The following is a 72,089-nucleotide window of genomic DNA, read 5'->3' on the forward strand; positions in this document are numbered from 1 at the left end:
CGTAGGATCCAGAAGAAAAGTTTCTCACAAAATGAAAATGGTGGAAGGGCTGCAGAGGACCAGTAGTATTAGTGGCACTTATCCACGAACTTGTTCTTGTTTTTAAAACAAGAGACGGCTGGTTTGATATCTTATTGATAGTGCTGCAGGCTCACTAAGACAAACACTCGACTCCATCGCCCCCTTAAAAAAGAAGACAATAAAACATAAGAGGTTAGCTCCATGGTATAACTCCCAAACCCGCAAATTAAATTCTTTAATGATAAAATTCTAACTATTAGAGACAAAATTAACCACCTCCTGCCCTCAACAGGCACCGTTCTTTCCCCAGACACAGGAACCTTGGTAACGGCAGTAAATCCTGACATATATTTGGACTGTTTTTCTCCAGTAGACTTGTCTGAACTAACTTCAATGATCTGTTCAGCTAAACCATCAACCTGTCTCTTAGATCCCATCCCAACTAGGCTGCTTAAGGAAGCCTTACCCTTAGTGAGCACTTCTTTACTAGATATGATCAATCTGTCTTTAGTAACAGGCTATGTACCACAGTCTTTTAAAGTAGCTGTAATTAAACCTCTTCTTAAGAAGCCTACTCTTGATTCAGGTGTTTTAGCCAATTATAGACTTATATCTAACCTTCCATTTCTATCTAAGATCCTTGAGAAAGAAGTCTCTAATCAGTTATGTGACTTTCTACATAACAATAGTTTATTTGAGGATTTTCAGTCAGGATTTAGAGCGCATCATAGCACAGAGACAGCACTGGTGAAAGTCACAAATGACCTCCTAACTGCATCGGACAAAGGATTTGTCTCTATACTTGTCCTGTTAGATCTTAGTGCTGCATTCGACACAATTGACCATCAAATCCTTTTGCAGAGACTGGAACATTTAATTGGCATTAAAGGAACTGCATTAAGCTGGTTTAAGTCCTATTTATCAGACCGATTTCAGTTTGTACATGTTAATGATGAATCCTTAAGGCAAAAGTTAGACACGGAGTTCCACAAGGTTCTGTACTTGGACCAATTCTATTCACCTTATATATGCTTCCTTTAGGTAATATTATTAGGAAACACTCCATAAATTTTCATTGTTACGCAGATGACACTCAATTATATTTATCAGTGAAGCCAGATGAACCCAATCAGTTAAACAAACTCCAAACATGCCTTAACGACATAAAGACCTGGATGACCTGCAATTTTCTACTACTAAATTCAGATAAAACTGAAGTTATTGTGCTTGGCCCTAAACACCTTAGAAACACATTATCTAATGATAAAGCTGCTCTGGATGGCATTACCCTGGCCTCCAGCACCACCGTAAGGAATCTTGGAGTTATCTTTGATCAGGATATGTCTTTTAACTCCCACATAAATCAAATCTCAAGGACAGCCTTTTTTCACTTACATAATATCACAAAAATCAGGCACATCCTGTCCCTAAAAGATGCAGAAAAACTAGTTCACGCATTTGTTACTTCTAGGCTGGATTATTGCAATTCCTTATTATCAGGCTGCCCTAACAAGTCTCTAAAGACTCTCCAGCTGGTCCAGAATGGAGCTGCGTGTGTACTGACTAAAACTAGAAAAAGAGACCACATTTCTCCCATTTTAGCTTCACTACATTGGCTTCCTGTAAAATTTAGAATAGAATTTAAAATCCTTCTCCTAACTTACAAAGCCCTTAATGGTCAGGCACCATCATATCTTGAAGAGCTCATAATACCGTATTATCCCACTAGAACATTGCGCTCCCAGTATGCAGGCTTACTGGTGGTCCCTACAGTCTCTAAAAGTAGAATGGGAGGCAGAGCCTTCAGCTATCAGGCTCCTCTTCTATGGAACCATCTACCGGATTCAGTCCGGGGTGCAGACACCCTCTCTATGTTTAAGAGTAGGCTTAAAACTTTCCTTTTTGATAAAGCTTATAGTTAGGGCCGACCAGGCTCGCCTTGGATCCGCCCTTAGTTATGCTGCTATAGGCCTAGACTGCTGGGGGACTTCCCATGATGCACTGAGCTCCTCTCTCCTCCCCCTCCTCCTCTCCATCTGTATGCATTCATGTAACATCAATGCATGTCACTAACTTTGCTTCTTCCCCGGAGTTTTTTTTGTGCTTTCTCATCTCACAGGAAAAGCTGAGTCCCGGGCCGAACCTTCGCGGTCCTTCACAGTCCTGATGGCATCCTTCCCTGGCTGTTGCTGCTCGTGCTTGTTGTTGTTGTTGTTGTGATTTTTTTTTTCTTCTGTCCCCCCTCCCCCTTTCCCTCTCTCTTTCTCTCTCTCAACCCAACCGGTCAAAGCAGATGGCCGCCCACCAAGAGCCGGGGTCTGCTTGAGGTTTCTACCCGTTAAAGGGGAGTTTTTTCCTTACCGCTGTCGCCAAGTGCTTGCTCATGGGGGAATTGTTGGGTCTCTGTATATTAAAGAGTACGGTCTTGACCTGCTCTATGTGAAAAGTGCCTTGAGATGACTTCTGTTGTGATATGGCGCTATATAAATAAAAATTGATTGATTGATTGGTTTTCATGAGAACAGTTCCTGTACCACACTATGAATATTCTTGTTGATAATTTGCAGTCACAGTAGAGAGTAATGTTGTCTCCTGGTCTGACTGTCACCTCCAACACTGATCCAGCAGACTGATCCTGACTGCAGGAAACAACTCCTGGAATACAAACACAACAACAAAAGCAGGTTAAAATCTGTACCATGTTACATGATTTTCACAGCAGATGCTTAACATCAACAACACTGAGAATAGGTATTGTTTGATTGTCATAATGAAACAATTGTAAACTAATCATCCAAAATTTTATCAAGTGAATTACCGAACAGAAAGACCAGAAAAGTGTGCACCCCGTCCATGTGTGATGTTGATCAAGAGTTACAAGACAGAGAAACAGATCTTACTTATAGACATCATGACCTGCGTAGACTTTTCCATTAAAGGAAAGGTAAGCGCTGATTGGCCAGACAAGTGGAACATTTTTGTCTGTGGTTGTTTTCTATAGGTGTGATACTGACTGATAATCTGCATAATTGTGTTTCCTCAGTGAACACTTGATAATACATACAATCTGTTAAACCCCACTAAATCTCAGCATCCAAATGAGGTGTTAGTATTTAGACGGTAGACTGCAGCCTAGCAATACTTGCTGTAGTACCTTTGTTGTCTGTGTATCTGTGGGTCACTACAGACATGGAGATTCTGATACATATAAACCAGATGTAGACAGTACTCTAATCCAGCAAAGCTATGAAATATCATGCATACTTGTACAGTGTAGAGAGACATCCGTGTCTTAGTCTTCAAATAGAATCTACTATATGACTGTTACACATTTAAACTGTCAGTTTACTGTCACTCTGCAGCCTGTTGCCATTTTGAAAGATAGAACAGCGCTAGTTTAGCAGCTGTTGTGAACACCAGGACAAGAGGGAGGGCTAGTGCTTGTGATCAGTGATAATCACATTAATAGTAGCTTCCAATTCCAACAAGTTCTTATATAAATGTATTTGTCAGTGCTTAAAACAATGCATATGGCTGCTTGAAAAATGTGAGTATTTTCTGATCAACCAAATTCACACAGTTGAATGGACAAATAACACACCCCAACCTTTTTTCTAGGACTTTTGGACAATGTCACATCTGCTTTTTCTACTACAAGAGGACTGACATTATCTGATAACAAGAGGTCACTTGTCAGGAAAACATAACGTTGGCTGTTTTAAGATGTAAAACAAACACCAAATGCTGTTTCTAGTTATACTATTGATCAGGATATGAAGAATGGAAAAAAAATGACCCACTAAAGGGCATAATAACCTTATTTTCTTTGAAAGTGATGTTAAAATGTCTTTAGGGTGCCTTTTTTTGGGCAATGTTACAGTAGACGTAAAATACTACTGCTACTGCTAATGAGAGCTATCCTGATGCAGCATGTGGGTAAAGTAATAGGAGAGCATACACTTTTGTGATGTGAAAAACCTACAACTCCCTATTTACACATTTTCATTTATTTTCATTTGTATCATTTAAAGAATTGGATCCTCCTTTGCGGAGAAACATTTTCAGACGTTTGTATCAGAAATCAAGACTACTTGTCTTTGTTGCATTTTGGAGATGTGATGTTGTGTCCAACTATAACAATATGAAAAGCACTTTTTCTACACTTTCACTGTCTCTGATAGCACATATCATCTAAGAGGATCTGCCTGAGGAGTTGAGATGATAGAAACAATGCCTTTAGTGTCAAATCTCCATGGTGATCCCATGCAACCACTGCAATACTCTTGTCTTCCCTCTGGGACAGAAACATAGTATAATAGCACTGATACACCGTGTTCCTGACTGTGTATGTGCACAAGTATACACATCCCTGTATTGATGTTCACATTTTCTGGTGTGACAATGTGCAACCACTGATGCCCCATTGTTTTAAAAACAACACTCACCACATAAAACAGTGTGACGCAGAAGTCTGTTACTGAATGAGAGCAGAAGCTGCCCTCGATGAGGGTAGACTTATTTTTGTGTTTGTTGTGGTCAAGATCACTCTGTTATTCTACAATATCATCTACATTCTACATTAACATCTTTTACTTTACCTTTCTTGTTCCCAGGTCAGCTTGCTGCTGCAGTTTGACAGATTGAGACACAAAGTGACTGATCCTCTGCATAGTCCATGTTTTCTCTCTTTTTCCGACAAGCAAGTATATAAAAGAAGGATCTTCAAAAAAATTAATTATTGATTTTAACTCAACTTCTGATATTAATTTTAAGGATGCATTAATACCTCCTATGGGGGGAGTAATAACGAAGGTTATGATATTGTAACCCTGGTTCTATGAGCACAGGCAGAGCCCTCTACTGGACTCTATGGGTAATACTCCTCTCCAATCACATACATGCAATCCCTTACTAAAATTTGCATGTATGTAGTCGGTCAATCAGGACGCACCTAACAATTACGTGCATTCCGCACCCTATATAAGCAGCGTCTCACTGCCACTCACCATCCAAAACCACTTCAGTGGACGGTGTTGGAGGAACAGGGTCCATCGGTAGATGGCTCTGCCTGTGCTAATAGAACTTGGGTTACAATATTGTAACCTTCGTTCTATCTCACATAGGCTCTGCACTCTACTGGGCTCTATGGGTACAATAGCTGGAGCCCGATGAATGTATGCCCGGCCACGCTATATTTAAGGACGGCCTCACTGAGCCCGACCAGCCACAGGTTAGTTGCCACGGCCCACCTACGACTTTACAATCCCAGCTTCTTAGCATAGCAGTGGGGGCCCAATGCAGTCCAGTTAACATGGACCACAGCTGGGTGAAAAAAATGACCTAACCTTGCAGGGGTCATAGATTTTATACCAAACACCCTGCACACCCCGTTTCCCAAGTCATCTTGGATCAAGGGAGAATGCCGATGTATAATTGCCCTGGGGGAGGGGGTCAGGTGAACCACAGCTGACACACACACACAAGTCCTGAGTCGCACCTGTGAGCATGGACCTCGTAAAGGAGTTCTCCATGTCCAAGAGATAGAACCTTATGAATGGACAAGGCGTAGACCAGGACACCACCTTGCATATGTCCTCAACACTCACCCCACTGAACAAGGCCGTAGACGCTGCCACACCATGCACGGAATGATCTCGGACCACAGTGGGGGGGGTCCTTACCCGCCTGCCTGTAGGCTTGGGAGATATACTCACAAAGCCAACTAGCAAGGCGTTTCTTGGATAGGGCTTCATCACTTCCACTTTCTCTCTATAACACACAAATCAACCTGTTCTGCTGTGGAAGGGGTGTGCAGTGATGCATTTGCCGCTGCAACACCCAACACACCCAGATTGTTCAATACCAAAGCCAGCCATGCACCCAGCCAGAATATTTTCTCAAAATAGTCCAGCATGTCTCTGTCCTGCATTAGCAGAGGCTGCGGCTTTCTGCTTGCTGCCGGATGAGCTGCGCCGTAAAATCCTTCACAGAGGCGGTTGACCAGTTTTGGCGGGATGGGGGGGGGGGCAAAGGGAGCTCAACATACTCCGCCACCATGGCCCTGACCTTTGGGAAATCGTGGCGAACTGAAGTCGGTGGCAGATTTCCAAAGGTCAGCAAAGCTGCTGAGACAGATGAGAGATTGTCGACATCATCCATCAGAGAAGCCGCTCGGAGTGTCTCAGCTGATGCATCCAGCGGCAGTAGCAGTGGCAGCAGTGGCAGCAGTGGCGGCAGCAGCAGCGACAGTGGCTATGGAGAGCCAGATGGAGAGGTGATTTCAGCTTTGCCACAGAGATCTATCTCAAGCTCCGGCTTGCTCTCATTGCAGGGAAATGAGACGTCACATCATCAAAAATGTTCCCACCACTTCTTTTGTAAGGCAGCAATGATATTGGGGTATGACGGGCTGGAAGTAGCAGGTTCCGGTGACTCAATCCCTGGAGAAGAGAGATCAGTAAGCTGATTCACCATTGCGCCTAATTGGTAGGCGCATACATGAAAATTTCAGTGAGCGTTTGCGTGCATGTGATTTGAGAAGAGTACTACCCATGTCTAGTAGAGGGCGGAGCCTGTGTGAGATAAAACAAGCGGCAACTACCACAGCTTGAGGTTGAAGCGAATGCCAAGGTACTGTATCTTGAAGGTCAATGCCACCAACAGCCACTAGATGCTGGCTCCAAAAATACCTGGTTCCAATAGACTCCCATTCAAAAAGCATCAACTTCTCTGTAGAAATACTAAGTCAATTTTTTTTTCAATGAGTCATTATGGTCTCAATTGCTAAATTTGGGCCCTTTAATAAGTGTGCTGGTGGTCATTTTGGAAGTTATTGCTCTGGTGATGAGATTTGAAGTCTTATAGTAGGCAATGATGACTGCTGTGTGGATGCTTAATGACAGCAGTGATTGACAGGTGCTCACCCACTGCTCTCCCCGACTCCAGGACTCATGCTGACTCACACTCGGACTATCGTCACAACATTTTCAGTAAGTTTAATGTTACTTGATTATGAAAGCTGCCCTGTTAGCACAATTTAGCTAAAGTAGTTAACATCAACCCAAATGTGCAACACTCTGTTTTCGCTATGGTTCAAGGTAGTGGGGCGTGTTTCTAGAGTGTGAAAGACAACACCCTGCACTCTTTATTTAGAAGATCCTGGCTACACATGGAAAAGATGGTGTTGACCATAAGCTGCAACTCTAGGTTTCAAACTGGCTCCAAAGAAAACCAATGAGTGACGTCACACTTCGCTACGTTCATCTTTACAAACAGCCAGGTCAGAACCAATGCAGCAAAATAATTATTGGTCATAATATAAAGTTCCAGCTGTTTTAGAATTTATAAGATAGATAATATAGAATCATGTTGTGTAGATTGTCTTTTGACTCAAACCTCTTCCGGTGGTCTTTTTGGTGCATCATTTAATGTATCTACCGAGACTGACCTCACAAGAAAAAGACAGGATCAGTGGTTTATGCAAGTCCCCAAAAATAACACATATTTACATTCAAATGAAAGACGCCTTGTGGCTGTAACATGGCAGATCACTGTTCATACAGTGTTTCCAGATGCCAGTCAGCTCTGTTTTTTAAACCATATCCACTATCATCACCTAATCTTAACCATGTAGTTATTATCGTAGCCATGACAACAAAGGCCTCCTAACCTGAAAACAGTACTCATTTTAATTTTGTAAGGCACAGACAAATGCTGTCCCCCCGATTACTGTTGATAAGAGCAGAAAATAGATAATAAAATTCTTGTATGTGTCACTCTGGACCAACAATGTATTTTGTTGTTTAATTTAGAAGACATACTTACTTACTGCGTTTCCTGTTGCTAAAAATACTTAAGCATCATTCACACCTACAGTAAACAGCAGACCACTTTCTTTTAGTCAGTGCAGATCAGTACCATGTGAACATTCATAATAAAGCATGTTTTAATTGATCACTTCAATTTCATTTTAGTAATTGTTCAAAGTAAGAACAAATAAATCTACAACTAAAAATTAAAACAAGAAAAAAAAACACAGTAAGTACGTTAACCAACACCTTCAACAGACCACTAAATTGTAGCTTTAGTCCATTTGCATGTTGCAGTTTGCTGTTGCATGAGGGAGTGTTTGTCAGTGTGGCTTTCCTGTGAGCTTTACTTATTTCAGGGGCTACATGATGGTTGAGGTTAACTTCACTGTTAACCCTTTATTGTCTGGTAACATCTTTGAAACTGGATGGCAAAACAGTTTGTAATAAATAAGAAGGAAGAGGTATCCATGGAACACATTCATTACTTTGAGTCTTACTCTCTGAGCAGAATCATCTCCAACATTACAAATACTTGGAACTGTATAAAACAGGGAGTCGGGGGATGATGCTAACTTGAGATAAAAACAGGAAATTGCCTGAAAACATGTTGTGACACAGACAAGCAGTCATCGCTGCCATTTTTAATGTAACAGATCGATTACAATTAAAAAACTTGAAGCAAATTGTAATCACCAACAATAAACAGGCTTTTCATCTTAAGTTTTTGTAAAGCTGATTAAGTGGTAAAGAAAAACAGACAAGATGCATCTGCTCTGTTATACATTTATATGAAGAAAAGAACAACAACAACAAACCCATATATAACATGATTAATGTCACTAACAGTGTGGAAAGCTCTAACAATGTCAAAACAATTAGAAACAATCAACAACAAAAAAAGAAAATCACAACAGCAAGAATTACAGTGAAATGTTTTACTCTGTCTACAATGTGATATGATAAAAATACATTGAGCTTTTTCACTTCAGGGCATAACAAAGACTACACGTAATCAAAGTGAGGATACAATAAATGTGACCAGTTAGGAGAGGAGGGAAATACATTTTGCCACTGTGCAGTGATGACGCTACCTTGTATGGTGGGCCGCTATCCTAAAGGAGCCAATCAAGTGCGGAAGCTGGTGAACCAATCACCTCCTTGTCTCAGCACACACTTGTTTAGATACATGTAAACAGGTGTGTGTAAGTGTATCTTGAAGATAATGTTAATGTTAATGCTGCCTAATGTTCTCTGGACAGCAAAATGGATTATTTCATTTCCCATCAGTGCTGGTCACTCGTTAACATGCAAGAGCTGTCTACATCTAGCTGAGACATGTACTTTCTTTATTCTTTCTGTTGTTGTTGCACTATTGTGGGCTGGGAGGAAGAGCATTTTGTTTTTTGTGTATGCAAATAAACAAAATCTTGAATCTTGAACGTTGATAGAGAAAACACAGACTTCTAAAAACAAAATATGAGCGTGGTCATAACAGCAGGGTTCAGAAAATATGAAACAAATAATTTTTAAAATATTTGTATGAAACAAACATTCATAAAAAAACCCACTATTTATGCTTTGCTGAATAATGTATTTGTATTCAGGAACATAGTTGGAGCTAAATGACACAACAGCTTATGAATACCTCTTCTCATTAATTTCTAATGTTAACTTCTTAGGTCCTTCACACCCTAGTGAACCAGTCACCTCCTTGTCCCAGCACATGCATGTTTACATAAATGCACATGTTAATGTTAACACTGATGGAGATGGAAAGACAAAATATGAGCGTGGTCATAACAGCAGGGTTCAGAAATAATTAACACTTCTTATCTTGCGGCCACTGTCTGTTCTGTAGCCTTTGTTGCTAAGGTTGTTCCATGGGTTGTTCGCATTGTCAAATTGCATAATGTGAATCGGATTTGGGCTCGAACATGTACGGATGTACGTATTTGAGAAGTTTCCATTTTGAGAAAAATAAATTAAATCTGACTCCTGTTCACATAGCCTCCGTCTGTCGAGCTTCCAGAAACTAACCAATCAGAACAGAGTGGGCTTATCAGGACGGGGGCCTTAAAGAGACAGGAGCTAAAACGGCCTGTTTCAGACTGAGGGGCTGCATGAAGGGCCAGTACTGATAAATAAAAAGTTTTTAAAACTCTAAATCATGCAAAGATATTCCAGTAGAGCCCCCGAATATAAATATAAACCCGAAGAAATGCATTATACACTACATCGCCTTTAACTATCTGCTTCAGGGATCAAAGGTCATGTTTTAATTTTTTTAAATCAACTGTCTCTGTGACTTAAATCAAAACAAGCTTGAACAGAGAACGGTTGATTGAATGGTGGAGAAAAATTGTTAATTTTTTAGAATTCTGAGTCTGAGCCTTTTTGTGCTATTGAATACCTCGTCTCATTCATTTCTAATGTTAACTTGTTAGGTCCTTCACACCCTAGAAGTATTGATGGTAGAATATGTGCTGAAGTCAGAACTCTGGATTTTCTTCTTCTTTGGTCTCTGTGATGCTTGACGAATTTCCAGTGCAGCGTAACACACATCTTCATCCTGAGATTTGACGTTTGTTATTTAGAATCATGAACATGTACTATACAGATGTACTACTTTGATTTTGTATAATTCACTATTAAACACATTGGAATGAGAATCAAGGATCGGTGTTGTTACTGTAAAACATCATATACTGTATGTGCAACATCTTTCTCAATGTATAAATGATTAGTAATCATTAGGCATCATGAATAATTGCTCCATTATATATAACTGTGCCAGTGAGTCAGTATGAACAACACCAAGGTCCCACCATTGAAACACCAAATGAAATGGAGCCATTATTAATGTAATTAGATAACATGTTTTATATTTATATATTTTTTTATATTCTACTTTTAGAAAGTCACATACTTTTGAAAAGTGATTGAATTAATAATGTAAATTACCAGATTTCCTGTTGTTCCTCTGGTGTCAGGTCTTTGTTGGTCCACTTGAGGTTCTTTAGCTGCAGACATGAATATAACATCATTACACCATAAAAGCCAACCTCACAAAATACCTTAAAGAATGTTAATTATTGTATCTGAAGCCAGTTATGAGGTTAAAAACAAAGATACAAATTTGACTATTTTGAATTTGAATATTTCTGGATAACAAGTAAACTACAAACATTTAAAGAACTAGTCATCAAAGTAATCTAATGAACTGAGGATAGAAGGACCAAGCGGATAAAACTGACATACTGTACAGTAGGTACCTGTTTTCTGGCTGAGCTGATAAACCAAAAGAGAGAAGAGGAGAGAGGAGAGAACAGCCAGAGATAGACAGAGAGAGAGCAGCAACGTCCAGCACACACCACAGTCTTGTTGGTGGGTTGAGGTTTGGTAATCTGGCTCACTGGAGTCTGAATCAAACACAAACGAGTGAGTGAATGTTTGTGATTCCAATGTTATAGATACATAATGGAAATTAAAACTTGTTCACATGTTTATTATAATTTATGTGAGCGGCAAAAAAAAGACACTGCCATTATTATTTGAGCCCTTCACAGTACTCTTGGTGCAGTATTGAGTTTGCCTTCTAGATACACTTTTTCACTTTGGCCCAGATTCTGATTTGCCTTTAGACTAAAGAAACAACCAGATTCACATCTACAATCATTCTAATTTGGCTTCTGTCTTAATTATGATTTATTAGGCTCATAAATGTCAACAGTAAGTGCAACAGGAAACTTTTTCCCCATTTGACCCTGTTATCTGCAAATGGAAAATTATCTCAAAACTCACTATGCATAAAAATAAAAATAAAATATTGGCTTTACATTTATCATGACTCATAACACTTCAGATCCAAGAGGTCTCTGATTTGGCAGGAATCCTTTGTAACAATGAAACAGCATTTCCTTCCAGATAGGCAGTTGTTTTACTCTGGATTCAACCTCATGACCAGCTAATGATGTTTGTATGTGCACTGTGACATCATGAAGGCTCAGCTACTTCTTATTTTTCAAATGCCCACATTAATGTAAGCCCACATTTTCTTCCTGTGTGGTGGTTAGTTGATCAAATGGTTAGATTTACTGTGTAGATAATTCACACATATAGAGAAGTCAGATGAGACTACTTACTGACTACGATCCTTGTGACATTTCCATAAGTGTAAACATCTCTTTGATAAATTGTTCTCTTATCCTCCACATCGGTCTGTACAGTTCCACAGTAGTAGAGGCCCTCATCTGAATCAGTGATGTTCACGATCAGCAGGTCGTAGGAGTCAGAGGATTTGTTCTCCACCAAATGAAAACGAGGGAATGGATTCAGAATTTTTGTATAGTCTATTTCTGTAGCATCTCTTTGCTCAAATTTTGTTCTCAGAACAAGAGAAGGCTGGTTCTCATGAGAACAGTTCCTGTACCACACTATGAATACTCCAGATGATCTTTTGCAGTCACAGGACAGAGTGATGTTGTCTCCTGGTCTGACTGTAACCTCCAACACTGATCCAGAGATCCCATCATGACTGCAGGAAACAACTCCTGGAATACAAACACAACAATTAAAGCAGGTTGAAATGTTACAGTGCAACATTTCACGTTATAAAAGATGCAGGTTACTGATGAGTTAATTCTCAAAATGGGACCAATTGTAATGTAATCTTCAAAATGTAATATCAAAATAATTACCTAAGAGAACAAGTAGAAAAACATGCAGCCCGTCCATGTGTGATGATGACCTGTAGCTGACAGGCAGCGACACTGTTCTTACTCACGGATGTCACGACCAACGCACACTTTTCCATTAAAGGAAATGTAAGTCATGATTGGCTAGTCTAATGGAACATCTTCTTCTGTGGTTGTTTTCTATTGGTGCAATGGTAAGTGTTGCTTTTTGCATTGATGTCAAGGTTAAAAATATTTCTTCAGAATACACTTGAAGAAAAGTACCTGATAAAAACAACCACACTGCAAATCCCAACTGAGGAGCCAATACAGAAGTGCATTTTATACTTATGAATATACTGATGTACAGAGACAACAAATAGACCTTCTAATTAAGCAAAGGTATAAAAACATGAGGACACAGATATATAGTGCACTGTACAGCAGTAGTATTGTTAGACTCTAAATGGTCAATTTGTTGTCACTGTTACTCCAACAGGGATGTGATCCACTAGAGGGAGTGAAACACTATTGTCTGCTTATGTTTGCATTAAATTGATAATATCAAGCTAAAAGGCAGTAAAAGTCTTTAGGAAGAATGTTTTGGGGTAATGTCACAGTAGATGTAAATACTACTGTTTTTTACTGACTTTAGTGTGTTTGAAAGTTTGAACTCCTCTTAAATGAAAAACATCTGGACCCTTGATGAAACCTTTTTAACTGCATGGATCAGAAACCACTATTTGGACATGAGCTGCATGGTCATAACTTACAACAACTAACATAAAACAACTTACTCATTCTGAAGTAATACAGTGCATACCTCTGTACACAAGTACACGCTGCTCACCTTTTATGTCGGTGTGCACGTAAGGTGTGATCTGCTCGGCAACCTGCTCTGTTGTTTAAAAATCACTCTGCTCACCACATACAGGATACACTGTGAAGAGTGAAATAGAGGTTTATGTCTTCATGAGATCAAAACATGTCTGTTGTGTTTCTGGCTGAGAGCATTTAGATTTTTTCATGTTCAAGTGCATTGTTACATGTTTTATTTTGCTCAATAATTTCTTATTTTGGGTGAGAATCTGTGGAAATACTTCTCATCATTTTGTGCCTCCAGGGATTTGGATTTTCTGCTCAAAACTAATAGAACAATATAATTATTTGTGTTAATATAAAGTTGAAGAAACTGTATTGAATTAAGAATGAAGATAATACAAAATTTAGAATCAAGATGACCCCTTGTCATCTAGTTTAGAGTGATGGGGACAACACCTGTGTAGACTATACCATTCCTAAGTGTCTCTGAAAAAGCAGTTGTTAATTAATGTGTGAACAAGTGAAAATTCATATTGTACTTATCAAAAAATCATCCATCCTACATGAACGCATAGTGTTTAAACAGTGCAGAAGGTGTCACTGATGAAGTTATGTTGTGGTCACTCTGTGACATAGTCAGAAATACACTGTACATCTAAATGTAGCTGTGGTGGCTGCAGAGCTGCTACATTCTGGCTTTGTTGTATAGTATCTGCCTTAACAACAGTCAGTTGAGGTTTACTGTATACCATTGTAATGTGAACTGTTTTAAAGCATTTTTCAGTTAGAACAATTTACTGATCAAGAGTGAAAAAAAACAAAAAAGACCAGATGGTTTTCTGTCATGTGTGGTTTGTGTGTGTGTGATTTGAAGGATGATCTGTGTTCTCAACATCTACAATGAACCCTGCAAAATGAAGCCGTTTGATACCTTCAGCAGGCCACTAATCTGCAGCCTCAGTCTGTCTGCATGTTGAGCTCTGCAGTCATATGAGGGGCTGTTTGTCATTGTGGGTTTCCTGTAAACCTTACTGATCTTATGGACTTCATGATGTGGCTTAACTGCCAACTGTGTATTATCTTGTAACTTCTTAAAAACTAGGTGGCAGGGCCATTCTGTGAACTGTAACACATCTATTTCAATTTAAAAAAAGAAGCTGAGGAAAATTTGGCAACAACAAACAATCTATCTAGAGGTTTGTGTGCATATCAGTTTTTAATCAGTTATTTTAAAGGTGGAAGGAAATAAAACACACAAGCTGCATCTATTCTGGGATGAATGAATGAATGAATTAAAGAAGGAATTGAGTCTGTGGACGTGTTTTTTCATTAATGACTTTGTGACATCTTTTATATCTTTTATATGTAAAAAGCCTTTTATTAATGCTTGTACATTGTTTAATTTCCAACATGTCTTGTTATTATTATTATTATCTCATCATTATTGTATATTTAAAAATTGTAATTTATGAATTTTAGTTGCCTCATTACAGCCCTGAAATGTTTCCATCCTGGTTCAACTGTGTAAATAACAGCAGTCATCACTGCTGATATGAAATGAAGCAGATCAATTTCAATCAAATCATTGAATCTGAAGCAAATTGTAATCAACAGCCACAGACAGGTTTTATATTTGTGAGGTTTATTTGTTTATTTTCACAGCTCATCAGCGTTCAATATTTTATTTAGGTGGTGAAGGGAAATGAAATACACAAGATGTACAGTATCTATTCTTATATTATTATTATTATTATTATTATTATTATTATTATTATTATTATTATTATTATTATTATAACATCAGCAACAAGAACAATCATAATCATAATCATAACAACATATTTATTTATTTATTTATTAGCACTTATCCAAACACAGTTACTTCACAGGAAAACAAACAAACAGCAATAACAGATTAAAAGTACTAAAAGAGCAATTTAAAACTAAGATAGCAAAACCCATAACACAGAATATAAACTAAAATCAGGTGAAATCAGGGAAGGTGGTGTGATAAAAGTACATTTTGAGTTTAGATTAAAAGGAAGCCACTGACTCAGCCTGCCTCATTTCCTCAGGCAGGTTGTTCCAGAGACTCAGGGCTCTTATTTCAAAAGCTCTGTTCCTCTTAGTCTACAGCTGAGAGTTAGAACAGATATAAGGCCCCTGCCTGAGGATCTCAAAGTGTGAGCAGGGTCGTATGGGAATAAACGATCTGAAATATATTGAGAAGTCAGACCATTTAGTGACTCTTAATTAATTAAAAGAACCTTGAAATCAATTTTAAAACACACTGGAAGCCAGTGTAAAGAGGCTAAAACTGGGGTGATGTGTTCAAACCTGATGTGTTCAAACTTTTCCAAACAAACAATTGCTTTCAACCTTCACAAAAAAGGAGGCTAGTTTATACATACACATTTTCTCACAGGTCAGTTATTGATGGTAATGACTGTTGCTTAACTTTAAGCTTAATTACAGAATTGTCTATATGTATCACTACTAATTAATTAATTATACAATTTCTTGTCTCCGTTTATACCCTGTAATAAATGATGGCAGAATAAGTGCTGAAGTCAGAACTCAGAGTTTTCTTCAGTGATGCCTGACAGGTTTCCAGTGCAGCGTAACACACATCTTCACCCTATGATTTAACATCTGTTATTAGAATCATGAACATGTACTATACAGATGTACTACTTTGATTGTCTATAATTCAATATTAAACAGATTGAAGCAATAATTGAGGATCAGTGTTGTTAGTGTAAAACATACATCATACTTTAAAATGGAAAGATCTGTGTAGTGAAGCAGAAATTGAAACATGCAAACCAATAAACATTTCTCATTGTCAGTATTTTCACTTGTTATAACAGGAAAAGCACACGTCTCTCTCAACGTATTAATGATTAGTAATTATTGGGCATCATGAATAATTGCTCCATTATATATGACTGTGCCATTGAGTCATTATGTACAATATAAAGGTCCCACCATTGAAACACAGCATGAAATGCAGCCATTATTAGTGTAATTAGATAACATGTTATATATTTATATATTTTTTTATATTTTACTTTTAGAAAGTCACATACTTTTGAAAAGTGATTAAATTCATAATGTAAATTACCAGATTCTCTGTTGTTCCTCTGGTGTCAGGTCTTTGTTGGTCCACTTGAGGTTCTTTAGCTGCAGACATGAATATAACATCATTACACCATAAAAATCAACTTCATAAAATACCTTAAAGAATATTAATTATTGTATCTAAAGCCAGTTATGAGGTTAAAAACAAGTTTTTAGACACAAATTTGAGAATATCTCTGGATAACAAGTTAAGTTATAAACATTTAAAGGACTAGTCATCAAAGTAATCTAATGATCTGAGGATAGAAGGACCAAGTGGATAAAAGTGACATACTGTACAGTAAGTACCTGTTTTCTGGCAGAGCTGATAAACCAAAAGAGAGAAGAGGAGAGAGGAGAGAACAGCCAGACATGGACAGAGAGAGAGCAGCAGCGACCAGCACACACCACAGTCTTGTTGGTGGGTTGAGGCTTGGTAATCTGGCTCATTGGAGTCTGAATCAAACACAAACGAGTGAGTGAATGTTTGTGATTCCAATGTTATAGATACATAATGGAAATTAAAACTTTTTCACATGTTTATTATAATTTATGTGAGCGGCAAAAAAAAAGACATTGCCATTATTATTTGAGCTCTTCACAGTACTCTTGGTGCAGTATTGAGTTTGCCTTCTAGATACACTTTTTCACTTTGGCCCAGATTCTGATTTGCCTTTAGACTAAAGAAACAACCAGATTCACATCTACAATCATTCTAATTTGGCTTCTGTCTTAATTATGATTTATTAGGCTCATAAATGTCAACAGTAAGTGCAACAGGAAACTTTTTCCCCATTTGACCCTGTTATCTGCAAATGGAAAATTATCTCAAAACTCACTATGCATAAATATAAAAATAAAATATTGGCTTTACATTTATCATGACTCATAACACTTCAGATCCAAGAGGTCTCTGATTTGGCAGGAATCCTTTGTAACAATGAAACAGCATTTCCTTCCAGATAGGCAGTTGTTTTACTCTGGATTCAACCTCATGACCAGCTAATGATGTTTGTATGTGCACTGTGACATCATGAAGGCTCAGCTACTTCTTATTTTTCAAATGCCCACATTAATGTAAGCCCACATTTTCTTCCTGTGTGGAGATTAGTTGATCAAATAGTTAGATTTACTGTGTAGATAATTCACACATATAGAGAAGTCAGATGAGACTACTTACTGACTACGATCCTTGTGGCATTTCCATAAGTGTAAACATTTCTTTGATAAATTGTTGTCTTATCCTCCACATTGGTCTGTACAGTTCCACAGTAGTAGAGGCCCTCATCTGAATCAGTGATGTTCATGATCAGCAGGTCGTAGGAGTCAGAGGATTTATTCTTCACCAAATGAAAACGAGTGAATGGATTCAGAATGTTTGTATAGTCTATGTCTGTTGTGTCTCTGTACTCAATTTTTGTTCTCAGAACAAGAGTAGGCTGGTTCTCATGAGAACAGTTCCTGTACCACACTATGAATACTCCAGATGATCTTTTGCAGTCACAGGACAGAGTGATGTTGTCTCCTGGTCTGACTGTAACCTCCAACACTGATCCACAGATCCCATCATGACTGCAGGAAACAACTCCTGGAATACAAACACAACAATTAAAGCAGGTTGAAATGTTACAGTGCAACATTTCATGTTATAAAAGATGCAGGTTACTGATGAGTTAATTCTCAAAATGGGACCAATTGTAATGTAATCTTCAAAATGTAATATCAAAATAATTACCTAAGAGAACAACTAGAAAAACATGCAGCCCGTCCATGTGTGATGATGACCTGTAGCTGACAGGCAGCGACACTGTTCTTACTCACGGATGTCACCACCAACGCACACTTTTCCATTAAAGGAAATGTAAGTCATGATTGGCTAGTCTAATGGAACATCTCCTTCTGTGGTTGTTTTCTATTGGTGCAATGGTAAGTGTTGGTTTTTGCATTGATGTTAAGATTAAAAAGATTTCTTCAGAAGACACTTGAAGAAAAGTACCTGATAAAAACAACCACACTGCAAATTCCAACTGAGGAGCCAATACAGAAGTGCATTTTATACTTATGAATATACTGATGTACAGAGACAACGAATAGACCTTCTAATTAAGCAAAGGTATAAAAACATGAGGACACAGATATATAGTGCACTGTACAGCAGTAGTATTGTTAGACTCTAAATAGTCAATTTGTTGTCACTGTTACTCCAACAGGGATGTGATCCACTAGAGGGAGTGAAACACTATTGTCTGCTTATGTTTGCATTAAATTGATAATATCAAGCTAAAAGGCTGTAAAAGTCTTTAGGAAGAATGTTTTGGGGTGATGTCACAGTAGATGTAAATACTACTGTTTTTTACTGACTTTATTGTGTTTAAAAGTTTGAACTCCTCTTTATTGAAAAACATCTGGACCCTTGATGAAACCTTTTTAACTGCATGGATCAGTAACCACTATTTGGACATGAGCTGCATGATCATAACTTACAACAACTAACAACAAACAACTTACTCTGAAGTTATACAGTGCATATCTCTGTTTGTGCTCAACTATACGGTGGTCATGTTTGTGTTGGTGTGCATGTAAGGTGTGATCTGCTCGGCAACCTGCTCTGTTGTTTAAAAAGCACTCTGCTCACCACATACAGGATACACTGTGAAGTGTAGAGGTTTATGTCCTAATGAGAACAAAACATGTCTGTTTTTTTCTCTGGCTGAGAGCATTAAGATATTTTCACATTCAAGTACATGGTTACATGTTGTACTTTGCTGAAGGACTTCTAACTCCATGTGAGAATCTGTGGAATTCTTCTCATCATTTTGTGCCTCCAGGGATTTGGATTTTCTGTTCAAAACTAATAGTGCAATATAAATATTTGTTTTAAGATAAAGTTGCAGCAACTGTATTAAATTAAGAATGAAGATAATGCAAAATTTTGAATCAAGATGACCCCTTGTCCTCTAGTTTAGAGTGATGGGGACAACATGGGGTCAAACCTCCTCTGGTGCCTTTTATTGATTCAATACTTAACATCTCCACTAGAGGTCAGGAGAGTTTCACATGCAGCTAATGTGACTAACTGTTCAGAGATAACACCATCACCATTTATTTACCCTCCTCTGTTTGTTTCAAGAAAACCCTTCAAGTGAAAGTGCTCCTGTGTAGACTATACCATTCCTAAGTGTCTCTGAAAAAGCAGTTGTTAATTAATGTGTGAACAAGTGAAAAATTTATATTCATCCATCCTACATGAACACGAAGTGTGTAAACAGTGCAGAAGTTGTCGCTGATCTCAGGAAGTTATATTGTGGTCAGAAATACACTGTACATCAACATGTAGCTGTGGTGACTGATGCTACTTTTTTTTTTTTTCATTTGTTAGAATAATGTAATGATCAAGAGGAATAAAACAAAACAGACAAGAAGCTTCTGTCATCTGTGTTTTTTTTGTGTGTGTGATTGTTTTCAAATTGTTTTCAGCAACACCAAAGTAGTTTTCTATCTAGAGGTTTGTGTGCATATGAATTTTTAATCCGTTATTTAAGTGGTGGAAGAAAATAGAACACACAAGCTGCATCTATTCTGAGATGAATGAATGAATGAATAAAGGCAGGAATTGAGTCTTTGTAAATGTTTTTTTCATTAATGATTTCATTATGCTGTATATTTAAACTTTCGCTAGTTTTACACAAGCACTCTCAGCGCTTTTCTCTTAGCGACTTTTCTCGCTAATCGCACAAGTTGTTAGTCACTTTAGCTCTGCAGCTAGCACTAGCAGCTAACTTAAACTAAGCAGTTAGCGATGGCTTCTCTCTCTCCCTCTCGTTCTCCTGCTCTCTCTTGCTCGGTGTGTCATATGTTTAGTTATTCCTCTGCCTCCTTTAGTGATAGTGGTAAGTGTAATAAGTGTAGTTTATTTGCAGCACTGGAGGCAAGGCTTAGTGAATTGGAAGCGCGGCTCCACACCATGGAAAAACAATCAGCTGCTAATGTAGTTAGCCAGCCCCTAGTATCCGGTGCGGGCCGACCTAGCGTAGCTCCCACTCCCCCGGTAGCTCCCGAGCAGCCAGGAAGCCAGGGCGGCTGGGTGACTGTCTGAAGGAAGCATAGCCCTAAGCAGAAGCCCACGGTTCACCACCAACCAGTTCACGTTTCTAACAGGTTCTCCCCACTCAGCGACACACCCGCTGAGAAACAAACTCTGATTATTGGCAGCTCCATAGTCAGAAACGTGAAGTTAGCGACACCAGCAGCTATAGTTAAATGTATTCCTGGGGCCAGAGCGGGCGACATTGAGTCAAATTTAAAACTGCTGGCTAAGAATAAACGTAAATATGGTACGATTGTCATCCATGTCGGCAGCAACGACTCCCGATCACGCCAATCGGAGATCACGAAAATTAATGTTGAGTCGGTGTGTACATTTGCAAAAACAATGTTGGACTCCGTAATTTTCTCTGGACCGCTGCCTAATCTGACCAGTGATGACATGTATAGCCGCATGTCACAATTCAACTGCTGGTTGTCGAGGTGGTGTCCAGCAAATGATGTGGGCTTCATAGATAATTGGCAGACTTTCTGGGGAAGACCTGGTCTGATTAGGAGAGACGGCATACATCCCACTTTGGATGGAGCTGCTCTCATATCCAGAAATATGGCCAAGTTTATTAGTAGACCAAAACCATGACAACCCAGAGTTGAGACCAGGAGGCAGAGCTGCAGTCCTACACGCTTCTCTGCGCTTCCATTAGAGCAGTTACCCACCCAAAACCACATAGAGACTGTGTCTGTCCCCCGACCACATAAATCAATTAAATCCAAAGTAAACAAAAGAAGAGTCATTCATGAAAATCTACTAAAAATTAAAACCACTACTGCAATAGTACAACAAAATAAGATAATTAAATGTGGACTCTTGAACATTAGATCTCTATCATCTAAAGCTGTTTTAGTTAATTAAACGATTTAATTTCAGATCATCATATTGATTTATTTTGTCTCACTGAAACCTGGCTGTGTCATGAAGAATATGTCAGCCTAAATGAATCCACTCCCCCCAGTCATATTAATACTCATATTCCTCGAGACACTGGCCGAGGAGGAGGAGTTGCAGCCATTTTCAACTCAAGCCTAATCATTAACCCTAGACCTAAATTTAATTATAACTCATTCGAAAGCCTTGTTCTTAGTCTCTCTCAGCCAACCTGGAAAACTTTACAGCCAGTTCTATTTGTTATAGTGTACCGTCCTCCTGGCCCGTACTCTGAATTCCTATCTGAATTCTCAGAGTTTTTGTCGTATTTAGTCCTTAGTACAGATAAAGTAATTATAGTAGGTGATTTTAATATTCATGTGGACGTTGATAGTGACAGTCTCAGCACTGCATTTATCTCATTATTAGACTCAATTGGCTTCTCTCAGTGTGTAAATAATCCCACTCACCGTCTTAACCACACCCTAGACCTTGTTCTGGCTTATGGGATTGAAATTGAACATTTAATAATTTTTCCACAAAATCCTATTTTATCAGATCATTTTTTAATAACTTTTGAATTCCTATTACTGGATTATACACCATTAGACAAAAATGTCCTCACTAGATGTCTCTCTGATAGTGTTGTAGATAAATTTAAGGAAGCAATTCCGTCAGTACTGAATTCACTGCCATGTCTCAATACTACAGAGGACTCTTATGTTAACTTTAGTCCCTCCCAAATTGATAATCTTATTGATAGTGCTGCAGGCTCACTAAGACAAACACTCGACTCCATCGCCCCCTTAAAAAAGAAGATAATAAAACATAAGAGGTTAGCTCCATGGTATAACTCCCAAACCCGCAAATTAAAGCAAACATCGCGAAAATTGGAAAGGATTTGGCATTCCACCAAAGTAGAAGAGTCTCGCTTAGTCTGGCAAGATAGTCTTAAAACATATAAGAAGGCCCCCTGTAATGCCAGAGCCGCCTATTACTCAGCATTAATAGAAGAGAATAAAAACTGCCCTAGGTTCCTTTTCAGCACTTTGGCCAGGCTGACAAAGAGTCATAACTCTACTGATCCATGTATTCCTATAGCTCTCAGTAGTAACGACTTTATGAGCTTCTTTAATGATAAAATTCTAACTATTAGAGACAAAATTAACCATCTCCTGCCCTCAACAGGCACCGTTCTCTCCCCAAACACAGGCACCTTAGTAACAGCAGTAAATCCTGACATATATTTGGACTGTTTTTCTCCAGTAGACTTGTCTGAACTAACTTCAATGATTTGTTCAGCTAAACCATCAACCTGTCTCTTAGATCCCATCCCAACTAGGCTGTTTAAGGAAGCCTTACCCTTAGTGAGCACTTCTTTACTAGATATGATCAATTTGTCTTTAGTAACAGACTATATACCACAGTCCTTTAAAGTAGCTGTAATTAAACCTCTTCTTAAGAAGCCTACTCTTGATTTAGGTGTTTTAGCCAATTATAGACTTATATCTAACCTTCCATTTCTATCTAAGATCCTTGAGAAAGCAGTCTCTAATCAGTTATGTGACTTTCTACGTAACAATAGTTTATTTGAGGATTTTCAGTCAGGATTTAGAGCACATCATAGCACAGAAACAGCACTGGTGAAAGTCACAAATGACCTCCTAACTGCATCGGACAAAGGATTTGTCTCTATACTTGTCCTGTTAGATTTTAGTGCTGCATTCGACACAATTGACCATCAAATCCTTTTGCAGAGACTGGAACATTTAATTGGCATTAAAGGAGCTGCATTAAGCTGGTTTAAGTCCTATTTATCAGACCGATTTCAGTTTGTACATGTTAATGATGAATCCTCCGTGAAGGCAAAAGTTAGACACGGAGTTCCACAAGGTTCTGTACTTGGACCAATACTATTCACCTTATACATGCTTCCTTTAGGTAATATTATTAGGAAACACTCCATAAATTTTCATTGTTACGCAGATGACACCCAATTATATTTATCAGTGAAGCCAGATGAACCCAATCAGTTAAACAAACTCCAAACATGCCTTAACGACATAAAGACCTGGATGACCTGCGATATTCTACTACTAAATTCAGATAAAACTGAAGTTATTGTGCTTGGCCCTAAACACCTTAGAAACACATTATCTAATGATAAAGCTACTCTGGATGGCATTACCCTGGCCCCCAGCACCACCGTAAGGAATCTGGGAGTTATCTTTGATCAGGATATGTCCTTTAACTCCCACATAAATCAAATTTCAAGGACTGCCTTTTTTCACTTACGTAATATCACAAAAATCAGGCACATCCTGTCCCTAAAAGATGCAGAAAAACTAGTTCACGCATTTGTTACTTCTAGGCTGGATTGTTGCAATTCCTTATTATCAGGCTGCCCTAACAAGTCTCTAAAGACTCTCCAGCTGGTCCAGAATGGAGCTGCGTGTGTACTGACTAAAACTAGAAAAAGAGACCACATTTCTCCCATTTTAGCTTCACTACATTGGCTTCCTGTAAAATCTAGAATAGAATTTAAGATCCTTCTCCTAACTTACAAAGCCCTTAATGGTCAGGCACCATCATATCTTGAAGAGCTCATAATATCGTATTATCCCACTAGAACACTGCGCTCCCAGTATGCAGGCTTACTGGTGGTCCCTACAGTCTTTAAAAGTAGAATGGGAGGCAGAGCCATCAGCTATCAGGCTCCTCTTCTATGGAACCATCTACCGGATTCAGTCCGGGGTGCAGACACCCTCTCTATGTTTAAGAGTAGGCTTAAAACTTTCCTTTTTGATAGGGTCGACCAGGCTCGCCTTGGATCAGCCCTTAGTTATGCTGCTATAGGCCTAGACTGCTGGGGGACTTCCCATGATGCACTGAGCTCCTCTCTCCTCCTCCTCCTCTCCATCTGTATGCATTCATGTAACATCAATGCATGTCACTAACTTTGCTTCTTCCCCGGAGTTTTTTGTGCTTTCTCATCTCACAGGAAAACCTGAGTCTCGGGCCGAACCTTCGCGGTCCTTCACAGTCCTGATGGAATCCTTCCCTGTCTATTGATGCTTGTGCTTGTAGTTGTTGTTGTGGTTGTTGCTCTCCTGTCCCCCCTCCCCCTTTCCCTCTCTCTTTCTCTCTCTCAACCCAACCGGTCAAAGCAGATGGCCGCCCACCAAGAGCCGGGGTCTGCTTGAGGTTTCTACCCGTTAAAGGGGAGTTTTTCCTTACCGCTGTAGCCAAGTGCTTGCTCATGGGGGAATTGTTGGGTCTCTGTAAATTAAAGAGTACGGTCTTGACCTGCTCTATGTGAAAAGTGCCTTCGGATGACTTCTGTTGTGATATGGCGCTATATAAATAAAAATTGATTGATTGATTGATTGATATACACTTCATGCCACTAACAGTGAGCAACAGTGGATGGCTTCATGACCTGATGTACAATACAGCAAAACATCTATATACAGTATATCCTCACAGGAGAATTGACAGTAAATTTCTGGTCCCCTACAAGTCACAGCAGAGCCTCAGATCTTCAGGCCAGCTGCCTCTGACGGTTCCTAAATCTCAGTTCAAGACTAAAGGTGACCCTCAGCTCCAGACCTCCCTGCCTGAGGATCTGAGACTTACAGAATCATGACATATTTTCTATCTTTCATATTATGAAAAGCCTTTTAATAATGCTTGCACATTGTTTTAATTTCAACATGTCTTGTTATTATTATTTTTATTGTATTATCTTATATAATTACTGGATATTTAAAAACTGTAATTTGTTCATTTTATTTGCCACCTTACAGCCCTGAAATGTTTTAATCCTGGTTGGAAATATATAAAGTTTATCATTATTATTCTCTGTAGCATCTGCAACATAAGAAACTCCAGTGATGAAGACTCTGGGCTGGTGGCTAACTTGAGATAAAAACAGGAAATGTCCTGAAAACAGCTATCATGTCTTGTTACATACAAACAGTCGTCACTGCTGATATGAAATGTAGCAGATCTATTTCAGTCAAATCATTGAATCTGAAGCAAACTGTAATCAACAGCCACAGACAGGTTTTATATTTGTGAGGTTTATTTGTTTATTTTCACAGCTCATCAGTTTGCAATCTTTTATTTCAGTGGTGAAGGGAAATAAAATACATAAGATGTGCAGTATCTATTCTTATAATAATAATAATAACAATAATAATAATAATAATAATAATAATAATAATAATAATAATAATACGTGTCTTTATTTATACATCACTTATAAAAACACATTTAAAAAGTGCTTCACATAAAAACAAACACAGCAATAACAGAAAGAAGTACTAAAAGATCAACATACAAACTAAGATAGCAAAACCATAAAACAGAATAAAAACTAGAATCAGGTGAAATCAGGAAAGGCGATGTGCTAAAAGTATGTTTTGAGCTCAGATTAAAATGAAGCCACAGACTCAGCCTGCCTCATTTCCTCAGGCAGGTGCCTCGGGGCTCTTATTTCAATAGCTCTGTTCCCCTTAGTCTTCAGCCAAGAATCGTATGGAAATAAACAATCAGAGATATATTGAGGAGTCACACCATTTATTGCCTCCTAAGTAATTAAAAGAACCTTGAAATCAATTCTAAGACATACTGGAAGCCAGTGTAAAGAGGCTAAAACTGGGGTGATGTATTCAAACCTGATTACTGTATGTATCACCACTAATGAATTCTTTATACAACTTCTTGTGTAGCTTCACATCCTGTAATAAATGATGGTAGAATAAGTGCTGAAGTCAGAACTTGCAGTTTTCTTCTTCTTTGGTCTCTGCAATGTCTGACGGATTTCTAGCGCAGCATAACACACATCTTCACCCTATGATTTGACATTTGTTATTCAGAATCATGACTATGTACATAGTTAATACTAGCTGTATGATTCATCATGAACTACTGTTAAAAACATTTATTTTATATTATGTTTCTCATCTGTAAGTGTAACATATGTTCACTAATTTGCAAAAATCAGAGGATGAGTGTTGTAAATGATAATTCATTAAAGTACTGTAAATTACCTGATTCAGTCTTGTTTGACCTCTAGTGTCAGCTGTTTGCTCATCAATCTGAGGTTCTTTAGCTGCAGAAATAAATAAAGGATCATCACACCATGTTACAGCCAAACTCACATAATAAATTACAAGCAGAGAGCTTATCTGAATCCAGGTTTCTGTGTGATTCAAAATTCATCTTGTAGATTAAATATTAATTATTATTTCTGAACTATTGAAAGCAAAAAGTTAAACAACAAAGCTCACTGGAGTCTGGATCAAACACAAAGTTGAGTCATTTCGCCTGATTAAACTCTGATCTCATAGAAAACAATATGTAGTTGTATGTAGTATGTAAGTGTTCATGACCACAGTAATCAAGGAATACAGATATTTCAGAGGATTAATAAACTGTTTGGTTTAAATTAAATTGCACAGGACTTTCTGGTGAAGAAAAAAATGTATATTTCATTGTCATAATTTTCTGGTCTACCAAGAGCTCTGCTCAGTGTTCTTGGTACAGTATTGACTCTGCCTTGTTGATGGATTTTTTCAACTTTAGCCTTCTCTGAGCATCGCCTTTACAGAAATATTCATAATCATTCTCATTTGAATAATGGATTATCATCCTATTCCAGCATATTTTATTTTTTTCCCTGTTCAAGCCTTTTTTCTAAGATCTCAAATGTAAATTTATCCCAAAACTTACAGTACTATGCATAAAAAATCTATAAAGACTATTTAACTTCAACTTGGGGTTTGTTGTAGCTAATTTTCACATATATGTTGTATGTGCACTTTTATATGTTAGACTTCAGAGCACAGATATTTGCGTTAAACAATTACATTACTTGAAACCACTTATAGTCACAAATATTAAATTCACAATTTTTAAAAAAAAAAAATCTTACCAACTAGGATCCTTGCTGTGACATTGCCATATTCATAAACATATCTGTAATTAATGTATCCTTTATCCTCCACTGTTTTCTTTTCAGTTCCACAGTAGTAGAGACCCGCATCCGAATTAGTGATGTTTAAAATGAGAAGGTCGTAGGATCCAGAAGAAAAGTTTCTCACAAAATGAAAATGGTGGAAGGGCTGCAGAGGACCAGTAGTATTAGTGGCGCCTATCAGTGAACTTGTTTTTGTTTTTAAAACAAGAGACGGCTGGTTTTCATGAGAACAGTTCCTGTACCACACTATGAATATTCCTGTTGATAATTTGCAGTCACAGTAGAGAGTGATGTTGTCTCCTGGTCTGACTGTCACCTCCAACACTGATCCAGAAGACTGATCCTGACTGCAGGAAACAACTCCTGGAATACAAACACAATCACAAAAGCAGGTTAAAATCTGTACAATGTTACATGATCTTCACATCAGATGCTTAACAGCAACAACACTGAGAATAGGTATTGTTTGATTGTCATAATGGAACCTAATAATTGTAACATAATCATTTAAAATTTTATCAAGTGAATTACCCAACAGAAAGACCAGAAAAGTTTGCACCCCGTCCATGTGTGATGTTAAAGAGTTAAAAGAAAGAGAAACAGATCTTACTTATAGACATCATGACCAGCGCAGACTTTTCCATTAAAGGAAAGGTAAGCGCTGATTGGCCAGACAAGTGGAACATTTTTGTCTGTGGTTGTTTTCTATAGGTGTGATACTAACTGATAATCTGCATAATTATGTTTCCTCAGTGAACCAAGTATTCATATATAATACATACAATCTGTTAAACCCCACTACATCTCAGCATCCAAATGAAGTGTTAGTATTTAGACGGTAGACTGCAGCCTAGCAATACTTGCTGTAGTACCTTTGTTGTCTGTGTATCTGTGGGTCGCTACAGACATGGAGATTCTGATACATATAAACCAGATGTAGACAGTACTCTAATCCAGCAAAGCTATGAAATAAAATTCATACTTGTACAGTGTAGAGAGGCATCCTTGTCTTAGTCTTCAAATAGAATCTACTGTATAACTGTTACGCATTTAAACTGTCAGTTTACTGTCACTCTGCAGCCTGTTGCCATTTTGAAAGATAGAACAGCGTTAGTTTAGCAGCTGTTGTGAACACCAGGACAAGAGGGAGGGCTAGTGCTTGTGATCAGTGATAATCACATTAATAGTAGCTTCCAATTCCAACAAGTTCTTATATAAATGTATTTGTCAGTGCTTAAAACAATGCATATAGCTGCTTGAAAAACGTGAGTATTTTCTGATCAACCAAATTCACACAGTTGAATGGACAAATAACACACCCCGACCTTTTTTCTAGGACTTTTGGACAATGCCACATCTGCTTTTTCTACTACTAGAGGACTGACATTATCTGATAACAAGAGGTCACTTGTCAGGAAAACATAACGTTGGCTGTTTTAAGATGTAAAACAAACACCAAATGCTGTTTCTAGTTATACTATTGATCAGGATTTGAAGAATGGAAAAAATGACCCACTAAAGGGCACAATAACCTTATTTTCTTTGAAAGTGATGTTAAAATGTCTTAAGGGTGCCTTTTTTTGGGCAATGTTACAGTAGACGTAAAATACTACTGCTACTGCCAATTAGAGCTATCCTGATGCAGCATGTGGGTAAAGTAATAGGAGAGCATACACTTTTGTGATGTTAAAAACCTACAACTCCCATTTTACACATTTTCATTTATTTTCATTTGTATCATTTAAAGAATTGGATCCTCTCTGCGGAGAAACATTTTCATATGTGTGTATCAGAAATCAAGTCTACTTGTCTTTGTTGCATTTTGGAGATGTGATGTTGTGTCCAACTATAACAATATGAAAAGCACTTTTTATACACTTTCACTGTCTCTGATAGCACATATCATCTAAGAGGATCTGCCTGAGGAGTTGAGATGATAGAAACAATGACTTTAGTGTCAAATCTCCATGGTGATCCCATGCAACCACTGCAATACTCTTGTCTTCCCTCTGGGACAGAAACATAGTATAATAGCACTGATACACTGTGTTCCTGACTGTGTATGTGCACAAGTATACACATCCCTGTATTGATGTTCACATTTTCTGGTGTGACAATGTGCAACCACTGATGCCCCATTGTTTTAAAAACAACACTCACCACATAAAACAGTGTGACGCAGAAGTCTGTTACTGAATGAGAGCAGAAGCTGCCCTCGATGAGGGTAGACTTATTTTTGTGTTTGTTGTGGTCAAGATCACTCTGTTATTCTACAATATCATCTACATTCTACATTAACATCTTTTACTTTACCTTTCTTGTTCCCAGGTCAGCCTGCTGCTGCAGTTTGACAGATTGAGACACTCAGTGACTGATCCTCTGCATAGTCCATGTTTTCTCTCTTTTTCCGACAAGCAAGTATATAAAAGAAGGATCTTCAAAAAAATTAATTATTGATTTTAACTCAACTTCTGATATTAATTTTAAGGATGCATTAATACCTCCTATGGGGGGAGTAATAACGAAGGTTATGATATTGTAACCCTGGTTCTATGAGCACAGGCAGAGCCCTCTACTGGACTCTATGGGTAATACTCCTCTCCAATCACATACATGCAATCCCTTACTAAAATTTGCATGTATGTAGTCGGTCAATGCCGATGGATAATTGCCCTGGGGGAGGGGGTCAGGTGAACCACAGCTGACACACACACACAAGTCCTGAGTCACACCTGTGAGCATGGACCTCGTAAAGGAATTCTCCATGTCCAAGAGATAGAACCTTATGAACGGACAAGGCGTAGACCAGGACACCACCGTGCATATGTCCTCAACACTCACCCCACTGAACAAGGCCGTAGACGCTGCCACACCATGTGTGGAATGCACTCGGACCACAGTGGGGGGGTCCACTGTGGTCCGAAAGCAGACTGTTCTGCTGTGGAAGGGGTGTGCAGTGATGCATTTGCTGCTGCAACGCCTAACATATCCAGATTGTTCAATACCAAAGCCAGCCATGCACCCAGCAAGAATATTTTTTCAAAATAGTTCAGCATGTCTCTGTGCTGCATTAGCAGAGGCTGCGGCTTTCTGCTCGCTGCCGGATGAGCTGGGCCGTAAAATCCTTCATGGAGGCGGTTGACCAGTTTTGGCGGGATGCGGGGGGGGACAACATGCTCCGCCACCATGGCCATGACCTTTGGGAAATCGTGGCGAACTGAAGTCGGTGGTAGATCCCCAAAGGTCAGCGAAGCTGCTGAAACAGATGAGAGATTGTCGACATCATCCATCAGAGAAGCCGCTCGGAGTGTCTCAGCTGATGCATCCAGTGGCAGTAGCAGTGGCAGCAGTGGCAGCAGTGGCGGCAGCAGCAGCGACAGTGGCGATGGAGAGCCAGATGGAGAGGTGATTTCAGCTTTACCACAGAGATCTATCTCAAGCTCCGGCTTGCTCTCGTTGCAGGGAAATGAGACGTCACATCATCAAAAATGTTCCCACCACTTCTTTTGTAAAAGGTGGCGGCAGCGGTGGCTGCGGCAGCAATGATATTGGGGTATGACGGGCAGGAACGAGCAGGTTCCGGTGACTCAATCCCTGGAGAAGACAGATCAGTAAGCTGATTCACCATTGCTAAAGAAAGGAGGATGGTGAGCGGCAGCGAGATGCTGCTTATATAGGGTGCGGACACACGTAATTGGTAGGCGCGTACATGCAAATTTCAGTGAGCGTTTGCGTGCATGTGATTTGAGAAGAGTACTACCCGTAGAGTCTAGTAGTGGGCGGAGCCTGTGTGAGATAGAACAAGCGGCAACTACCACAGCTTGAGGTTGAAGCGAATGCCGAGGTACTGTATCTTGAAGGTCAATGCCACCAACAGCCACTAGATGCTGGCTCCAAAAATACCTGGTTCCAATAGACTCCCATTGAAAAAGCGTCAACTTCTCTGTAGTAATACTAAGTCGATTTTTTTTTCAATGAGTCATTATGGTCTCAATTGCTAAATTTGGGCCCTTTAATAAGTGTGCTGTTGGTCATTTTGGAAATTATTGCTCTGGTGATGAGATTTGAAGACTTATAGTAGGCAATGATGTCTGCTGTGTGGATGCTTATTGACAGCAGTGATTGACAGGTGCTCACCCACTGCTCTCCCCGACTCCAGGACTCATGCTGACTCACACTCGGACTATTGTCACAACATTTTCAGTAAGTTTAATGTTACTTGATCATGAAAGCTGCCCTGTTAGCACAATTTAGCTAAAGTAGTTAACGTTAACCCAAGTGTGCAACACTCTGTTTTCGCTATGGTTCAAGGTAGTGGGGCGCGTTCCTAGAGTGTAAAAGACAACACCCTGCACCCAAGAAAACCAATGAGTGACGTCACGCTTCACTACGTTCATCTTTACAAACAGCCAGGTCAGAACCAATGCAGCAAAATAATTATTGGTCATAATATAAAGTTCCAGCTGTTTTAGAATTTATAAGATAGATAATATAGAATCATGTTGTGTAGATTGTCTTTTGACTCACACCTCTTCTGGTGGTCTTTTTGGTGCATCATTTAATGTATCTACCGAGACTGACCTCACAAGAAAAAGACAGGATCAGTGGTTTATGCAAGTCCCCCAAAATAACACATATTTACATTCAAATGAAAGACGCCTAGTGGCTGTAACATGGCAGATCACTGTTCATACAGTGTTTCCAGATGCCAGTCAGCTCTGTTTTTTAAACCATATCCACTATTATCACCTAATCTTAACCATGTAGTTATTATTGTAGCCATGACAACAAAGGCCTAACCTGAAAACAATACTCATTTTAATTTTGTAAGGCACAGACAAATGCTGTCCCCCCGATTACTGTTGATAAGAGCAGAAAATAGATAATAAAATTCTTGTATGTGTCACTCTGGACCAAAAATGTATTTTGTTGTTTAATTTAGAAGACTCATTTGGCCCATTTGGAGATTTTACCACAACAAGGCCACTAATCTGCAGCCTCAGTCTGTCTGCATGTTGAGCGCTGCCATCATATGAGGGGCTGTTTGTCATCGTGGGTTTCCTGTAAACCTTACTGATCTTATTGATCTATAAGTTGATGTTTATTTGATATGAGTGTGTCCATATGGACAATATAACAAGATTTATTTTTTCTGTTAAAAATACATTGGATATACAATGATGTAAATGGAAAGACATGCCCTTGGTGGAAAAATAGGTTTAATAAATTACGGCAGGGGATTTGGATGAAACCAGCAACATCTCCTGGTCTCATTTGTTCTTTCCTGAATTTCAGGTTATTTACTGTTACATTGGTGCTGCCAGGCGATACCTGTAACATTTACATTCAAATGAAAGAAGCCGTAAGTAGCTGTAACACAGCAGATCACTGTTCATACCGTGTTTCCAAATGAAAGTCAACTCTGTTTTTTAAACCATATCTACTATCATCACCTAATCTTAACCATGTAGTTATTATTGTATCCATAACAACGAGGGTTTCCTAACCTTAAGACAGTGCTCATTTTAATTTTGTAAGACACAGAAGCAACAAATGATTTCTCCCCAATTACTGTTGATAGGAGCAGAAAATAGATCAGAAAATTCTTGTATGTGTTACTCTGAGTCAACAATGTATTTTGGTGTTTAATTTAGAAGACATACTGGAGACACTATGATAACCAGTGTTTTGCGTTTCCTATAGCTAAAAATACTTAAGCATCATTCACACCTACAGTAAACAGCAGACCACTTTCTTTTAGTCAGTGCAGATCAGTACCATGTGAACATTCATAATAAAGCATGTTTTAAATGATCACTTCAATTTCATTTTAGTAATTGTTCAAAGTAAGAACAAATAAATCTACAACCAAAAATTAAAACAAGAAAAAAAACACAGTAAGGACGTGCACCAACACCTTCAACAGACCACTAAATTGCAGCTTTAGTCCATCTGCATGTTGCAGTTTGCTGTTGCATGAGGGGCTGTTTGTCAGTGTGGGTTTCCTGTCAGCCTTACTGACTTCAGAGGCTACATGATGGTTGAGGTTAACTTCACTGTTAACCCTTTATTGTCTGGTAACATCTTTGAAACTGGATGACAAAACAGTTTGTAATAAATAAGAAGGAAGACGTATCCATTGAACACATGCATTACTTTGAGTCTTACTCTCTGAGCTGAATCATCTCCCACATTACAAATACTTGGAACTGTATAAAACAGGGAGTCGGGGGATGATGCTAACTTGAGATAAAAACAGGAAATTGCCTGAAAACATGTTGTGACACAGACAAGCAGTCATCGCTGCCATTTTTAATGTAACAGATCGATTACAATTAAAAAACTTGAAGCAAATTGTAATCACCAACAATAAACAGGCTTTTCATCGTAAGTTTTTGTAAAGCTGATTAAGTGGTAAAGAAAAACACACAAGATGCATCTGCTCTGTTATACATTTTTTATGAAGAAAAGAACAACAACAACAAACCCATATATAACGTGATTGATGTCACTAACAGTGTGGACAACTCTAACAATATCAAAACAATTAGAAACAATCAACAACAAAAAAAGAAAATCACAACAGCAAGAATTACAGTGAAATGTTTTACTCTGTCTACAATGTGATATGATAAAAATACATTGAGCTTTTTCACTTCAGGGCATAACAAAGACTACATGTAATCAAAGTGAGGATACAATAAATGTGACCAGTTAGGAGAGGAGGGAGATACATTTTGCCACTGTGCAGTGATGACGCTACCTTGTATAGTGGGCCGCTATCCTAAAGGAGCCAATCAAGTGGTGAACCAATCACCTCCTTGTCTCAGCACACACTTGTTTAGATACATGTAAACAGGTGTGTGTAAGTGTATCTTGAAGATAATGTTAATGTTAATGCTGCCTAATGTTCTCTGGACAGCAAAATGGATTATTTCATTTCCCATCAGTGCTGGTCACTCGTTAACATGCAAGAGCTGTCTACATCTAGCTGAGACATGTACTTTCTTTATTCTCTCTGTTGTTGTTGCACTATTGTGGGCTGGGAGGAACAGCATTTTGTTTTTTTGTGTATGCAAATAAACAAAATCTTGAATCTTGAACGTTGATAGAGAAAACACAGACTTCTAAAAACAAAATATGAGCAAACAAATAATTTTTAAAATATTTGTATGAAACAAACATTCATAAAAAAACCCAGTATTTGTGCTTTGCTGAATAACGTATTTGTATTCAGGAACATAGTTGGAGCTAAATGACACAACAGCTTATGAATACCTCTTCTCATTAATTTCTAATGTTAACTTGTTAGGTCCTTCACACCCTGGTGAACCAATCACCTCCTTGTCCCAGCACATGCATGTTTACATAAATGCACATGCTCCTGTCGCACAACAAGTTAATGTTAACACTGATGGAGATGGAAAGACAAAATATGAGCGTGGTCATGACAGCAGGGTTCAGAAATCATTAACACTTCTTATCTTGCGGCCACAAACGTCTGTCTGTTCTGTAGCCTTTGTTGCTAAGGTTGGTTCATGGGTTGTTCGCATTGTCAAATTGCATAATGTGAATCGGATTTGGGCTCGAACATGTACGGATATACGTATATATTTGAGAAGTTTCCATTTTGAGAAAAATAAATTAAATCTGACTCCTGTTGACATAGCCTCCGTCTGTCGAGCTTCCAGAAGCTAACCAATCAGAACAGAGTGGGCTTATCAGGACGGGGGCCTTAAAGAGACAGGAGCTAAAACGGCCTGTTTCAGACTGAGGGGCTGCATAAAGGGCCAGTACTTTTAAACTCTGAATCATGCAAAAATATTCCAGTAGAGCCCTCCAATATAAATATAAACCCGAAAAAATGCATTATACACTACATCGCCTTTAACTATCTGCTTCAGGGATCAGAGGTCATGTTTTAATTTTTTTAAATCAACTGTCTCTGTGACTAAAATCAAAACAAGCTTGAACAGAGAACGGTTGATTGGATGGTAAGGCTGAGTAAGCCTTTTGGTGCTATTGTTTCATATTGGCTTAAAAAAAGGAAAAAAGGAAAAAATTCCTCTGTTTCAGCAGGAGTTTGTACTTTACTATATTGCTCAACTTTTCTACAGCGTGTGAGCTAAATGACACAATGGCTTATGAATACCTCTTCTCATTAATTTCTAATGTTAACTTGTTAGGTCCTTCACACCCCAGAAGTATTGATGGCAGAATATGTGCTGAAGTCAGAACTCTGGATTTTCTTCTTCTTTGGTCTCTGTGACGCTTGACGAATTTCCAGTGCAGCATAACACACATCTTCATCCTGAGATTTGACATTTGTTATTTAGAATCATGAACATGTACTATACAGATGTACTACTTTGATGTCTATACTTCACTATTAAACACATTGGAGCGAGAATCATAGATCAGTGTTGTTGCTGTAAAACATCATATACTGTATGTGCAACGTCTTTCTCAATGTATAAATGTTTAGTAATCATTGGGCATCATGAATAATTGCTCCATTATATATAACTGTGCCAGTGAGTCAGTATGAACAACACCAAGGTCCCACCATTGAAACACCAAATGAAATGGAGCCATTATTGATAATTAATTAAAGTAATTAGATAACATGTTTTATATTTATATATTTTTTATATTCTACTTTTAGACAGTCACATACTTTTGAAAAGTGATTAAATTAATAATGTAAATTACCAGATTCTCTGTTGTTCCTCTGGTGTCAGGTCTTTGTTGGTCTACTTTAGGTTCTTTAGCTGCAGACATGAATATAACATCATTACATCATAAAAGTCAACCTCACAAAATACCTTAAAGAATATTAACTATTGTATCTAAAGCCAGTTATGAGGTTAAAAACAAGCTTTTAGATACAAATTTGACAATATCTCTGGATAACAAGTTAAGCTACAAACATTTAAAGAACTAGTCATCAAAGTAATCTAATGAACTGAGGATAGAAGGACCAAGTGGATAAAAGTGACATACTGTACAGTAGGTACCTGTTTTCTGGCGGAGCTGATAAACCAAAAGAGAGAAGAGGAGAGAGGAGAGAACAGCCAGAGATGGACAGAGAGAGAACAGCAGCGTCCAGCACACACCACAGTCTTGTTGGAGGGTTGAGGTTTGGTAATCTGGCTCACTGGAGTCTGAATCAAACACAAACCAGTGAGTGAATGTTTGTGATTCCAATGTTATAGATACATAATGGAAATTAAAACTTGTTCACATGTTTATTATAATTTATGTGAGTGGCAAAAAAAAAAAGACATTGCCATTATTATTTGAGCCCTTCACAGTACTCTTGGTGCAGTATTGAGTTTGCCTTCTAGATACACTTTTTCACTTTGGCCCAGATTCTGATTTGCCTTTAGACTAAAGAAACAACCAGATTCACATCTACAATCATTCTAATTTGGCTTCTGTCTTAATTATGATTTATTAGGCTCATAAATGTCAACAGTAAGTGCAACAGGAAACTTTTTCCCCATTTGACCCTGTTATCTACAAATGGAAAATTATCTCAAAACTCACTATGCAGAAAAATAAAAATAAAATATTGGGTTTACATTTATCATGACTCATAACACTTCAGATCCAAGAGGTCTCTGATTTGGCAGGAATCCTTTGTAACAATGAAACAGCATTTCCTTCCAGATAGGCAGTTGTTTTACTCTGGATTCAACCTCATGACCAGCTAATGATGTTTGTATGTGCACTGTGACATCATGAAGGCTCAGCTACTTCTTATTTTTCAAATGCCCACATTAATGTAAGCCCACATTTTCTTCCTGTGTGGTGGTTAGTTGGTTAAATGGTTAGATCTACTGTGTAGATAATTCACACATATAGAGAAGTCAGATGAGACTACTTACTGACTACGATCCTTTTGGCATTTCCATAAGTGTAAACATGTCTTCGATGAATTGTTGTCTCATCCTCCACCTTGGGCTGTTCAGTTCCACAGTAGTAGAGGCCCTCATCTGAATCAGTGATGTTCACGATCAGCAGGTCGTAGGAGTGAGAGGATTCGTTCTTCACCAAATGAAAACGAGGGAATGGATTCTGAATTTTTGTTGCGTCTATGTCTTCAATTTTTGTTGTCAGAACAAGAGAAGGCTGGTTCTCATGAGAACAGTTCCTGTACCACACTATGTATACTCCAGATGATGTTTTGCAGTCACAGTACAGAGTGATGTTGTCTCCTGGTCTGACTGTAACCTCCAACACTGATCCAGAGATCCCATCATGACTGCAGGAAACAACTCCTGGAATACAAACACAACAATTAAAGCAGGTTGAAATGTTACAGTGCAACATTTCACGTTATAAAAGATGCAGGTTACTGATGAGTTAATTCTCAAAATGGGACCAATTGTAATGTAATCTTCAAAATGTAATATCAAAATAATTACCTAAGAGAACAAGTAGAAAAACATGCAGCCCGTCCATGTGTGATGATGACCTGTAGCTGACAGGCAGCGACACTGTTCTTACTCACGGATGTCACGACCAACGCACACTTTTCCATTAAAGGAAATGTAAGTCATGATTGGCTAGTCTAATGGAACATCTTCTTCTGTGGTTGTTTTCTATTGGTGCAATGGTAAGTGTTGCTTTTTGCATTGATGTTAAGATTAAAAAGATTTCTTCAGAAGACACTTGAAGAAAAGTACCTGATAAAAACAACCACACTGCAAATCCCAACTGAGGAGCCAATACAGAAGTGCAGTTTATACTTATGAATATACTGATGTACAGAGACAACGAATAGACCTTCTAATTAAGCAAAGGTATAAAAACATGACACAGATATATAGTGCACTGTACAGCAGTAGTATTGTTAGACTCTAAATGGTCAATTTGTTGTCACTGTTACTCCAACAGGGATGTGATCCACTAGAGGGAGTGAAACACTATTGTCTGCTTATGTTTGCATTAAATTGATAATATCAAGCTAAAAGGCTGTAAAGTCTTTAGGAAGAATGTTTTGGGGTAATGTCACAGTAGATGTAAATACTACTGTTTTTTACTGACTTTATTGTGTTTGAAAGTTTGAACTCCTCTTAAATGAAAAACATCTGGACCCTTGATGAAACCTTTTTAACTGCATGGATCAGAAACCACTATTTGGACATGAGCTGCATGGTCATAACTTACAACAACTAACAACAAACAACTTACTCATTCTGAACTAATACAGTGCATACCTCTGTTTGTGCTCAAGTACACGCCGCTCATGTTTGTGTCGGTATGCACGTAAGGTGTGATCTGCTCGGCAACCTGCTCTGTTGTTTAAAAATCACTCTGCTCACCACATACAGGATACACTGTGAAGAGTGAAACAGAGGTTTATGTCTTCATAAGATCAAAACATGTCTGTTGTGTTTCTGGCTGAGAGCATTTAGATGTTTTCATATTCAAGTACATTGTTACATGTTTTACTTTCCTCAATAGTTTCTTATTTTGGGTGAGAATCTGTGGAATTCTCCTTCAGGGATTTGGATTTTCTGGTCAAAACTAATAGAACAATATAAGTATTTGTTTTGATATAAAACTGCAGCAACTGTATTAAGAATGAAGATAATACAAAATTTAGAATCAAGATGACCCCTTGTCCTCTAGTTTAGAGTGATGTGGACAACATGGGGTCAAACCTCCTCTGGTATCTTTTTTTGATTCAATACTTAACATTTCCACTAGAGGTCAGGAGAGTTTCACATGCAGCTAATGTGACTAACTGTTCAGAGATAACACCATCACCATTTCTTTACCCTCCTCTGTTTGTTTCAATAAAACACTTCAAGTGAAAGTGCTCCTGTGTAGACTATACCATTCCTAAGTGTCACTGAAAAAGCAGTTGTTAATTAATGTGTGAACAAGTGAAAATTCATCAAAAAATCATCCATCCTACATGAACTCGCAGTGTTTAAACAGTGCAGAGGGTGTCACTGATGAAGTTATGTTGTGGTCACTCTGTGACATAGTCAGAAATACACTGTACATCTAAATGTAGCTGTGGTGGCTGCAGAGCTGCTACATTCTGGCTTTGTTGTATAGTATCTGCCTTAACAACACCCAGTTCAACAGTCAGTTGAGGTTTACTGTATACCATTGTAATATGAACCGTTTTAAAGCATTTTTGAGTTAGAATAATGTAATGATCAAGAGGAAAAAACAAAAAAGACCAGATGGTTTTCTGTCATCTGTGGTTTGTGTGTGTGTGATTTGAAGGATGATCTGTGTTCTCAACATCTACAATGAACCCTGCAAAATGAAGCCGTTTGATACCTTCAGCAGGCCACTAATCTGCAGCCTCAGTCTGTCTGCATGTTGAGCTCTACAGTCATATGAGGTGCTGTTTGTCATTGTGGGTTTCCTGTAAACCTTACTGATCTTATGGACTTCATGATGTGGCTTAACTGCCAACTGTGTATTATCTTGTAACTTCTTAAAAACTAGGTGGCAGGGCCATTCTGTGAACTATAACACATCTATTTCAATTACAAAAAAGAAGCTGAGGCAAATTTGGCAACAACAAACAATCTATCTAGAGGTTTGTGTGCATATCAGTTTTTAATCAGTTATTTTAAAGGTGGAAGGAAATAAAACACACAAGCTGCATCTATTCTGGGATGAATGAATGAATGAATTAAAGAAGGAATTGAGTCTGTGGACGTGTTTTTTCATTAATGACTTTGTGACATCTTTTATATCTTTTATATGTAAAAAGCCTTTTATTAATGCTTGTACATTGTTTAATTTCCAACATGTCTTGTTATTATTATTATTATCTCATCATTATTGTATATTTAAAAATTGTAATTTATGAATTTTAGTTGCCTCATTACAGCCCTGAAATGTTTCCATCCTGGTTCAACTGTGTAAATAACAGCAGTCATCACTGCTGATATGAAATGAAGCAGATCGATTTCAATCAAATAATTGAATCTGAAGCAAATTGTAAACAACAGCCACAGACAGGTTTTATATTTGTGAGGTTTGTTTATTTTCATAGCTCATCAGCGTTCAATATTTTATTTAGGTGGTGAAGGGAAATAAAATACACAAGATGTACAGTATCTATTCTTATATTATTATCATTCTTATTATTATTATAACAACAGCAACAAGAACAATAATACTATTACTACTACTACTACTACTACTACTACTACTACTACTACTACTACTAATAATAATAATAATAATAATAATAATAATAATAATAATAATAATAATAATATCTTTATTTATTTATTAGCACTTATCCAAACACAGTTACTTCACAGGAAAACAAACAAACAGCAATAACAGAATAAAAGTACTAAAAGAGCAACTTAAAACTAAGATAGCAAAACCCATAAAACAGAATATAAACTAGAATCAGGTGAAATCAGGGAAGGTGATGTGATAAAAGTACATTTTGAGTTTAGATTAAAAGGAAGCCACTGACTCAGCCTGCCTCATTTCCTCAGGCAGGTTGTTTCAGAGACTCAGGGCTCTTATTTCAAAAGCTCTGTTCCTCTTAGTCTACAGCCGAGAGTCAGAACAGATATAAGGCCCCTGCCTGAGGATCTCAAAGTGTGAGCAGGGTCGTATGGGAATAAACGATCTGAGATATATTGAGGAGTCAGACCATTCAGTGCCTCTTAATTAATTAAAAGAACCTTGAAATCAATTTTAAAACACACTGGAAGCCAGTGTAAAGAGGCTAAAACTGGGGTGATGTGTTCAAACCTGTTTACTCTGGTTCAAAACCTGGCAGCTGAGTTCTGTACTGTCTGTAGCTGCTCTACAGTTTACTATTTAGGCATGTAAAAAGGCTGTTACAGTAATCCAGGTGTGATGAGATAAAAGCATGTATATTCTGAGAAGAATGAATGAACAAATGAACGCAATGAATTCAAATAAATGTGGTTCAGGCCACTAACAGAGGAAAGTCCAAAACAATTAGAAACAATCAGAAACAGTTGAAGTGGAAGTACACAGTGGAAGCACTGATGGCTTCATGAACTACTAAATAATACAGTAAAACAACAGTTACTGTATATTTATCCTCATTGGAGAATTGACACAAAAAAGTAGAGTTTAGTATGAACTTTTCCAAACAAACAATTTCTTTCAACCTTCACAAAATAGTAGGCTAGTTTATACATACACATTTTCTCACAGGTCAGTTATTGATGGTAATGACTGTTGCTTAAATCTAAGCTAAATAGTCTATATGTCTAGTCTATATGTATCACCACTAATGAATTAATTATACAACTTCTTGTCTCCGTTTATACCCTGTAATAAATGATGGTAGAATAAGTGCTGAAGTCAGAACTCAGAGTTTTCTTCAGTGATGCCTGACAGGTTTCCAGTGCAGCGTAACACACATCTTCACCCTATGATTTGACATCTGTTATTAGAATCATGAACATGTACTATACAGATGTACTACTTTGATTGTCTATAATTCAATATTAAACACACTGAAGCAATAATTGAGGATCAGTGTTGTTAGTGTAAAACATCTCATATTTTAAGTGCAAAAATGGAAAGACCTGTGTAGTGAAGAATAAATTGAAACATGCAAACCAATAAACATTTCTCATTGATAGTATTTTCACTTGTTATAGCAGGAAAAGCACACGTCTTTCTCAACGTATTAATGACTAGTAATTATTGAGCATCATGAATAATTGCCCCACTATATATGACTGTGCCATTGAGTCATTATGTACGATATCAAGTTCCCACCATTGAATTACTGCATGAAATGCAGCCGTTATTAGTGTAATTAGATAACATGTTTATCTGAGACAGGATTTATACCTGTGTGACAAGTGAAAATGTTGGTCATGAGAAAGTCACATACTTTTGAAAAGTGATTCAAGTTTATACTGTAAATTACCAGATTTCCTGTTGTTCCTCTGGTGTCAGGTCTTTGTTGGTCCACTTGAGGTTCTTTAGCTGCAGACATGAATATAACATCATTATACCATAAAAGTCAACCTCACAAAATACTTTAAAGAATATTAATTATTGTATCTAAAGCCAGTTATGAGGTTAAAAACAAGCTTTTAGATACAAATTTGACAATATCTCTGGATAACAAGTTACGCTATAAACATTTAAAGAACTAGTCATCAAAGTAATCTAATGAACCAAGGACCAAGTGGATAAAAGTGACATACTGTACAGTAAGTACCTGTTTTCTGGCAGAGCTGATAAACCAAAAGAGAGAAGAGGAGAGAGGAGAGAACAGCCAGAGATGGACAGAGAGAGAGCAGCAGCGTCCAGCACACACCACAGTCTTGTTGGTGGGTTGAGGTTTGGTAATCTGGCTCACTGGAGTCTGAATCAAACACAAACGAGCGAGTGAATGTTTGGGATTCCAATGTTATAGATACATAATGGAAATTAAAACTTTTTCACATGTTTATTATAATTTATGTGAGCAGCAAAAAAAAAAAACTACATTGCCATTATTATTTGAGCTCTTCACAGTACTCTTGGTGCAATATTGAGTTTGCCTTCTAGATACACTTTTTCACTTTGGCCCAGATTCTGATTTGCCTTTAGACTAAAGAAACAACCAGATTCACATCTACAGTCATTCTAATTTGGCTTCTGTCTTAATTATGATTTATTAGGCTCATAAACGTCAACAGTAAGTGCAACAGGAAACTTTTTCCCCATTTGACCCTGTTATCTGCAAATGGAAAATTATCTCAAAACTCACTATGCAGAAAAATAAAAATAAAATATTGGCTTTACATTTATCATGACTCATAACACTTCAGATCCAAGAGGTCTCTGATTTGGCAGGAATCCTTTGTAACAATGAAACAGCATTTCCTTCCAGATAGGCAGTTGTTTTACTCTGGATTCAACCTCATGACCAGCTAATGATGTTTGTATGTGCACTGTGACATCATGAAGGCTCAGCTACTTCTTATTTTTCAAATGCCCACATTAATGTAAGCCCACATTTTCTTCCTGTGTGGTGGTTAGTTGGATAAATGGTTAGATCTACTGTGTAGATAATTCACACATATAGAGAAGTCAGATGAGACTACTTACTGACTACGATCCTTTTGGCATTTCCATAAGTGTAAACATGTCTTCGATGAATTGTTGTCTCATCCTCCACCTTGGGCTGTTCAGTTCCACAGTAGTAGAGGCCCTCATCTGAATCAGTGATGTTCATGATCAGCAGGTCGTAGGAGTGAGAGGATTCGTTCTTCACCAAATGAAAACGAGGGAATGGATTCTGAATTTTTGTTGCGTCTATGTCTTCAATTTTTGTTGTCAGAACAAGAGAAGGCTGGTTCTCATGAGAACAGTTCCTGTACCACACTATGTATACTCCAGATGATGTTTTGCAGTCACAGTACAGAGTGATGTTGTCTCCTGGTCTGACTGTAACCTCCAACACTGATCCAGAGATCCCATCATGACTGCAGGAAACAACTCCTGGAATACAAACACAACAATTAAAGCAGGTTGAAATGTTACAGTGCAACATTTCACGTTATAAAAGATGCAGGTTACTGCATGAGTTAATTGTCAAAATGGGACCAATTGTAATGTAATCTTCAAAATGTTTCAAAATCAAAATAATTACCTAAGAGAACAAGTAGAAAAACATGCAGCCCGTCCATGTGTGATGATGACCTGTAGCTGACAGGCAGCGACACTGTTCTTACTCACGGATGTCACGACCAACGCACACTTTTCCATTAAAGGAAATGTAAGTCATGATTGGCTAGTCTAATGGAACATCTTCTTCTGTGGTTGTTTTCTATTGGTGCAATGGTAAGTGTTGCTTTTTGCATTGATGTTAAGGTTAAAAAGATTTCTTCAGCAGACATTTGAGGAAAAGTACCTGATAAAAACAACCACACTGCAAATTCCAACTGAGGAGCCAATACAGAAGTGTTTTTTATACTTATGAATATACTGATGTACAGAGACAACAAATAGACCTTCTAATTAAGCAAAGGTATAAAAACATGACACAGATATATAGTGCACTGTACAGCAGTAGTATTGTTAGACTCTAGATGGTCAATTTGTTGTCACTGTTACTCCAACAGGGATGTGATCCACTAGAGGGAGTGAAACACTATTGTCTGCTTATGTTTGCATTAAATTGATAATATCAAGCTAAAAGGCTGTAAAGTCTTTAGGAAGAATGTTTTGGGGTAATGTCACAGTAGATGTAAATACTACTGTTTTTTACTGACTTTATTGTGTTTGAAAGTTTGAACTCCTCTTTAATGAAAAAACATCTGGACCCTTGATGAAACCTTTTTAACTGCATGGATCAGAAACCACTATTTGGACATGAGCTGCATGATCATAACTTACAACAACTAACAACAAACAACTTACTCATTCTGAACTAATACAGTGCATATCTCTGTTTGTGCTCAATTACACGCTGCTCATGTTTGTGTCGGTGTGCACGTAAGGTGTGATCTGCTCAGCAACCTGCTCTGTTGTTTAAAAATCACTCTGCTCACCACATACAGGATACACTGTGAAGAGTGAAACAGAGGTTTATGTCTTCATAAGATCAAAACATGTCTGTTGTGTTTCTGGCTGAGAGCATTTAGATGTTTTCATATTCAAGTACATTGTTACATGTTTTACTTTGCTCAATATTTTCTAATTCCAGGTAAGAATCTATGGAATTCTTCTCATCATTTTATCTCTCCACTGATTTGGATTTTCTGGTCAAAACAGTACAATGTAAATATTTGTTTTAATGCAAAGTTGCAGCAACTGTATTAAATTAACAACGAAGATAATATACAATTTAGAATCAAGATGACCCCTTGTCATCTAGTTTAGAGTGATGTTGACAACATGGGGTCAAACCTCCTCTGGTGCCTTTTATTGATTCAATACTTAACATCTCCACTAGAGGTCAAGAGAGTTTCACATGCAGCTAATGTGACTATCTGTTCAGAGATAACACCATCACCATTTCTTTACCCTCCTCTGTTTGTTTCAAGAAAACCCTTCAAGTAAAAGTTCTCCTGTGTAGACTATACCATTCCTACGTGTCTCTGAAAAAGCAGTTGTTAATTAATGTGTGAACAAGTGAAAATTCATATTGTACTTATAAAAAAATCATCCATCATACATGAACACGAAGTGTGTAAACAGTGCAGAAGGTGTCACTGATGAAGTTATGTTGTGGTCACTCTGTGACATAGTCAGAAATACACTGTGCATCTAAATGTAGCTGTGGTGGCTGCAGAGCTGCTACATTCTGGCTTTGTTGTATAGTATCTGCCTTATCAACAGTCAGTGGAGATTTACTGTATACCATTGTAATGTGAACCATTTTAAAGCATTTTTGAGTTAGAATAATGTAATGATCCAGAGGAAAAAAACAAAACAGACCAGAAGCTTTTCTGTCATCTGTGGTTTGTGTGTGTGATTTGAAGGATGATCTGTGTTCTCAACATCTACAATGAAACGTGCAAAATGAAGCCGTTCAATACCTTCAGCAGGCTGTGGTGGAGACAGATGTCCCCGACAATCAGTTATGCTAGTAACTGTGCAAAGATAACATTTACATCAATAAGAGACAGTTTTTCTATTTAGACATGTAAAAAGACTGTTACAGTAATCCCGGTGTGATGAGATAAAAGCATGTATATTCTTAGAAGAATGAATGAACAAATGAACACATGAATGAATTCATATAAATTGTGGTTCAGGCCACTAACAGAGGAAAGTCCAAAACAATTAGAAACAATCAGTAACAGTTGAAGTGGAAGTACACAGTGGAAGCACTGATGACTTCATGAACTACTAAGTAATACAGCAAAACAACAGTTACTGTATATTTATCCTCATTGGAGAATTGACACAAAAAGTAGAGTTTAGTGTGAACTTTTCCAAACAAACAATTTCTTTCAACCTTCACAAAAAATAGGCTAGTTTATACATACACATTTTCTCACAGGTCAGTTATTGATGGTAATGACTGTTGCTTAACTCCAAGCTAAATTACAGAATAGTCTCTATGTATCATCACTAATTAATTCATTATACAACTTCTTGTGACTCTTTACACTCTAGAAGTATTGATGGCAGAATAAGTGCTGAAGTCAGAACAGGTCAGTTATTGATGGTAATGACTGTTGCTTAAATCTAAGCTAAATAGTCTATATGTTTAGGCTATATGTATCACCACTAATTAATTCATTATACAACTTCTTGTGTAGCTTTACACTCTGTAATAAATGATGGTGGAATAAATGCTGAAGTCGGAACGTGGAGTTTTCTTCTTCTTTGGTCTCTGCAATGTCTGACGGATTTCCAGCGCAGCATAACACACATCTTCACCCTATGATTTGACATTTGTTATTTAGAATCATGACCATGTGCATATTTAATACTAACTATATGATTCATTATGAACTATTGTCGAAAACTTTAAAATTTATTTTAATATCATGTGTCTCATCTGTAAGTGTAACATATGTTCACTTATTTGCAAAAATGAACAGATGAGTGTAGTATGAAACAACAAAACCCCACAAACTAGAATTCATTAAAGTACTGTAAATTACCTGATTCAGTCTTGTTTGACCTCTAGTGTCAGCTGTTTGCTCATCAATCTGAGGTTCTTTAGCTGCAGAAATAAATAAAGGATCATCACACCATGTTACAGCCAAACTCACATAATAAATTACAAGCAGAGAGCTTATCTAAATCCAGGTTTCTGTGTAATTCAAAATTCATCTTGTAGATTAAATATTAATTATTATTTCTGAACTATTGAAGGCAAAAAGTTAAACATAAAAAGTAACATATACAGTAGTTACCTGCTTTCTGACAAAGGCGATAAACCAAAAGAGATGAAAGGAGAGAGGAGAGAACAGCAAATGTTGGACACATAGAGAACAGCAGCGTCCAGCACGAATCGCAGTCTTGTAGAGTGTCATAGTGACGAGGCTCTGGATCAAACACAAAGTTGAGTTAGTTTGCTTGATTAAACTCTGATCTCATAGAAAAAAATTGCAAAAATGAAAATGTATGTAGTTGTTCATGACCACAGTAATCAGGGAATACAGATATTTCTGTAAACTGTTTGGTTTAAATTAAATTGCACAGGACCTTCTGATGAAGAAAAAAAAATACATTTCATGTCATTGTTTTCTGGTCTACCAAGAGCTCTGTTCAGTGTTCTTGGTACAGTATTGACTCTGCCTTGTTGGCCTTCTTTGAGCATTGCCTTTAAAGCAATATTCATAATCATTCTCATTTGAATAATGGATTTTCAGCTTATTCCAGCAATAAGTGCAATGTGAAACTTTTTTTCCCTGTTCAGGCCTTTTTTCTCAGATCTCAAATGTAAATTCATTCCAAAACTTACAGTACTATGCAAGTTATGAAAAATACTTGGTGCACATTTAAGAATGACTCACAATGAAGAGGTCACTTATTTGGAAGGAATTCTTTGCTCAAATAATTATACAGTATTTAACTTGTTGCAGCTAATTTTCACATACATGTTGTACGTGCACTTTAATATGGTGGACTTCAGACCCTAGATATTTCAGTTAAATGATTACATTACTTGAAACCAACCATACTCACAGATATTTCATAGACAAAAAAAAAAACAAACTCCTTACCAACTAGGATCCTTGTTGTGACATTGCCATATTCATAAACATATCTGAGATTAATGTATTCTTTATCCTCCACTTTCTCCACTCTTGTCTGTTCAGTTCCACAGTAGTAGAGACCCGCATCCGAAGTAGTGATGTTTAAAATGAGAAGGTCGTAGGATTCAGAAGAAAAGTTTCTCACAAAATGAAAATGGTGGAAGGGCTGCAGAGGACCAGTAGTATTAGTGGCGCCTATCAGTGAACTTGTTTTTGTTTTTAAAACAAGAGACGGCTGGTTTTCATGAGAACAGTTCCTGTACCACACTATGAATATTCCTGTTGATAATTTGCAGTCACAGTAGAGAGTAATGTTGTCTCCTGGTCTGACTGTCACTTCCAACACTGATCCAGAAGACTGATCCTGACTGCAGGAAACAACTCCTGGAATACAAACACAATCACAAAAGCAGGTTAAAATTTGCACAATGTTAAATGATTTTCACAGCAGATGCTTAACAGCAACAACAACGAGAATAGGTATTGTTTGATTGTCATAATGAAACCTAATAATTGTAACCTAATCATCTAAAATTTTATCAAGTGAATTACCCAACAGAAAGACCAGAAAAGTGTGCATCTTGTCCATGTGTGATGTTGATCAAGAGTTACAAGACAGAGAAACAGATCTTACTTATAGACATCATGACCTGCGCAGACTTTTCCATTAAAGGAAAGGTAAGCGTTGATTGGCCAGACAAGTGGAACATTTTTGTCTGTGGTTGTTTTCTATAGGTGTGGTACTGAGTGATAATCTGGGCATTGATGTTTCCGCAGTGAACACTTGATAATACATGCAATCTGCTAAACCCCACTACATTCTAACATCCAAATGAGGTGTTACCATTTAGACAGTAGACTACAGCCTAGCAATACTTGCTGTAGTACCTTTGTTGTCTGTGTATCTGTGGGTCGCTACAGACATGGAGAGTCTGATACATATAAACCAGATGTAGACAGTACTCTAATCTGGCAAAGCTATGAAATAAAATGCATAATTGTACAGTGTAGAGAGGCATCCTTGTCTTAGTCTGCAAATAGAATCTACTATATAACTGTTACGCATTTAAACTGTCAATATACTGTCACTCTGCAGCCTGTTGCCATTTTGAAAGATAGAACAGTGCTAGTTTAGCAGCTGTTGTGAACACCAGGACGAGAAGAAGGGCTAGTGCTTGTGATAATGCAGAACCCTGAGTCTCTGAAACAACCTGCCTAAGGAAATGAGGCAGGCTAAGTCAGTGGTTTCCTTTCAATCTAAGCTCAATGCAGTGATAATCATATTAACATTAGCTTCCAATTCCAACAAGTACTTATATAAATGTATTTGTCAGAGCCTAAAACAACGCATATGGCTGATGGAAAAAATGGCTAACTTGAGTATTTTCTAATCAGCCAAATTCACACAGTTGAATGGACAAATAACGTACCCGAACTTTTCTCTAGGACTTTTGGACAATGCCACATCTGCTTTTTCTACTACAAGAGGACTGACATTATTTGTTTGATCGCAAGAGGTCGCTTGTCTGGAAAATGTAACACTGGCTGTTTTAAGACTTAAAACAAGCGGTCTGTCTCTCTCAGATCCTGTGATCGTGTTCAGGTGAACACAGGTGAAGTCTTGTCTTGTCCAGCAAGGGGAGAATCTTCCAGTTGGGGGGGGGGAGTATACATGCACTTGGTTATGCGGTGTATTTTCATTAAGTGTCATTGGTGTGCTTAAAGACAATATTAAGCTATGCAGATTGATTTCATAAATTTTATAAGCAATAAGTGCTATTGTGTTAGAATCTTATTGATGATGTATTTGTAATCTCATGAATTACATTTAAACACGATATACGTATAGAAGCACAGTAAAAGAATCATAATCATACACTGGAGAAATTTGAGTTTGTTTGTATTACATGTCACTTTGCTTGGGTCTGCGTTAAAGTGTTCACCTTTTTTAAAAATACACTCTGGAGAAGATCAAGAAATAAGGGTGTAAAGTGACTAGAATAACAGAATAGAATAAAAAAATAAAGGCCAGAAGACAACTTGGCAATAATGGTGTAAAATGATCCCCAATACTTATATAAAAAAATTTGACATAACCAGATAGAACTGAATATGCCAGTATATATCCACGACAGCTCAAAACCTGTCTTGAAGAGTTTTGACCAACAACGAGTGACGAAGATAAAATATAATGGTGTAATTGGCCAAAGATAAAGAGGATGGACGATAGGTGTGACCTATGCCGACCCAAGGATATAAAAACTACGCCCTGAAGGCAAAAAACCTTCAGAGCGACCTGGTTCATCTTGTACGCACTAATTTGCTCTCCTTTATTGCCGGCATTAAAGAACACTTTGCTGCTTGGACCTCTGATTTTTTTATCATCAAAAAGCAGTTTTTTGATCTGGTGTTTTCTTCAACTGTCATCCATTGATTTGACACGACAGTTACCTCCCTTTGTAAACTGGCTCACAGAGGGAGCAAAGTTTCCTCCTACTTAGTTACAATAGAATGGCAAGGATGTCTGTCTCCAGCCAGTACTTAAAGGGGCAGTGACATCATGGCTGCGTTTCCATGACTCCTGGTGGTGCTGGTGCATCTCTGCCAATGAGAGACGATTTCACACCAAGGTCTGAACTGAGGAGAGCATGCTGGGAGATGGAGTCTGTTTTGGGCTCCCTTTGTTTGACTTGGTGCCCTTGCTAAGCGTGCACACCCCTCACTCTGGGATAAGCATGCGTCAGGTGTCTTACGTCCTGATGGAGAGCTAATGCAACCTGACGCCACACACTCAGCAACAGAGACACGTTGTACACGGCGCTCCATGACAAAGTGGTAATGGCGGCCACAACGGGAGGCAAGTGCATTATTCAGTGCGGTTACATCAGGTGAGGTGTGCTTTCTAACAACACCACACCAACCGTAATGTGCATGACCCAGCACAGCGCTGTGACGTCTCTGGACATTAGGGATGTGCAGAGGGCCCCGTATTTGTATTTGTATCTGTATTTGTTGAGGCAGCAAAATTATTTGTACTTGTGTTAATGAATAAACTACCTTACAAAGGAAGTCCCCACATGGGGTCTCGAACTGGAGTCTCCAAGATCATAAACGACTGCGCTGACTACTGAGCTAAAACTCTAGTCATTGCCTCATTGCAGACAGACCTCAACCTATTTAGACAGTGTGTAATGTGTAAGGAGGAACTTCAAAGGCTATTCTTGCTTTGCACTTTTCATTTATTGCCTATTTTTTATAACCATACATTGTGGAAAGGAGAGGAGAAACAACAGGTTATGTAGAGTCCCTTGAGAGCACTTTGCATGTGTCAGCTGCTCAGCTTTATCTCTGGGGAACACCCCCAACTCCTGGAGTGATGTCCAAATTAGGAAATGTGCGTCATGCAGCAGGTGGATGTGACTCCCTGTGTTGAGACCTGCTGATAGATGTAACAGTGGAGCAGAGGAGAGAGACTGATATGGAGATGTAAACGACCTGGGCACTGGTATTTGACATGTTTTTTTTTTTCCTTCCCAAAAACAAATAATTTTTGAAAATATTTTTATGAAACAAATATTGGTAAAAAAAAACCCCAAAAAACAATATTTGTGCTTTGCCGAATAATGTATTTCTATTTGTACACACCCCTACTGGACATCACTGCCTGCTCTGGCACGAGTGTAGTGCAACGCTGGCCAGCCATAACACGCTGTGTGATTTATACAGTATCGTTACATTTAACAGCACCACACCAACTGTGACGTACACACACCAGCACAGCACTGTGATGTCTCTGGACATCAATACCTAAACTGGCTCGAGTACCCTGGCTCTCCACCTCCTTTGCGGGAGGTGTGGCGGGGGCAACACCTGTGTGTGTGTTTGTGTGTGTGTGTGTGAGTGTGTTATGCAACACCAGGCAGCCATAACACATCGTGTGAAATGGAATGAAGAATTGAGAAGGTGGGGAGGCTGTGGGAACTTGCTCTGTTAGAGATATAAATATATATCTATGATATGATATGAAATATCACATCATGAACATCATGGTGGGAGGGGGTGGAAAAAAACCTAATTTCTGCACTGTCAGAGCCCAGTCTGTGCTCTATGACACTGTGGGGGGGTGCTGTATTAGCCCAACACGACCCGCAGCAATGGTCATCACTTGCAGGAAGTACTGGCAGACAAATGCCGATAACAGGGCTCCACAAGCTGACTTACTGATGAGATGAGATTTTCATCATCTGCAACAAAGCCATTGTCTCACTCTCCTTGCAGAGGAGCATCACATCAGAAAGCTAAAGTGATTCCACCGCTGCTGGCAGCCGTCGACAGCTGACAAAAGATGGTGGCTGCTGAACACCTCTCTCTGCGCAGTCATGTCCAAGGCACTCGAGGCAGAAGACATGACCAATTTCATGTGTGTGACTGGAGGACAGTATTACCCAGTAGAGTGGAGTCCAGTAGAGGGCCGAGGCTGTGTGAGATAGAACTTCTGTTGTGATTTGGCACTATATAAATAAAATTGATTTGACTTGATTTAAGAGCACATTGTTCTTTTGGGTAGTGATCAGTTCGTCAAATTGTTATATTCACTGCATATACACATACAGTATACATACAAAAATAAGTGGACACCCTGTACACAGTTTTGGTCATGGGAAGTTTTTGTCTTTTTTTTCATTTTAGACAATAGTGTGATTCCAACTTTGCAACAACAGTTTGATAAAGTCTCTGTCCTGTTTCGCCACAGATAATTCACACACACAGTGTAGAGAAGTCGGATGAGACTGTTTACTGAATACGATCCTTGTGACTTTTCCATAAGCGTAAACATTTCTGTCAGAAATTGTTGTCTTATCCTCCACCTTGATCTGTTCAGTTCCACAGTAGTAGAGGCCCTCATCTGATGTTCATAATCAGCAGGTCGTACAATCGAGAGGAATGTTCACCAAATGAAAATGAGGGAATGGATTCGGAATGTCTGTAGCATCTCTGGGGACAAAGATTTGCTCATATTTTTTTCTCAGAGCAAGAGAAGGCTGGTTCTCATTAGAACAGTTCCTGTACCACACTATGAATACTCCAGGTGATCTTTTGCAGTCACAGTACAGAGTGATGTTGTCTCCTGGTCTGACTGTAACCTCCAACACTGATCCAGAGATCCCATCATGACTGCAGGAAACAACTCCTGGAATACAAATACAATCACAAAAATAAAATGAAATGTGACCAGTGTAACAGTGTTTCACATCACAACAAAAGCAGGTTACTGCTACAGACACTGAGAATGTAGGAATTAATCCATTATCAAATTGTAATTATATTCATTTAATTTTCAATTTACCTGTGGGAACAAGCTGAAAATGTGCAGCCTGTCCATGACTGATTATCTGGCGTGGAAAGACTTTTCTATTAAAGGAAATGTACGTATTGATTAGCTAGTGAAAAGAAATATTTACTTTTGTGGGTGTTTTCCAATTGATGTGATGTTACATGATGGTCTAGATGTCACATGTGATGTCACATAATCACATGTGCTGTGTATTAGCTTTCATGTGTCAATCATGAAAATGGCTCACAGGAGGGAGCAAAAAAATCATCTTGTGCGCAACAATATTAAATTGATAATATCTAGTGAGAAGCCCTGCAAACTTAAATGTTTTTATAAGTTGTTTTGGGGTAATGTTGCAGTAGTTGTAAAATACTAATATTGTTTAACTGTATTAGATTTGAAGGATTGGATCCTCATCTGTTCAGAAATATCTTCAACCCTGAAAGGTTTTGTAATCCCATGGATTAGAAATCATGGCATTTTTATTTACTGCTGCAAAGATCACATTTTGGACATGTGATGTTGTCATCAGACCGCGACAGCATGAAAAGCAGTTCACCAAGACTTTCATACATTTCACCTCAGGGGATTTTAGAGAGGGTGAGATGATTGAAACAGTCCCTCTAATGTCAAAGCTCTATGATAATAACTTGCACTAACCACAGTGGGACATAAACAGTTTCACAGTTCAAAGGTCTGCCTGTGTTTGTGTGCATATAAGGTGAGATGTACTTGGCAACCACTGATGCTCAAGTGATGTGGAAAAAAAAACCCCTCACCGCATTCACCGTGTACATACTTTTCAGTATGAGGATGGGGTTTCAGTCTGAATGATAACAAAACTGCCTTTGATAAAAGAAATGTGCTCTATGGCTGAGAGGGGCATGTTTTCATGTCTTTCTGTTGCTTTAGTTTCCTGAATAAATTGCTTGGCATAGAGTTTCTCTGGAATAAATTCTTTTTTTTCCACTGTATGACAGGCTGGTCAGAGCTGGTCAACTACCACAGCTTCAGGTTGAAGGTTCAAGGTTACTCCGACAGATGATGCGGGCCCCAAAAAATCCTTAATTCCAAATGACTCCCATTGAAAAAGCATCAACTTCTCTCCAGAAATACTAACTCATTTTTTTTTTTTTTTTTCAGTGAGTCATTATGGTCTCAATTGCTAAACTTATTCACTTCAATAAGTATGCTGGTGGTCATTTTGGAAATTATTCTTCCATTAATAAGATTTGAAGACTTACAGTAGGAATTGATGTCTGTTGTGTGGACGCTGATTGACAGCAGTGATTGACAGGTGACTGCAACTATGTGCTTCAAACTGGCTCCAATGAAAACCAATGGGTGACATCACACCTTCCTACATCCATCTTTATAAATAGTCTCTGGGTCAGAACCAATACTGCAACATAATTATCAGTCATAATTTAAAGTTCCAGCTGTTTCAGAATCTGTAATGTAGATAGTACAGAATCATGTTATGTAGATTATCTTTGGATTCAAACCTCTTCTGGTGGTCTCTTTTATGTATTATTTAACATTTCTACCAAGCCTGTCCTCACAAGAAAAAGACAGGATCAGTAGTTTATGCAAGTCCCCCAAAACAACAGATATTTACATTCAAGTCAAAGAAGCCTACTGGCCGTAACACAGCAGATCACTGTTCATACCATGTTTCCAAATGTAAGTCAACTCTGTTTGTTTAAACTATATCCACTATCATCACCCAATCTTAACCATGTAGTTATTATTACACCATGACAACAAGGGTCTCCTAATAATAGAACAGTACTCATTTTAATTTTGTAAGCCACAAAAACCACAAATGATTTCCCCCCAATTACTGTTGATAGGAGCAGAAAATAGATCAGAAAATTCTTGTATGTGTCACTCTGAGTCAACAATGTATTTTGGTGTTTAATTTGGAGGACTTACTGGAGACACTATAGGCCATGAGGGTAAACAGTGTTTGGCTTTACCTGTAGCTAAAAATACTTGAGCAGCATTCACACCTACAGTAAACAGCAGACCACTTTCTCTTAGTCAGTGCAGATCAGTACCATGTGAACACTTCATAAACATTTTTACAGAAAACTTATATAAAACATGTTTTAATTGATCTCAATTTTGTTCTAGTTATTATTCAGAATAAGAACAAACACATCTACAAACAAAACTGAAACTGCACCAACACCTTCAACAGACCACTAAATTGCAGCTTTGGTCCATCTGCATGTTGTTGTTGCATGAGGGGCTGTTTGTCAGTGTGGGTTTCCTGTGACCGTTATTTATTTCAGGGCTACATGATGGTTGAGGTTAACTTCACTGTTAACCCTTTATTGTCTGGTAACATCTTTGAAACTGTCCAAGGCATAAATAAAAAGTTTTTAAAACTCTAAATCATGCAAAGATATTCCAGTAGAGCCCCAGAATATAAATATAAACCCGAAAAAATGCATTATATAGTACATTGCCTTTAACGATCTGCTTCAGGGGTCAAAGGTCATGTTTTAATTCCTTGAAATCAACTGTCTCTGTGACTAAAACCAAAAAAAGCTAGAACAGAGAACAGTTGATTGGATGGTGGAGAAAAAATGTTAATTTTTTAGAATTAACAAGCCTTTTGATACTATTGTTTCATATTTACTTACAGTTAAAAAAAGAAAATAAATTCCTCTGTTTCAGCAGGGGTTTGTAGTTTGCTATATTGCTCAACTTTACTACAGCGTGGGAGCTAAATGACACAATGGCTTATGAATACCTCTTCTCATTCATTTCTAATGTTAACTTGTTAGGTCCTTCACACCCTAGAAGTATTGATGGCAGAATATGTGCTGAAGTCAGAACTCTGGATTTTCTTCGTCTTTGGTCTCTGTGACGCTTGATGAATTTCCAGTGCAGCGTAACACACATCTTCATCCTGAGATTTGACATTTGTTATTCAGACCCATGAACATGTACTATACAGATGTACTACTTTGATTGTCTTTAATTCACTATTAAACATAGCGAGAATCAGGGATCAGTGTTGTTAGTGTAAAACATCACATACTGTACGTGAAAAAATGGAAAGATCTGTGTAGTGAAGAATAAATTGAAACATGCAAACCAATAAACATTTCACATTGTCAGTATTTTAACTTGTCATAGCAAGAAAAGCACATGTCTTTCTCAATGTATTAATGATTAGTAATTATTGAGCATCATGAATAATTGCCCCACTATATATGACTGTGCCATTGAGTCATTATGTACATTATCAAGGTCACACCATTGAAACACCAAATGAAATGCAGCCGTTTTTTTTAGACACAAATTTGAGAATATCTCTGGATAACAAGTTAAGCTACAAAAATTTAAAGAACTAGTCATCAAAGTAATCTAATGAACTGTGGATAGAAGGACCAAGTGGATAAAAGTGACATACTGTACAGTAGGTACCTGTTTTCTGGCTGAGCTGATAAACCAAAAGAGAGAAGAGGAGAGAGGAGAGAACAGCCAGAGATGGACAGAGAGAGAGCAGCAGCGTCCAGCACACACCACAGTCTTGTTGGTGGGTTGAGGTTTGGTAATCTGGCTCACTGGAGTCTGAATCAAACACAAACCAGCGAGTGTATGTTTGTGATTCCAATGTTATAGAAATGTAATGGAAAATAAATCATGTCTATATTTTATACTTACATTCTTACATGACTTTTTCAACTTTGGGCCAAATTCAGAATTGCCTTTAGACAAACAAGTGAGTGAATGTTTGCGAATCCAATTTTATAGATATGTAATGGAAATTTTCATTTTCCCATACCAACTTTGTAATTTATATTGAGCATGTGTGTTATTTGTACTGATAATCTTATATTATTATTGGATATTCAAAAATTGTAATTTATGAATTTCATTTGCCTCTACAGCCCTGACATATTTGAATCCTGGTTCATATTCTCTGTAGCATCTCCAACATAACAAACTCCAGTGATGAAGACTCTGGGCTGGTGGCTAACTTGAGATAAAAACAGGAAATGTTCTGAAAACAGCTATCGTGTCTTGTTACAGACAAACAGTCATCACTGCTGATATGAAACGTAGCAGATCAATTTCAATCAAATAAGTGAATCTGAAGCAAATTGTAATCAACAGCCACAGACAGGTTTTATATTTGTGAGGTTTATTTGTTTATTTTCACAGCTCATCAATGTTCAATGTTTCATTTAAGTTGTGGAGGGAAATAAAATACACAAGATGTACAGTATCTATTCTTATAATAATAATAATAATAATAATAATAATAATAATAATAATAATAATAATAATAATAATAATAATAATAATAATAATAATATCTTTATTTATATACTACTTATCAAAACACAGTTACAAAGTGCTCCACATAAAAACAAACAAACACAGCAATAACAGAATAAAAGTACTAAAAGAGCAACAAAACTAAAATAATAAAACCCATAAAACAGAATAAAAACTAGAATCAGGTGAAATCAGGGAAGGTGGTGTGATAAAAGTACCTTTTGAGTTTAGATTAAAAGGAAGCCACAGACTCAGCCTGCCTCATTTCCTCAAGCAGTTGGTTTCAGAGCTTCAGGGCTCTTATTTCAATAGCTCTGTCCCCCTAAATCTTCAGCCAATAGTCGTACGGATAAACGATCTGAGATATATTGAGAAGTCAGACCATTTAGTGCGTCTTAAGTAATTAAAAGAACCTTGAAATCTAAAATTCTAAAACACACTGGAAGGCAGTGTAAAGAGCTAAAACTGGGTTGATGTGTTCAAACCTGTTTACTCTGGTTCTCAGCCTGGCAGCTGAGTTCTGTACCGTCTGTAGCTGCTCTACAGTTTACTATTCAGGCATGTAAAAAGGCTGTAACAGTAATCCAGGTGTGATGAGATAAAAGCATGTATATTCTGAGAAGAATGAATGAACAAATGAACATATGAATGAATTCACATAAATTGTGGTTCAGGCCACTAACAGAGGAAAGTCCAAAACAATTAGAAACAATCAGAAACAGTTGAAGTGGAAGTACACAGTGGAAGCACTGATGGCTTCATGAACTACTAAATAATACAGCAAAACAACAGTTACTGTATATTTATCCTCATTGGAGAATAGACACAAAAAAGTAGAGTTTAGTATGAACTTTTCCAAACAAACAATTGCTTTCAACCTTCACAAAAAAGGAGGCTAGTTTATACATACACATTTTCTCACAGGTCAGTTATTGATGGTAATGACTGTTGCTTAACTTTAAGCTTAATTACAGAATAGTCTATATGTATCACTACTAATTAATTCATCATACAACTTCTTGTCTCCGTTTACACCCTGTAATAAATGATGGTAGAAGAAGTGCTGAAGTCAGAACTTGCAGTTTTCTTCTTCTTTGGTCTCTGTGATGCCTGACAGGTTTCCAGTGCAGCATAACACACATCTTCACCCTATGATTTGACATTTGTTATTCAGAATCATGACCATGTCTCATCTGTAAGTGTAACATATGTTCACTTATTTGCAAAAATGAACAGATGAGTGTAGTATGAAACAACAAAACCCCTGCAAACTAGACTTCATTAAAGTACTGTAAATTACCTGATTCAGTCTTGTTTGACCTCTAGTGTCAGCTGTTTGCTCATCAATCTGAGGTTCTTTAGCTGCAGAAATAAATAAAGGATCATCACACCATGTTACAGCCAAACTCACATAATAAATTACAAGCAGAGAGCTTATCTGAATCCAGGTTTCTGTGTGTTTCAAAATTAATCTTGTAGATTAAATATTAATTATTATTTCTGAACTACTGAAAGCAAAAAGTTAAAGATAAAGTGTTACATATACAGTAGTTACCTGTTTTCTGACAAAGGCGATAAACCAAAAGAGATGAAAGGAGAGAGGAGAGAACAGCAAATGTTGGACACAGAGAGAACAGCAGCGTCCAGCACGAATCACAGTCTTGTAGAGTCTCATAGTGACGAAGCTCACTGGAGTCTGGATCTAACACAGAGTTGACTTAGTTTGCTTGATTAAACTCTGATCTCATAGAAAAAAATTGCAATAACGGAAACATGCTTTTTTCTTATGTGTTCATGTATGCAATCAATCAATACAGTATATAGTTGTTACATGACCACAGTAATCAAAAAATAAAGATATTTCCAATATAGTAGTAATATAAGTAGTAATATGATATAGTTCCAATTAAATTGCACAAGACTTTCTGGTGAAGAAGAAAAAATTACATTTCATGTCATTGTTTTCTGGTCTGCCAAGAGCTCTGCTCAGTGTTCTTGGTACAGTATTGACTCTGCCTTGTTGATGGATTTTTTTTCAATTTTGGCCTTATCTAAGCATTGCCTTTAAAGAAATATTCATAATCATTCTCATTTGAATAATAGATTTTCAGCTTATTCCAACAATAAATGCAATGTGAAACTTTTTTTCCCTGTTCAGGCCTTTTTTCTCAGATCTCAAATGTAAATTCATTCCAAAACTTACAGTACTATGCATGAAGAGTTATGAAAATACTGGGTGCACATTTAAGGATGACTCACAATGAAGAGGTCACTTATTTGGAAGGAATTCTTTGTTAAAACAATTATATATGATTTAACTTCAGATCGGGGTTCGCTGCAGTTAATTTTCACATGTATGTTGTACGTGCACTTCCACTTATGGTGGACTTCAGAGCATAGATATTTCAATCAAACGATCATATTACTTGAAACAATTCATAGTCACAGATGTTTCATACACACACACACACATAAATTTACCAACTAGGATCCTTGTTGTGACATTGCCATATTCATAAACATATGTTTGTTTAATATAATGTGTGTCCTCCACTCTTGTCCATTCAGTTCCACAGTAGTAGAGACCTGCATCTGAATTAGTGATGTTTAAAATGAGAAGGTCGTAGGATCCAGAAGAAAAGTTTCTCACAAAATGCAAATGGGGGAAGGACCGCAGATGACCAGTAGTATTAGTAATGCTTATCCATGAACTTGTTTCTATTTTTAAAACAAGAGACGGCTGGTTTTCATGAGAACAGTTCCTGTACCACACTATGAATGTTCCTGTTGATAATTTGCAGTCACAGTAGAGAGTGATGTTGTCTCCTGGTCTGACTGTCACCTCCAACACTGATCCAGCAGACTGATCCTGACTGCAGGAAACAACTCCTGGAATACAAACACAATCACAAAAGCAGGTTAAAATCTGTACAATGTTACATGATCTTCACAGCAGATGCTTAAGAGCAACAACACTGAGAATAGGTATTGTTTGATTGTCATAATGGAACCTAATAATTGTAACATAATCATCTAAAATTTTATCAAGTGAATTACCCAACAGAAAGACCAGAAAAGTGTGCATCTTGTCCATGTGTGATGTTGATCAAGAGTTACAAGACAGAGAAACAGATCTTACTTATAGACATCATGACCTGCGCAGACTTTTCCATTAAAGGAAAGGTAAGCGTTGATTGGCCAGACAAGTGGAACATTTTTGTCTGTGGTTGTTTTCTATAGGTGTGGTACTGACTGATAATCTGGGCATTGACATTTCCTCAGTGAACACTTGATAATACATACAATCTGTTAAACCCCACTACATCTCAGCATCCAAATGAGGTGTTAGTATTTAGATGGTAGACTGCAGCCTAGCAATACTTGCTGTAGTACCTTTGTTGTCTGTGTATCTGTGGCTCACTACAGACATGGAGATTCTGAGACATACAAACCAGATGTAGACAGTCCTCTAATCCAGCAAAGCTATGAAATAAAATTCATACTTGTACAGTGTAGAGAGGCATCCTTGTCTTAGTCTTCAAATAGAATCTACTGTATAACTGTTACACATTTAAACTGTCAGTTTACTGTCACTCTGCAGCCTGTTGCCATTTTGAAAGATAGAACAGCGTTAGTTTAGCAGCTGTTGTGAACACCAGGACAAGAGGGAGGGCTAGTGCTTGTGATCAGTGATAATCACATTAATAGTAACTTCCAATTCCAACAAGTAATAAATGTATTTGTCAGTGCTTAAAACAATGCATATGGCTGCTTGAAAAACCACTAACTCAAGTATTTTCTGATCAACCAAATTCACACAGTTGAATGGACAAATAACACACCCCAACCTTTTTTCTGGAACTTTTTCTACTACAAGAGGACTAACATTATTTGTTTGCTTACAAGAGGTCACTTGTCAGGAAAATATAACAGTGGCTGTTTAAAGATTTAAAACAAACACCAAATGCTGTTTCTAGTTATACTATTGATCAGGATATGAAGAATGGAAAAAATGACCCACTAAAGGGCACAATAACCTTATTTTCTTATTTTTCTTTTTTTTGGGCAATGTTACAGTAGAAGTAAAATACTACTGCTAATGAGAGCTATCCTGATGCAGCGTGTGGGTAAAGTAATAGGAGAGCATACACTTTTGTGATGTGAAAAACCTACAACTCCCATTTTACATATTTTCATTTATTTTCATTTGGTCCCACGCAACCACTGCAATACTCTTGTCTTCCCTCTGGGACAGAAACATAGTATAATAGCACTGATACACTGTGTTCCTGACTGTGTATGTGCACAAGTATACACATCCCTGTATTGATGTTCACATTTTCTGGTGTGACAATGTGCAACCACTGATGCCCCGTTGTTTTAAAAACAACACTCACCACATAAAACAGTGTGACGCAGAAGTCTGTTACTGAATGAGAGCAGAAGCTGCCCTCGATGAGGGTAGACTTATTTTTGTGTTTGTTGTGGTCAAGATCACTCTGTTATTCTACAATATCATCTACATTCTACATTAACATCTTTTACTTTACCTTTCTTGTTCCCAAGTCAGCCTGCTGCCGCAGTTTGACAGATTAAGACACTTATAAGATCTCAGTGACTGATCATCTGCATAGTCCATGTTTTCTCTCTTTTTCCGAAATGCAAGTATATTAAAGAAGGATCTTCAAAAATTCTTTATTACTGATTTTAACTCAACTTCTGAAATTAATTTTAAGGATGCATTTATACCTTCTATGGGGGGCGAAATATTTTTTTTTTACATCTGAGATCTACAATGACAAACTGACACCAAAGGCTTTCACTTTCGTTCCAAAGCATTTTGTGAGTTTGAGTGGAAAATTTCCAGGTTAAAGGCTCAGTCAGTAACTTTTTAACCACAGCTATTTAAGTGCAATAACACACATTGTTGAACAGCGTCAGTTATAGATAGAAAATCTGAATTTTATGATAATACTAAAAAGTACTATTTAAATTACTATATATAGCATATTCACTTTAAAATCCTGTCAATTTTTGTGCTTTTTACACATCTTGACAGTGATCCCGAAAGAACTGTTGTACAAATTCTAAAGTAGCTGACCAGGTACAAGTGCAATGAGAAAGAGCGCTAGACAGATGTTTTTGTTTTTTTTTTTGTTTTTTTTTTTCTTTTTAATATACTGCATAAAGGAAGAAACAACAGGGAATAGACAAATGCATAAGAAATACCATAAGCAACAAGAAAGAAGAGCAACAATCAACAAAGTACTAAATAGGATAAGGGGCTCAAGTGTTCATGGAAGACATGAGTTTTCAGGCTTTTCTTGAATACACCAAGGGAGTCAGCAGCACATATGGAGCTTGGTAGCTTAATACAATGGATCTGCTTAAACTCACACACAACTATTATCAACATAAACAAATGAAATGGAAAACTTATGTATAGATGTTACACACTGTCATTTTGTGTAACATTAGAAAAAGTCATGACCACTTGAAAATTCATTAGTGTTCATTTACAAACAGTTATGATTTGTAAATGAACCCGATTGCATTTTTATCCCCATAATGAATGTTTTATCAGACGTATCTGCGAAACCTTCAGCGATAATGTATTTGATTTGTTTTTCCTGTAATATCAGCAACTAAAGCATGATCAACGTGATTATTATTTTTAACCATCTCGAACAGTTGGTTAGGGTTAGGGAATGATCTTGGTCTTGGTTAACATTGAGTTCATGTTATATCGAGTGTACCATTATTAACAGTTTACACCTGTAAACCAACATCCAAATCATAATTATATCTCAGAAACTTAGATTTTTCAGCTCAGAATATGCCCTAGAAATGCCTGAAAACCAAAGGAACACGGATGCCTCATGTCAGCCAAAATCTGAGGTTCAAGCAATAAAACACAAATTTTAGTGTTGCCAATGCACAGTATTTTCACTGTGAAATACTTACTACAATGTAATACAAACACTGCCAGTGAACATAATCCAGACAGCAATTACTGTACATCTCCCCCCAAAAATATGGCAAAATCAAAAGCATAATATTTAGGATACAGGGTTGACAGCTAATTAAGATGCAGATGCTGTGCTCTGATTATGGATTTCAATCTTATAGACAAAATTTGAATTCTCTCCCTTAAAAAAATGGTTTCAATTGAGTAAATTCTAAGTCAACAACCAAACTGTTGTATCATTCATTGCGTCTCCTCTGATATAGTGATCTAAATTAGTGGCTTTGATTCAAATACAACTGCTGACCAAACACTGAGGCCTGACAAAACTGGGACACACAGATGACACTATTGGCTAGATTCCAGGCACAAAAGCGTTTAATGAGGCTGTTTGTTGACATAATAGACAACTAGGTATATGGATTCACAAAGTCAATATGTTCCAGTTCAACCAAAATTTCTTTACGAAAACATACCAAAGTTATCTTATAGACAGCTTTAATGGACCTGAAAACAAAAGCTGGACGGTCCAAAGCAGTGGACTTGGCAGCTTACTTACAGACTTGGCTGCTGACTTTGATGTACACCTGGTCTCCCCTCAGTGAAGGATGCTGAAAAAAGAACAGTTCACTTAAAATCTAAAATTATCTCTTCCTATTTGCTAAAATGTAATGTCCTGTAGTGCCTGCTGGGAACTTAAAACCAAGCTATTTGTCTTGTTTTGTGAATTTTCTTAAACAGTTCTTTATAAATTAGTTGAAGTGTAGCTTTTTACGGAAGCCGAGAACTTTTTAATGCTGTTATCTCGAGATCACGAGTTAATTATTTGGTTATCTCGAAAAAACAAGCTTTGTTATCTCCAGATAACGAGATAATCAACACATTATCACAAGAAAGAGAAAGGTTGTTTCCTCTTATTACTGACAATGTTTACCAGAGATCAGGAATGCCATGCCGGCATGCATAGATGGCGTCTTGACAACAGTAGCAACTGATATAAGCTGAAAATGTCAGGTCAAGGAGTACCCATTATTATTAACAGCATCTTTATTAATGACATCTGTATCAAGGCCAAATGGCAGGTTGATTAACTCCTGGTCATAATATGATGGGATGTTTCATGTAGGAGAAGTGCCAAACAATATCTTTCAAGCATTTTCATTTTATTAGACTTAATGAGAGAAAGGAAAGTGGGGTGGAGAGAAGGAATAAGAACCAACATCAATCAATCAATCAATTTTTATTTATATAGCGCCATATCACAACAAAAGTCATCTCAAGGCACCTTTCACATAGAGCAGGTCAAGACCATACTCTTTAATTTACAGAGACCCGAAAATTCCCCCATGAGCAAGCACTTGGCAACAGCGGTAAGGAAAAACTCCCCTATAACGGGTAGAAACCTCAAGCAGAACCCGGCTCTTGGTGGGCGGCCATCTGCTTTGACCAGTTGGGTTGAGAGAGAGAAAGAGAGAGGGAAAGGGGGAGGGGGAACAGAAGAACAACAATCATAACAATAACAATAAGTATAAGCATCAATAGCCAGGGAAGGATGCCATCAGGATTGTGAATGACCGTGAAGGCTCGGCCCAGAACCCAGGGTTTCCTGTGAGATGAGAAAGCACAAAAAACTCCGGGGAAGAACCAAAGTTATTGACATGCATTGATGTTACATGAATGCATACAGATGGAGAGGAGGAGGAGGAGAGAGGAGCTCAGTGCATCATGGGAAGTCCCCCAGCAGTCTAGGCCTATAGCAGCATAACTAAGGGCTGATCCAAGGCGAGCCTGGTCGGCCCTAACTATAAGCTTTATCAAAAAGGAAAGTTTTAAGCCTACTCTCAAACATAGAGAGGGTGTCTGCACCCCGGACCGAATCTGGTAGATGGTTTCATAGGAGAGGAGCCTGATAGCTGAAGGCTCTGCCTCCCATTCTACTTTTAAAGACTGTAGGAACCACCAGTAAGCCTGCATTCTGGGAGCGCAGTGTTCTAGTGGGATAATACGGTACTATGAGCTCTTCAAGATATGATGGTGCCTGACCATTAAGGGCTTTGTAAGTTAGGAGAAGGATTTTAAATTCTATTCTAGATTTTACAGGAAGCCAATGTAGCGAAGCTAAAATGGAAGAAATGTGATCTCTTTTTCTAGTTTTAGTCAGTACACGTGGTGTCTTAAGAGACACCTGCAGGATTCTTGTGCTTGATCTAAATAGTCATGCTATCCAGGAAGAACAAATGAGAGTGAGCTTCACCCATGATAAATCTCATGATGAATGATTTTGTTGTCTCAAGAATTCAGCCTTTTGCTTTCTCAAGATCACAAGATAAATTAAGTCATGATCTCAAGATAATGGCGTTAAAAAAATAATTGCAAGCACGGCTTTTCAGTCCTGGATACTATTATATCCAGAATTGTAGTATAACTCCCCCACTGCCACAAAAAGCACCGACATCAGAGTTTTACTCACCAACCTTACTAAAGTCTGAAATATTATATGGATATCTGAATGACAGCCAATGAGAAATTTTAACGGTTCCTGGTCAGAGGTGTCATGCTCATTCAACTTGAGGAAGCATCGAATATTTGAGATTGAGTGGCTTTAGAAAATGTTAAATTCTGTTTTCACAGCAAGTGTTTTCAATTAGCCTTAATAATATAGTATATAAACAAAAGTTGCTGTTCTGTTTGTTTCTATTCATATTTTACTGTGCCTGCTACTTGGTTACTTTCAGCTAGCAATAGAGCTGGAAGCTAGGAGCTAATGGAAGTCGTGAGAAATCGTTGCAAATTGCGGTCATGTTAACGGCCAGCCTGTTCTCACTCCCAACTCGTCACATATCGACACCTGGTCAGGACTCCGTGGCATCACTCTTTAACGCACTGTGTACCCCTTTATTGTCATTTTTTAACATGCAGGGTAGTCCGATAAACTTCTGCTGAGCTCCCACAATGTCTGAAATAGACGCTATAAGACCGATGAGATCTATATAAGGTGACAAATTTCAGCCTGGTCGCCAGAATAAAACATTGGCATTGTACATTTCTGCAAACCACAGATATGTTGAATATGTACATTTCAACACCTGTAATACGGAGCATATTAACATTTCAACAATACATATCATATTAACATTTCTGAAGTGACATACCTCACATGACAACTATATAAGCTGACTTTCTTATTAGGAGGTGGAGGGGGCCTGGCGGATGGCTTGCAACGTTGTTAGCAGAAACTTTTAAATCAGCACAGAGTCAGCACAGAGCACGGTTCGAGACCACCTTGCCGTTTTCATTTTATTTTTTGTTTTAACCCAAACCATGACCTTTCCCTAACCCTAACCAAGTGGTTTTTGTGCCTAAACCTAACCAGACCTTAACCACCGTGTTGTCACACCATAAAATATGATGATTTTTTAATAGTGACTACTGTGATACTGCACGTTGAAAAATGACGCTAAAGGGGTACCCAGTGCGTTAAAAAGTGATGCCAAGAGGGTCCTGACTAAGCTTTGATATGTGACGAGTACGGAGTGAGAACATCTTGCAACGGCAGTGTGAGGTATGTGTAATCAATGTCAGCTCATGTCATAAAACAGTATGTCTTGAATAAATTTGTAAATTAGAGCTTCAGAATTTCCCTATTTAAAGTGACTTTAGCCTCACTGGTTTTATCTATAACCCACAAGTAATTAACACAAGTGTTAGCTTCTTGTCCTTTGCTATTATTAGTAGCTTAATTATTGTTTTTGTCAAAACACATTTGCAGCACTAAAATGTGTCCTACATAACAGAGGATGGACTTTTTTTTTTCTTATAAAGAGTCAAGAGTTAGATAGTGTATGTTTGTGAGCTTTCTATACTTAATATTAAATTATCAATAGTGCTGGCTTGCTAACCAGCTAAGATTACCCCTGAGTTTAAAGCCTTTTTGCTAATGTATATTGCTATTAAATGCAATATAGCGTTATTAATACGTGTCATAAATATAGAGGGCAAAGCAAATAATTACTGGTAACCATTCGGTTTGGTGAAAACATTAACATGTGTGATGAAACTGTGGCCCTTTTAAATAATTGACAGCATGACACCCCTGTCCATAGTCAAGATTTTTCATTCTACACTGTTTTGCAAAAAAAAAGACTTATTAGATTATGCTGATTAAAATGAGCTAAACTGGACAGAAATATTAACACAACTGAAACGCAAGGCAGACTGGAGAAGGGAGGTTTTAAAACTGCTTGCATTTCTGTGTGTGTGTGTGTGTGTGTGTGTGTGTGTGTGTGTGTGTGTGTGTGTGTGTGTGTGGAGGGGGTGGGGGTGGCTGTGTGTTTCTGCAAGTGTATGTGCATTTATTTTTCACAATACTGTTGCTATGTGAGTTGGTGCAGATGTTATCCAGAGGATTTTCAGCTTTGCTATTTTCAGCTCAAGCCCCTCTGCAGCAACAAGGGAGGGGCCGGGGCCTGCTGAAACCACAACTGTTTCCATCCACTTGTCAAACGTCAACTGCTTGGTCAACCACTGCAACCCTGTATTTGTCTGTGTAGATACTATAGTTTGTGCTGTCTGTGTGTGTACGTGTGTGTGGGGGGGTGTGGGTGTGTGTGTTATATTTGTTCTTGCAACTGCAACTACACAGGAAACAGTTTATTCAGGCCCCCAGGGCAGTGTGAATGTTTGCACATTTGCTTGAGACATGCAAATTATTACAGACAGAATGACTGTCTTGTCAGTGTAATGATGTCGGCTTTATTATTGTGCACTTTATTTATGTATTTATTTCATTTGACCTTTACTTAACCAGGGTGGTCTCTTGAGACAGCAATCTATTTTTCGAGTCTTAGACAAAATGGCAGCACAATTATGTTATGAACCAACATTCACAGAAAGAACATGAATAAGGTAAAGTAGAAAAAGTAAAGGCAAACCATTTATACACACCATTTCCTTATCAAATTATTCATTAAAATTATAAGTTAAACAAAACACTTGCTCATTTCAGTGCTTTAAAAAGTCTATGAGCTTTTATTCGTTTTTTGTTTGTTTGTTTTTTTCGTAGCTTACTCCAAGAAGATGGCACTGCCCACACGAGAGCTTTTCTACCAGTCTCCATATGTAGCCTTGGTACAGACAAGAGCAGAGAGTCCTGAGAGCACAAGCTGTCTGATGACCTTGGTGGCATAAGTACAAATGAAAAGAGATTTGATGGAAGGTGCTAAGGGATACCCAGTATAAATGAAGAAGTAACAGATGTGGTGTTGTGAAAGAAGGTCATCACATATTTTCATTTATAATACGTTTATGGGTGTCAGAACTGCAGCCAATAATTAATGTGGATCCATAAAAAAACCAGCTTATGAAAACATATGCAGACATTCTCCATGATCACAAGAAGGTGGCAGACACAAGCCTTTTCCTAGCATTTGTTTAATTTTTTTTAAAATTTCAATACCTTTAACAAACTGTCAGTGACATCCATAAAAGACTAAATATCATCAAGCAGGAAGCAAAGGTATTTGAAGCACTTGGTTTTGTGCATGCACTTTTTTATTTAATTGTATATTTTTATATCCCTGCCTTTGTGTGCATTGTGCTAGTAATACACTGTATAAGTCTACCAGTACTATTTGAGTATTTGTCTTTGTATAAGTATGTTTTTTTAGACAAAACAAGCTGCATTCCTTTCTTTGCGCACTTAAATTTAACTTTAAGCAGTTATGTGGATTCTTTTTGTGTGTATGTGTCTGTGATATGTGCATTTGTATGCACACATTGTCTGTGTGTAGAATACCTGGATGGATGTTTATATCCCCAATGACATACACAAGGTCAGCACTACTCTGCACAACAGCAGCTTTTAATGGAACCTAAACTGCCAGCTTTCAAGCTACTGTTCCCTTTCAGTGTCACTAGATGGCGATGTGGCATTTTATTGAGGCCATTAAAGACCACTGCCTGTTTAATACATGTGTTACACATACTCACTGTTCTCATCACCATTTAGCACTGTACATGTGTTGTTTGCATCCCTATCGTTGTAGGTGTATATTAATTGTATTTGAGGGGTGAACATTTCTTTTTCTGTGTCAAGAAAATTGGGTTTCGAGTTGGTGTAACAGTGACACTCAACAATAGTATGGTAAATGTATGGTTCCTTTCTATTAAAATCAATCAAAAGTAGATTTTTTTTTTTTTTTTTAATTTCTAAATAATTATTATTGTAGTAATATCTACACATGTCCATCTACAGCCTCTTCTCATCCAGTGTTGGGCAGTAATGCATTACCTATCAATGCATTATTTAGTTATGTGTTGCATTAACATCAATTCGGGGTTCAGCTTGTTTGCTGTCTTACTGGGAGTTTGAACATGTTTCCTCTCTGTGTGCGGACAAACTGGTATATTAAGTGTTAGTGGGCTACTAATTATATTTTTCAAGTAACTTGCCCAAGATTACTCTCTTCATTGATTAGTTATTATTGAAAACCCAAGTCAATGGTGCCCAGGTTCAACATCTTTGATGAATTTACGAGACCTTTGAACATTAACAGTGCTGACCAACTGAGGCAGCTCGGTTAGCTGATGTATTCATGTGATCACAAGGCAAGCTGCTACAATATTGACCTCTGACAGGCTCATATTATGTAAGACCCACCTTCTTGACATTTGGCAACCAATCAATGGGAAATGACAACCTGTTGCAATTAATTGTTTCTAAATTTTAACACAGGTGATCACCTCAATATACATCATTAAGTCACCATGTGTCATAGTCTCTTTAATGACTTCCAGGACTGTCAATGGTTCAGTGCACTTTAGACAATAAAACTGCACCACAACCCCAAATCACATCTTGCACATCATTATTTCAAAGTTTTGATGTGAAAGATTTCTGGTTTTATGATTCAGTGAACTGCTGAAGTTGAAGTTCTCTCGTTGGAGATGCCATCTGTGCACACACTTCCACACGTGGACTTGGCCCAACAAGTTTTTTTCTTTGTCAGAATATCATTACCTACAGTTTTCGAAGGGATAGCAGTAAGCAAAACATTTATTTTCTAAACGATTCCCAGCTTTGTGTCAAAGTCTCTTTTAGCAAGACACTGAACCCCAAGTTGGTCCCGATGGTCAAGGAACGCCTTGCATGGCAGCTCCGCCGCCATCGGTGTGTGAACAGGTGAATGTAAGGCAAAAATTGTAAAGTGCTTTGTCTGTTAAGGTAGAGAGGTGTTATATAAGTACAGTCCATTTACCATTTACATTCTGAAACCTATGAGCCAAACACACAGCTGGGCAACATCAGTCACATTTGTGCTTTCATCTACTATGATTCAGAAGCAAAACATAATAGACAAATCTGCAATTAACAGGTCACTTATGCTTTTACTGATGTGCTTTATTATAGCTGATTTGGGTGTCTTTACTCCTTTTATTTGCCTTACAAATGCATTTTGGCATTGGCACTGTTACAAAGGTCTGCATACAATATATCTGTTGTGGCTAAAAACAGACTTTTACTATTTGTGCCTCAGAAAAGGGTTCTTTGTCCTTGCAAGATCCATGCAATCTCAATAGATGTTGTGGAAGTTGCTCTTGTGAATGAATTTTGCGGCTCACAAAGCAAAGCAGAATGCTGCTTGATTTTGATGCACCTGAGGTTACTCCCGGGTGGACAAGTATCATTGAATTTTGTGTGCATGGTTTGGCAATGGCATTCCAAGTTATTATGTTTGAAACCATGCCAATTTCCTTTTGCATATTAAATACAAAGACTTGAAAAGACATAATTTCGTATGGTTCATACCTTTCTTGTTTTAGTGACATGACTTTACACTGCCTTGTTTCTCGCTTTTTTTGTCTTTGCTTTAACCTGCAGTGCAGAATTTTTACATATAAATGAACATCCGTTACATTCAAGCCCTTGCCAAATGAGTTCACACAATGCTGATTAAGCCTATCACCAGCAGGTAGATCTCTCTGTATTTCACAGTATACATAGTTTTTAAATCTGGTGTCGGTGGCAACATTCCTGCACTGGCCAGATGGATGTATTCTGACTGCCAGAGACTTCCACAGGCTAACTTCCAGTTAGTTCTCTGCTAACTTGAATGGGGATAAAATAATTTAATCATGCGGCTCTTCTAGACTTTCTAAATGTTATCAGACCGAATTGATCAAATTCTGATAGTGAAACAAATCATTTTGCAGGGGTTGTGTGATCCTCAAAACAATTTATCCACTGTTTTATGATGATGTAAGCATGTGTCGACAGTGTTTTTGTTATTACTCTAAATGCCAGAAGGGTGAGACAAAAGTCCTGCACTCCAGCTTTCAGTATCTGTAGCATAATACAGTTTAGCTTTCAGCAAACACATAAAGATCCCCC

General features: G+C 37.8%; 1 protein-coding gene, 3 long non-coding RNA genes and 1 pseudogene across 5 annotated transcripts in view; 1 reads left to right on the forward strand and 4 right to left on the reverse strand.

Moving 5' to 3' along the window:
• The window catches only part of LOC137193378 (uncharacterized), a 2,409-nt gene extending 2,241 nt beyond the window's left edge, over positions 1-168 (reverse strand). Inside the window, exon 1 of the long non-coding RNA XR_010930796.1 lies at positions 1-168. This exon is cut by the window's left edge and continues 141 nt beyond it. This is a non-coding gene — a long non-coding RNA (uncharacterized lncRNA).
• A 10,109-nt stretch (positions 169-10,277) lies between these two features.
• Positions 10,278-12,530, reverse strand: LOC137193379 (uncharacterized). Its single transcript, XR_010930797.1, has 3 exons — positions 11,105-12,530; positions 10,794-10,852; positions 10,278-10,401 (listed from the first exon to the last, which is right to left on the reverse strand). It is a non-coding gene; the product is annotated as an uncharacterized lncRNA (long non-coding RNA).
• Positions 12,531-20,110: 7,580 nt separating this feature from the next.
• LOC137193586 (uncharacterized) lies at positions 20,111-21,882 on the forward strand (annotated as a pseudogene).
• A 13,588-nt stretch (positions 21,883-35,470) lies between these two features.
• LOC137193587 (uncharacterized) lies at positions 35,471-44,165 on the reverse strand. 2 transcript variants are annotated; one of them, XM_067604812.1, is made up of 5 exons: positions 44,033-44,165; positions 43,489-43,881; positions 42,614-42,760; positions 42,317-42,375; positions 35,471-35,710 (listed from the first exon to the last, which is right to left on the reverse strand). In XM_067604812.1, the coding sequence occupies exons 1-5, from the start codon at positions 44,067-44,069 to the stop codon at positions 35,591-35,593; spliced, it is 756 nt and encodes a 251-aa protein (XP_067460913.1). In that variant the 5' UTR covers positions 44,070-44,165; the 3' UTR covers positions 35,471-35,590. The 2 variants fall into 2 exon arrangements, with proteins under 2 accessions (XP_067460913.1, XP_067460915.1); XM_067604814.1 differs by lacking the exon at positions 35,471-35,710 and adding an exon at positions 40,422-41,807.
• A 13,655-nt stretch (positions 44,166-57,820) lies between these two features.
• Positions 57,821-60,859, reverse strand: LOC137193380 (uncharacterized). Its single transcript, XR_010930798.1, has 5 exons — positions 60,793-60,859; positions 60,217-60,624; positions 59,291-59,437; positions 59,036-59,097; positions 57,821-58,884 (listed from the first exon to the last, which is right to left on the reverse strand). It is a non-coding gene; the product is annotated as an uncharacterized lncRNA (long non-coding RNA).
• Positions 60,860-72,089: the final 11,230 nt, after the last annotated feature.

Source organism: Thunnus thynnus, chromosome 12 (assembly GCF_963924715.1).
Source record: "Thunnus thynnus chromosome 12, fThuThy2.1, whole genome shotgun sequence".
Taxonomy (NCBI): Eukaryota; Metazoa; Chordata; class Actinopteri; order Scombriformes; family Scombridae; genus Thunnus; species Thunnus thynnus.

Coding starts and splice junctions, on each gene's coding strand:
- LOC137193587 (XM_067604812.1), bottom strand. CDS start 44,069: ATGGACGGGCTGCATGTTTTTCTACTTGTTCTCTTAG. Junction 43,882..44,032: donor TTTTCTACTTGTTCTCTTAG/GTAATTATTTTG, acceptor TTTGTATTCCAG/GAGTTGTTTCCTGCAGTCAT. Junction 42,761..43,488: donor TGCCAAAAGGATCGTAGTCA/GTAAGTAGTCTC, acceptor TGTTTGATTCAG/ACTCCAGTGAGCCAGATTAC.